Below are 72089 nucleotides of genomic sequence, written 5' to 3'. Positions count from 1 at the left end.
GGAACTAATAAAATGGACGTTTTAACTTTACATTTCTTGTGTAGGATACGGAGAAGGTGCTGGAGTTTTTTTTCATCTACTTCCTACTAACATAAACTCACTCAGCCATGCATGCCAGATTGCTAACAGGCAAGACTTCTGTGTCCTCACCAAGAGGACGACTGACCATGCTCTCCTCCTCTCTGTTATCAGGCCATCCACTCTGAACAGACGGTATGACAGTGGTGCAGGTAGAACTCCTGTTCTTCCTCTTCCTCCTCCTCTTCCTCATTGTCACCCAATCCATGTTGAGATGATATGAGGCTGGGCTGTGTGTAATCACCCTGTATGGTTCCTTGCTCTATCTTATCATGCACCGCCTGCAATGCATCTTCTTTGATTGTGAGCAGAGAGCATTTCAAAAGACAGAGAAGCTGGATGGTGATGCTAATTATGGCGTCATCGCCGCTCACCATCTTGGTGGAGTCTAGTGTTGAGCGAACATGCTCGACACTGCTCGGTAGTCGCCCGAGCATCACGCTACTCGGGATGTTCGGCGAGCACCGAGCAATTCCGGGTTACTCGGGCGGGAGCTCGGGTCTCCGCCCTGCATGTTTGGCGCTCTTTACAGAGCCAATGAACATGCAGGGATTGCCAGCCAGTCACTGTAATGCTGCAGCCATGTTGGTTGTGGGCATTACAGTGATTGGCTGGCCGCACAGCGTCACCTCGAGTATTTAAAACGGGGCGCCGCCATCTTGGACACAGTCGCTCCGGATTAGACAGTGTAGGGACAGCGCTGCTGATTTAGGGAGAGATATAAATTGCGAAATAGTTAGTGTAGGGTCTGTAAAGGCTGCCAGAACAAACAAACAGTCCTTTTCAGGACTAATATCCATCCCAGATACCAGGCAGGCAGGCTGTATAGGAGACACAGTGGTTATACCAGCAAACGCTGCATTACAGTCCTGTGTGCTCCTGTTGCTGATATTGCTGGACTTAGCACCAGGTGTCTGGGGCCAGGAAAAATCCTTTTTTTTTCATCTAAATCCTCCTTTTTTTTTCTTCCTTCACACTGTACAAATACCCGTCTTATTAACCTTTGGTGTGTCCCCTTACCCCTCCAAAAAAAAGCGAGTCTCTGATTTTTCAGACACAAATATAACTGTTGAAAATAGTCTGGTGTAGGCTAGAGAAACAGAAGTGTTGCTTTGCACTTCCACGGTTCAAACCTCTGTATTATCCATTTTGGGCCATTTGTATCTAAAAAAAAAAACAGTTTGAGTGTGTTGCTCACTGTTCAGCCGCAAATATCTCTATTTAAAAAAGTGTGGTATACCCCAGTAAACATTAACTGTGGTTTTGCCATCCCACGGTAAAAAATCTCTATTATTCAGCTTTTGGTAGTTTTTTCCGTAAAGAAAAACAGTAGTGTCTCCTGACTGTTGTGACACAAAAATATATCTGTTGAATATAGTCTTGTGTAGGCCCGACATCCCAGTGTGGTTTCGCAGTTCCAAGGGTCAAATCGCTGTACTATCCAGTTTTGGGCCTTTGGTATCTAAAAAAAAAGCAGTTTGAGTGTGTCGCTCACTGTTCAGCCGCAAATATCTCTATTTAAAAAAGTGTGGTATACCCCAGTAAACAATAACTGTGGTTTTGCCATCCCACGGTAAAAAATCTCTATTATTCAGCTTTTGGTAGTTTTTTCCGTAAAGAAAAACAGTAGTGTCTCCTGACTGTTGTGACACAAAAATATATCTGTTGAAAATAGTCTTGTGTAGGCCCGACATCCCAGTGTGGTTTCGCAGTTCCACGGGTCAAATCGCTGTACTATCCAGTTTTGGGCCTTTGGTATCTAAATAAAAAAGCAGTTTGAGTGTGTCGCTCACTGTTCAGCCGCAAATATCTCTATTTAAAAAAGTGTGGTATACCCCAGTAAACAATCACTGTGGTTTTGCCATCCCACGGTAAATAATCTCCATTATTCAGCTTTTGGTAGTTTTTTCTGTAAAGAAAAACAGTAGTGTCTACTGACTGTTGTGACACAAAAATATATCTGTTGAAAATAGTCTTGTGTAGGCCCGACATCCCAGTGTGGTTTCGCAGTTCCACGGGTCATATCGCTGTACTATCCAGTTTTGGGCCTTTGGTATCTAAAAAAAAAGCAGTTTGAGTGTGTCGCTCACTGTTCAGCCGCAAATATCTCTATTTAAAAAAGTGTGGTATACCCCAGTAAACAATAACTGTGGTTTTGCCATCCCACGGTAAAAAATCTCTATTATTCAGCTTTTGGTAGTTTTTTCCGTAAAGAAAAACAGTAGTGTCTCCTGACTGTTGTGACACAAAAATATATCTGTTGAAAATAGTCTTGTGTAGGACCGACATCCCAGTGTGGTTTCGCAGTTCTACGGGTCAAATCGCTGTACTATCCAGTTTTGGGCCTTTGGTATCTAAAAAAAAAGCAGTTTGAGTGTGTCGCTCACTGTTCAGCCGCAAATATCTCTATTTAAAAAAGTGTGGTATACCCCAGTAAACATTCACTGTGGTTTTGCCATCCCACGGTAAAAAATCTCTATTATTCAGCTTTTGGTAGTTTTTTCTGTAAAGAAAAACAGTAGTGTCTCCTGACTTTTGTGACACAAAAATATATCTGTTGAAAATAGTCTTGTGTAGGCCCGACATCCCAGTGTGGTTTCGCAGTTCCACGGGTCAAATCGCTGTACTATCCAGTTTTGGGCCTTTGGTATCTAAAAAAAAAAGCAGTTTGAGTGTGCCGCTCACTGTTCAGCCGCAAATATCTCTATTTAAAAAAGTGTGGTATATCCCAGTAAACAATAACTGTGGTTTTCCTCTTCCACGGTTCTAATCTACTCTTTATTACCCTTTTTCCATTGATAGTGCTAGTGTAAGCTATTTTACTTCATTTACAATGGGCAAGGCGCATGGCAAGGGACGTGGAAGTGGACGTTCTGGTGATGGTTCGTGCAGAGGACAGGGCCGTGGCCAAGATGAAAATGTGCCACAACCAACAGCAACATCTTCTCGCTCCCACTTCTTGGCCGAATTACTAGGGAAGCACAGAACAACACCAGTATTGAGAACTGATCAGTGTGAACAGGTTATTAACTGGATAGCAGATAATACTTCCAGTTACCTGGGCACCACCACCTCCGGTCTGTCTTCCACACGGTCAACTCTTAGTAGCCGTGAGTCGTGAGTCTCGACCGCATACAATGACGAGACACAATTGCCAGGAAGTGAGGAGGAGGATCGTGGTGCGCAAGTGGAAGAGGAGGAGGTGGTGGTTGATCTAGTAACTGACCCAACGTGGAAGGAGGACATGCAGAGTGAGGCCAGCAGCACACAGGGGGAGGGAGGCAGAGTACCCCAACAGGCAGGAAGAAGCAGTGTGGTGGCCGCAGACAGAAGGCAGGCAACAGTTCCCCGTAACACCAACACGAGGGACGTTGCCAGTACAAGCGGTAGGTCTTCCAGAGTCTGGAATTTTTTTAAAGACTCTGCTGATAACCCCAAAAAGGCCATATGTTCCACCTGCCAAGCCATCATCAGCAGGGGTGACAAAACTACCAGCCTGACCATCACCAGCATGATCAGGCACATGGCAGCAAAGCACCCGACTTTGTGGGGCGAACTCCAGGGTCCACGACCAGTGTCAGCGGGTGTCACCACTGCTTCTTCCACTGTTGTGCGTGCAATAGAACCCCCTGTTGTGTGTGCAAGGCAATCCCCTGTCCATACTGCATGTAAAGATGCCCCCTCCTCTCAGTCTTCACTTGTTATGGCAGTTTCTCAAGAAACAGCATCAACGTCCACGTCCACGTCCCACCGCAGCGTTCAATTGTCCATATCCCAGACCTTTGAACGAAAGCGGAAATTCACAGCTAACGCCCCACAGGCCACAGTCCTAGATTCGCACATTTCACGACTGCTTGCATTGGAAATGCTGCCTTTTAGGCTGGTGGAGACGGAATCCTTTCGCAATCTTATGGCGGTGGCCGTCCCTCGGTACTCGGTCCCCAGCCGACACTATTTTGCCCGGTGTGCCATCCCCGCACTACACAAGCACGTGTCCCAAAGCATCTGCCGTGCCCTCAGCAACGCAGTTACTGGGAGAGTCCACCTGACAACGGACACGTGGACAAGTGTTGTGGCCAGGGACGGTACATCTCTCTGACGGCACACTGGGTAAACATAGTGGAAGCCGTGACCCAGTCGGACCTTGGGACAGAACACATCCTCCCCACACCGAGGATTGCGGGCCCTATGTCAGTCAGAGTTGCCCCCACAGTGTACAGCTCCTGCGTATCCTCCTCCTCCTCCTCCTCCTCCTCCTCCTCATGTTCAGCCTCCATCTCAGATATCACCACATCAGTTGCAAGCTGGAAGCATTGCAGTACTGCCTCCGTCAAGCGGCAACAGGCTGTGCTGAAACTCATAAGCTTAGGTGATAAACCTCACACTGCTTGTGAGTTGTGGACAGCTGTGAAAGAGCAGGCAGATCTGTGGCTGAGACCGCTGAACCTACATCCCGGCATGGTCGTGTGTGACAATGGCCGTAACCTGGTGGCGGCTCTGAGGCGAGGTGAGATCACACACGTACCATGCCTGGCTCATGTGCTTAACCTCGTGTTTCAGCGGTTTCTTAAGTCGTACCCCGAGTTGCCAGATCTGCTCGTGAAAGTACGCCGCCTGTCAGCTCATTTTCGCAAGTCGGCTACAGCTTCCGCCGCCCTTGCTGTGTTGCAGCAGCGTTTGCAGCTTCCGGCACACCGACTGGTGTGTGATGTCCCTACACGTTGGAACTCTACCCTCCACATGTTGCAAAGGATTTGTGAGCAGAAGAGAGCAGTTGTGGAGTACCAGCTGCAACAAGGCCGTCGATATTCAGGTCAGACTCCACACATAAGACCTCAGGAGTGGACCTGGATGTCTGACATATGTACCATCCTGACAAACTTTGAGGAGGCCACCAAGATGGTGAGTTTTGATGACGCCATCATTAATTTCAGCATCCCACTTGTCTGTCTTTTGCAACGCTCTCTGCAGAGAATTAAAGAGGAGGCATTGCAGCCAGAGTATGATGAGATGGATCAAGAAGCCGTAGCGGGCGATTACACACAGCCCAGCCTCATCTCATCCCAATGTGCATTGGGGGACAATGAGGGAGAGGAGGAGGAGGAGGAGGAGGAGGAGGAAGAACAGGAGCTGCTATCATACGTTGTAGAAGGCAGTACCTGTACAAGTGTCATACCGTCGGTTCAGCGTGGGTTGCCTGAGGACAGGGGGGAGGAGGAAGAGGAGGAGGAGGAGGAGGAGAGCATGGTCAGTCGTCATCTTGGTGAGGACACGGAAATCTTGCCCGTTACCAGTCTGGCACGCATAGCTGACTTTATGTTACGCTGCCTTAACCGTGACCCTCTCGTTGTCAAAATGTTGGGTGACAGTCATTACTGGTTGGTGACACTTGTAGACCCCCGATACAAGGAGAACTTTCACTCTCTTATTCCTGAGGTGGAGTGGTCTACAAAAATGGGGCAAAACCAGAAGGCCCTTGCTGCAGAACTCTTAAAAAAATTCCCATCTGAACACGCTAGCAGCAGAGGTCACAGTTCGTTGCCCAACCAAGGCATACAGGCGAGAGAGATGGAACTCCAATCCAGCAGAGGCAGGGGAACAATGTCAACGTTTTGGGACAGTATTCTGACACCCGCCCAGCTTACAGGCCCACAAGGAGTGGAAAGTTTCAAAAGATGGTGAGGGAGTGCCTTGCCGATCGTACCAGCGTCCTCCGTGATTCCTCTGTGCTTTTTAATTATTGGGTATCCAAGCTGGACACTTGGAATGAACTCGCTCTGTACGCCTTGAAGGTCCTGGCCTGCCCTGCCGCTAGCGTGCTATCGGAGATTGTTTTTAGTGCCGCTGGGGGAATTATAACTGATAAGCGCACTCGCCTGTCAACTGACAATGCTGACAAGCTGACCCTTATCAAAATGAACAAGGGCTGGATTGGGCCAGACTTCTCATCACCACCAAATGACAGCAGAGTAACATAAAGTCAAATCCACTGTGTTATTTCGGGAGGTGTATTCACAAGCACCGCTTCACACCCACACATGGGTATACGCTTCCTCGTTTCGGCTGTTTTATCTTCTTCTCCTTATCCTCAGCCTCCACCACCACTATACCACCAGGGTGCCAGCATTGCAAGTTCCTCCGTCCTTATTTTTGGCAGCTTTTGCTTGCAAGGCATAAGCCAATACTATGGGACACCCACTCCCCAATAATGGGACTTATGTTTGCAATATGCTGTACTGCATGGCTCTTGTAAGGGGCATTGCAAGTTGCTCCATCCTAATTTTTGGCAGCTTTTGCTGGGAAAGCATAAGCAAATACTATGGGACACCCACTCCCCAATAATGGGACTTATGTTTGTAATATGCTGTACTGCATGGCTCTTGTAAGGGGCATTGCAAGTTTCTCCATCCTAATTTTTGGCAGCTTTTGCTGGGAAAGCATAAGCAAATACCATGGGACACCCACTCCCCAATAATGGGACTTATGTTTGTAATATGCTGTACTGCATGGCTCTTGTAAGGGGCATTGCAAGTTGCTCCATCCTAATTTTTGGCAGCTTTTGCTTGGAAAGCATAAGCAAATACCATGGGACACCCACTCCCCAATAATGGGACTTATGTTTGTAATATGCTGTACTGCATGTGACGCGCCCCCTGGGCCGTGTGTACACGTGTGTGGGATACCCGGTGCCGGGTCTCTGGGGTCAGTAGTCTCCGTGGCGGTGACCCGGTCCCGTGGCTCAGGCTGGTCAAACCAGTGGCAGTCTTTCTTAGGTTTTGAGGTTAATTGTCTGACTGCGCCACCCGTGGATTGCGGTCAGGGAGTACCACCGCCGCGAGGCAGACCGCTGAGGCTGGTGTTGTGTGCGCAGCATAGAATGGGATAACTCCCCTCGGGAGGAGTATAGCCTCAGGGCAGTGAGTGTGGATGATGGGGGTGATGGTGCACGAGCGCAGCAGGAATGACTCAGAGTCTTTGCAGTGCAGTTCAGGGTCTTTACTGATGATTATAAGGTAGACCCTCCCGGGAGTACTGGCTAGCATAAGAGGCCTGGTCAGTCTGTGAGCAAGCAGGAGTTCCCCTGGCCAGGTGGAGCTGTAGGCCTCCCCGTCTCTCTGCACTCTTCCTGGCTACCTTGCTGTAAGTGGGTAGAAGTAGCCCACGTCCCTGAGTGTACCTTGTAATGCTCACCCGTATGGCTGGTGACTTGGGGCCTTCTGTTAGCCTCCTCTCCACGACGGCAGTGCTGGTCCCTTGCTTGTGACTGAGCCTCCGGGCTTCTATGGCCAGAGGACCTGAAATCCCCTGCCGGCTGGTTTCTGCTGCTGGATATATAAGTCCTCACAGCTTCGGACTCCTGTGTCCGGTTCTTATTGTCTTCTGCCAGGGCGAGCTCTGCTCAGCTTCCAGCCCCTGGTCTTTAGCTCCTAGCTCCTACAGAGCTCCTTGCTGTTACTTTCCCTTTCTCTCACTCTGACTCTGACTGTTCTCTGACTCACTCAACCCCACCCCAGATCCAGTTTATAAGGGCAGAATTCTACCCTCCCAGGATTGGGGCAGGAGGATGTTGCATGTTTAAGGGATCCTGACCAGGAAACCTCCCACTTGCTCTCCGATGTAATATCTCTATTACTGTGGTGACCAGACCCCTGTTGTGCCACACATGGCTCTGGTAAGGGGCATTGCAGTTCCTCATAATTTTTGGAAAGCCTTCCATTCACTGCTTAGGCCAACAGTGCACGGGAGACACAGTTGCTATAAATGGAAAAAAAGGTTTAGTTAACGCCCTCTGACCTCCATGTCATTTCCAAGGGGCATTGGAAGGTCTCGAAATTTTTGGTAGGCATTGCACTCACTGTATGCCCTATAACTGTGTAGCCGAACCGCTCCTTTTGTTACAGAAACATATCCTACAAGACATATCTGGTTGACTGGCCTGATATTGATGTGAATGGACCCTGTTCCTCCTGCTCTTTCTCCTTTGCCACTACCTCATCCATCATTTATCACCTGAAGCTTTGTTTTAACGGGAGTCATAGAACTTGGATAGTATCAGGAAAACATCCAGCAATCCTCGGAGGAGGTAGGATATGCGCCAAAACGCTGACCACCTCAGGCCTAGCCGCTACTACATACATGCGCTTGCATTACAACAAGACAAAGCAGATGCTAACTTCTATCATCCTCATCATGCTCCTCACCTTGGCACTCTCAACTTCCCTGATGGAAAAGCCAGGGCCCACCGGAGGAGTCTGATAGTCCGGTGGGCTCGGCCAATGGTGCCCTAAAGCAGGCCAGGCTAAGAAAAGTGTGGGAATGGTTACCGGGACAAATAGGGGTGGCTGGGGACCGAGCATGGACACCCGGCCACCCCCTGGAGGCTGGGGAGCAAGCGGGGACACCCGGCCACCAGGCGGCTGGGGACTGAGTATGGATACCAGGCCGCCGACACAGCCATGGCGTGGTGGCCAGATTCCGCCTCCACATGCCTAAAAGGCCCAATTTAAAGTGCAAGCAAGCAGTATGGCATTGCAGTCTGGGGGTGGGTGGGTGGCAGGCTGCATACTTGCGCTTGCATTGCAAGGAATGGGAGAGGTACAATTGAACACTGCCCTGGGACAAGGACTTGAATGGGTATAGTTGCAAGTCTGCAACGACAGGTGCAAGGTGGGAGGCATCTTCGCATGTACCATGAACAGGGGTTTGGCATGCACACACTACAGCAGAATAGGCTCTCCTTCCCACTAAATGCACTGAGGAGGGCACAGGTAATGTTTTGGTATATGCGCTTAATCTTATGTATAAGGCACACCAGGACAAATATGGGCGGCTGGGGACTGAGTATGGATACCTCACTGCCGAAGCAGCCATGAGGTATTGGCCAGCTTCGGCCTCCTCCAAACTAAAAGGCCCCATTTCAAGTGCAAGCTAGCAGTATGGAATTGCAGTCTGGGGGTGGGAGGGTGGCAGGCTGCACACTTACTCTTGCATTAAAAGAAAACATAGCAGATGCTAACTTCTGTCATCATCATCATGCTCCTCACCTTGGCACTCTCAACTCCACCGATGGAGAAGTCAGGGCCCACCGGAGGAGTCTGGTTCTCTGGTGGGCTCGTCCAATGCTGCCTAAAGCAGGCCGGGCTAAGAAAAGTGTGTGGGGGGATGTTCCAAGGAGAAATAGGGGCGGCTGGGGACCGTTTATGGACACCCGGCCGCGGGGCGGCTGGGGACCGAGTATGGACACCCGGCCGCCGGGCGGATGGGGACTGAGTATGGATTCCAGGCCGCCAACACAGCCATGACGTGGTGGCCAGATTCCGCCTCCACATGCCTAAAAGGCCCAATTTCAAGTTCAAGCAAGCAAGCAGTATGGTATTGCAGCCTCGGGGTGGGTGGGTGGCAGGCTGCATACTTGAGCTTGTATTGCAAGGAATGGGGGAGGTACAATTGAACACTGCCCTGGGACTAGAACTTGAATGGAGACAGTTGCAAGTCTGCTTCTTCTGATGCGGTAAGGATCACTTATGATGGGCACACTTTTAGACAGTGACCTGGGAGTCAGAGATGCTTCCAGGGGTCTTCCCCGTGCTGTTCCCTTGTCTTTTCAGCACTTTATGCATGTGTCACACAGCACATGGCCAGATAAGGTTGTAAAATGTTAAAATGACATTTCACGGTGAATGCATTTGTCATAGTTGAAAGCAATACAAAAGTACAAAAAAGCATAAAAAATGCTACTTGTGAACATAGCCGAAGGTGTGGAGGAGTATTTTTGCTTTTGGTCATTTTAACTTCTACACAAGTCTTTACCCTGGAAAGCATGTTCCTTAACATATTTCACAGGAAAAAAGTTTCACTTTCGTTTTTGAATGTTTTATTGTGAGCCTGTAAAAGTGGCTTAATACCTCTGACCACGTTGTTGACAGCAGTGACCTGGGGGTCAGAAATGTTTCCTGGGGCGATCCCCATGCTGTCCCCATGTCATTTGAGCACTGTCACTATCGTTTTGGGCACTTGTTAGGCTTTTAAAAGACTGCCGGGGGTGCCACCGCAAAAATGCTCGAGTCTCCCATAGACTAACATTGGGCTCGTTGCTCGGGTCGAGCACCCGAGTATCACGGTGAGCTCGGCTGGAGCTTCGAGCACCCGAGCATTTTAGTGCTCGCTCAACACTAGTGGAGTCCTCAAAGTTTTGGAGGATGGTACATATGTCTGACATCCATGTCCACTCCTGTGGTCTTATGCCCTCTTCTGCTCACAAATCATTCCCAACATCTGCAATGTAGAGTTCCAATGCGTGGGGGCCTCGCACACCAGCTGGATTAGTCCTCAGAAGGACTGTTAGTTGAGATGGATATGTTTAGAATATGTTGTGGTATACCTACACTAACTAAGAAACAAGCGAATTTCTCCCTAGCTCAGCATCACCTCTTCCTATACTGCCTGATTCCAGAGTAAACTGTGACAAGCATGGCGGTGACAGGTCTGATGAAGACCTGATGACGCTGTGCGGCCAACAAATCACTGTAATCCCACAACCAACATGTCTGCAGTATTACAGTGTGTGGCAGACAATCCCTGCATGTTCATTGGCGCTCTAAAGAGCATCAAGCATGCAGGGAGGGGACCCGAGCTCCCGCCGAACAACCCGGAAAATACTTGGCAAGTGCAGAGCATCTCGAGCAGTGAGATGCTCGGGCAAGCACCAAGCAGTAGCGAGCAAGCTCGCTTATCACTAATATTATGGATATTTAAATAGATTTATAGATATATGGATATATAGATAGATAAATAATAGATATATGGATAGATAAATAAATGAATTGATATATGTATAGATAGATAATAGATACAGTGGGTACGGAAAGTATTCAGACCCATTTAAATTGTTTCACTCTGTTTCATTTCAGCCAATTGGTAAATTCTAAAAAGTTCATTTTTTTCTCATTAAATTACACTCTGCACCTCATCTTGACTGAAAAAAAAGCAGAAATGTAGAAATTTTTGCAAATTTATTAAAAAACAAAAACTGATATATCACATGGTCAAATGTATTCAGACACTTTGCTCAGACACTCATATTTAAGTCACATGCTGTCCATTTCCTTGTGATCTTTCATTGGAGTCCAGCTGTGTTTAATTAAACTGATAGGACTTGATTTGGAAAGGCACACACCTGACTATGTAAGACCTCACAGCTCACAGTGCATAGAAACAGAAAAACTGATGGCATTTTCAATACAAGAAATAGGTGTGAACAGGTGCTTACTAGGAGCCGCCACTCCCATAAAATACTAACAAACAAAGCAGCACACTGCAACACTAAGTATGCGAACATGAAATATATGAAATTTGAACAGCATTACTGCTCTAGAAAATAGAAATAAATGAGAAATCTTAGCACATAAATTTTTCAATTCATGTGTAACTGGTAGCCACAGTAAGGCTTTTCTCAAATACCAGGATCCTACCAATGTGAATACCTCTCTAAGGGACAGCCGTCTGCTTATGTGTGAGAAAGTAAGATCCGACTGCAATGAAAACCACCTGTGGCATGGGGGTGGAGTGCTCAGTCAATGCTTAAACATAGAAACAGAAAAAAATTACGGTACTTTCAAAACAAGAAATAGATGTGAAGAGGTGTTTACTAGGAGCCGCTACCTCCATAAAATACTAACAAACAAAGCAGCACACTGCAACGCTAAGTATGCGAACATGAAATATATGAAATTTAAATAGCATTTAATTGCAGTAGGATCTTACATTTCCACACATAAGCAGACGGATGTCTTTTAGAGAGGTATTCACATTGGTAGGGTCCAGGTATTTGAGAAAAGTCTTACCTCGGCTACCAGGTACACATGAATTGCCCAATTTATGCGCTAAGATTTCGCATTTATTTCTATTTTCTAGAGCAGTAATGCTATTCAAATTTCATATATTTCATGTTCGCATACTTAGCGTTGCATTGTGCTGCTTTGTTTGTTAGCTCACAGTACATGTCAGACCATGAGCTCAAAGGAACTGCCCTAGGAGCTCAGAGACAGAATTGTGGCAAGGCACAGATCTGGCCAAGGTTACAAAAGAATTTCTGCACTTATCAAAATTCCTAAGAGCACAGTGGCCTCCATAATGTAGCATACCTGGCGGCGTTCTTGCATGGTGTTCTATCTCTCATCATGCAAGATCGCAAACTTCATCTCCCGCCCAGCTTCCTGGTCTGGCTTCTTTCCTTGTGCTCTGCTCTGCTCCACTTTGGCTGCATAGGGCGACGCCCGCTGAACTTCCTGTTTCTTGTACCTGCTGCGGACACGCCCCTGTTGCACCTTCAGCCTATTGCTGTCCATCTTTGGGTATTTATACCACCTTCTTCCTCAAGATGGCGCCTGAGCATTGTTTCTTGTCAGTTGGCTTTTTGTCTCTGACACCCGCACACGCCAGTCAGTCCGGGCGTGTGCATAACACATAATCCTTAAAGGGAAGAAGTTTGGGACCACCAGAAGTCTTCCTAGACCTGGCCATCCAGACAAACTGAGCAATCATGGGAGAAGAGCATTGGTGAGAGAATTAAAAAGAACCCCAAGATCAATGTGGCTGAGCTCCAGAGATGCAGTAGGGAGATGGGAGAAAGTTCCACGAAGTCAACTAGCAATGCAGCCCTCCACCAGTTGGGCCTTTATGGCAGAGTAGCCTGACGAAAGCTTCTCCTCAGTGCAAGACATTTGAAAGCCCACATAGAGTTTTCTCAAAACACATGAAGGACTCCCAGACTATGAGAAATAAGGTTCTCTGGTCTGATGAGATGAAGATAGAACTTTTTGGTGATAATTCTAAGCATTATGTGTGGAGAAAAACAGGCACTGCTCATCACCTGCCCAATACAATCCCAACAGTGAAACATGGTGGCGGCAGCATCATGCTATGGGGGTGTTTTTCAGCTGCAGGGACAGGACCACTTGTTGCAATTGAAGGAAACACGAATGCTGCCAAGTACAGAGATATCCTGGATGAAAACCTCTTCCAGAGTGCTCTGGACCTCAGACTTGGCCGAAGGTTTACCTTCCAACAAGACAATGACCCTAAGCTCATAGCTAAAATAACAAAGGAGTGGCATCAGGACAACTCTGTGACAATTCTTGACTGGCCCAACCAGAGCCCTGACCTAAACCCAGTAGAGCATCTCTGGAGAGTCCTAAAAATGGCTGTCCACCAACGTTCACCATCCAACCTGACGGAACTGGAGAGGATCAGTAAGTAAGAATGGCAGGGCATCCCCAAATCCAGGTGTAAAAAATTTGTTGAATCATTCCCAAGAAGACTCATGGCTGTACTAGCTCAACAGGGTGCTTCTACTCAATACTGTGCAAAGGGTCTGAATACTTATGACTATGTGATATTTTTCTTTTTTAATAAATTTGCAAAAATTTCTACATTTCTTTTTTTTTCAGTCAAGATGGGGTGCAGAGTGTACTTTAATGAGAAAAAAATGAACTTTTTAGAATTTACCAAATGGCTGCAATGAAACAAAGAGTGATTAATTTAAACGGGTCTGAATACTTTCCACACCCACTGTATATGGATAGCTATATAGATGGATAGATAGATAATAGATATATGGATAGATATATGGATAGCTAGATGAGGTCAGTGCATGTGCAGTGATTATTTTCCCACGCATGCAATGAGTTGAACTTAGTTCACCTCATTGCAAGTGTGAGAAAATACCCACTGCGCATGCGCTTACCTCATTTGCGCAAGTGACAGCACGGGAAACACCAGAACCCAAGCCCATGTTCGGGGTCCGTGACCAAACAGTAGGTGTTTTTGGTACGGACGCCAAACTTTACTGTTTGGGGTCGCCCATCGCCAATGGAGACCTAATCACGATTCTCTACATTCTTGGCAGACACCAGCAAAGTGGCATCAATTTCACTACAGTAGAAATAATGTAATTAGGACCGACACCTCTTCCAGTACAGCCAACCCAGGAAATGGAGACCTAACCAGGAGTGTTCACATTTCCCTAAACTAGGGCCTAACACCAATGAAGTGGCATCAATTTCACTAGAGTAGAAGTAGTATAATGGGGACCCACACCTCTTCCACCACTGCCAACCCAAAGATGGAGACTCAATCAGGCTTTTCCACATTTCAAAAAATTAGGGCCTAAAACCTCCAAAGTGGCATCAATTTCAGTACAGTAGAAATTATAGAATTAGGAACAACACCTCTTCCACTACAGCCAAACTAATAGATGGAGACCTAATCAGGATTCTCCACATTTCCAAAAATTTGTGGCAGACACCACCGAAGTGGCATCAATTTCAATAGATTAGAAGTAGTATAATGGGGACAGACACCTCTTCCATTACAGCCAACCCAGTAGATGGAGGCCCAATCAGGATTCTCCACATTTCCAAAAATTAGTGGCAGACACCAGCAAAGAGGCATCAATTTCACTACAGTAGAAATAGTGTAATTAGGAACGACACCTCTTCCACTACAGCCAACCCAATAGATGGAGACTCAATCAGGAGTGTTTACATTTTAAAAAATATTGGGCTTAAGACCTGCAGCAGCAGCAAGAGCAGGCGCAGAAGCCATATCACAGACTGCAATTTCGCAAGATCAATGCAGCACACTAAAAACTACAACATCGTCTAGTCTGTACCAGTCTGCAATTGGGGTGCAAAAGTCCTTTGAGATCCATGACTTGTTCTTCTTGATGAAAGTTAGGCAGTCTACACTTTCATGCCATTTACTCTGCTGCTGCTAATGTTTTGGCATTGACAAACTGATGTGCCGGAGGTTAAAAGACTACAGCTGTGAAGCACACTGTGTGCCTCACTGCTATGTTGGGGAAAACCTCTCTTAAGTTGCTTAAAAGCTGGTTTCAATACTCCAGCACTAGCGGGTCCCTTTCCAGGGAGGGAAGCATCTGGAAAATTGACTCTTATATCGTGGATCTAACAGAGTGGCAACCAGTAGTCAGCATTATTTTGAATCTTAACTATACGGGGATCATGTTGCAGATAGTGCATCAAGAAGAAACTCATATGTCAGGCTCTTCCAGGAGGTCCAAAGCCATGCTGTATTGATGGCTAGGTAACAATGATGCTTGTTTCCTCCGTTCCCCCCTGCCAACCACCACGTTCAACAGAGAGGGGATGATTATCCTCTATGTACCATCCTCCAAAACTTTGAGGAATCCACCAAGATGGTGAGCGGTGATGACGCCATAATTAGCATCACCATCTCGCTTCTCTGTCTTCTGAGATGCTCTCTGCTCACAATCAGAGAAGATGCATTGCAGGCGGAGCACGGTGAGATGGAGCAAGGAACCATGCAGGGTGATTACACACAGCCCAGCCTCATATCATCCCAACGTGGATTGGGTGACAATGAAGAAGAGGAGGAGGAGGAGCTAGTTTCATGCACTATAGACGGTACTAACTGAACAACTGTAATACCGTCTGTTCAGCATGGATGGCCGGAGGACAGGAGGAGGAGGAGAGCATGGTCAGTCTTCCTCTTGGTGAGGACACTGAAGTCTTGCCTGTTAGTAGTCTGGCACGCATGGCTGAGTTTATCTTACTCTGTCTTTTCCGTGACCCTCACATTCTCCAAATTTTGGGTGACAGTCATTACTGGTTGGTGACACTTCTAGACCGATGCTACAGGGAGAACTTTCTATCTCTTATTCTCGAGGAGGACAGGTCTACTAAAATGGGGCAGTACCAGAAGGCCCTAGTTGCGGAATTATTAAAAAAATTCCCATCTTAAAACGCTGGCGGCAGAGGTCACAGTTCTTTGGACAACCAAGGAGTACAGGCGATAGAAACACAACTCCAATCTAGCAGAGGCAGGGGAACACTGTCAAAGTTCTGAGGCAGTTTTCTCAGACCCTCTCATCTTAAAGGCCCTGCGGCATGGGGTACTCTCATAAGGAGTGCAAAGTTTGGGAAGAAGGTGAGGGAGTATCTTGCCGACCGTACCAACGTCTTCCGTGATTCCTCTGTGCCTTATAATTACTGGGTATCCAAGCTGGACACGTGGAATTAACTGGCTCTCTATGCCTTGGAGGTCCTGGCCTACCCTACCGCTAGCATTTTATCAAAGCGGGTTTTTATTGCCACCGGTGGAATTATACCCGATAGACGCATCCATGACTCTTATAAAAATGAACAAGGGCTGGATTGGGCCAGACTTCTCAACACTAGTGTTGAGCGAATTTGTTTGGCGAATTTTCGAAAGTTTAAAATTCGGCATGGATATGGCACATTCGGATTCGTGATTGCAAAGGCGAGCAAATTTTCTTAAAATCGGAAAAGTTTAACCAATTTGCGTGGGACCGCGAATGCAGGGCAACCACGGCGTTTTGAACAGTTTTGTTAGCATAGTGCAAGTGTACGATCAGTGGTGACATGGTGCCAGGTGAGTGTGGGGGCTGTGGAGAGCTTAGAACAGGTCAGATCAGTGGCACACTGTTTTATTTTTCCTGTGGGTGGTAACTTTAACTGAGGAAAGCGCGCCCAGCCAATCATAGAGCAGGAAGCATCTACACTGTCCAGACATAAGGGCTTCTGCAATTGGCTGCAGAAATCACATGTCCTCTCTATATAAAAAGCAGCCATGTTCCCTCAGCGCCATTATTTCCATGTCATTGCTGGAGACAGACGCAGCTCAGTGTTCTCCTGTGTAAGGAGAGATATTAGCTAGAGAGATGGGCGCTTGCATGGTCGTCAGATAGTGTAGATAATTCCTGGCCTGTGTACCTCTGCAACCACTGGTGCAGCACATTTTTGGTGTTATTGTGTAAGTACTGAGATTCTGACAGAAACAGAGGGCTCCTGCCATACAATAGTGCTGTGCACTGCTGGTATAGAGCTCCATGTCTCAGTATACCTTGGATCTTTTTTTGCACTTGATAATGTGATCAGTAGAGATGAGCGTTGTTCTACTCGAACTGTTCGCCAATCTCAAATTCGAGCTGTTTTGGGCGGTGTTCGAGCCGTTCGGCGAACACGAACAATTTGAGAAAAATTCGGCTGTTCGAGGTTATGTTCGATAACTGTTCGTGCACCAAAATCATAACTGGATTTTTTCTCAGTAATGATGAAAATTAATGTTAATACGCAGTTTGAGTGTACAGCGGGGTGGGGGGAGGGGCAGGGGATGGATCTCTGCAGGAACAATGAAGATCTCCATTTTTTTTTCTCTTTCCCGCATTTGCAGTGGGGAGGTGCAATCTGTCAGCCTATCAGCAGCGCACACACGGAGCGAAGTGCTTTTTTTCACACAAGCAAGGGCATGTGTCATTGGCAGTGTATGTCACATGTCCTTGCCCTATAAGACCAAGCCATTTTCCCCGTCGCCACCATTTTCTCACTGCTGCAGCTGCGTGTTAGACGGCACCGCTGTTGCTGTGTGCGCTATACCTTGTTAATTTCAAGCCAATTTTCGCACAAATATACAGATAGCTTGGGAGTAGGGAATAGTTGTGATTGCAGTCCTTTTAAGGACTAGGTTACAGCATTTCCTACGACTTTTATCAGGGAGGTCTGTGCTCTTAAATAGATAGGTTGTGGGAGTAAAGACTAATTGTAATTGGAGTCCTTTTCAGGACTAGGTTACATGAGTTCCTATCAGTTTTTGCCAAGCAGGTCTGTGCCAGTGCTGTGCAAGTTTTTTTCACAGCATTTGGCTGAATCTAGCAAAGCTAATCCTTTTTGGCCTATTGCAGAGTGTGTTAGTCAGTGGAGTAGCCTATCTGTGTTGCAAGACATAACACCTGTGTATAGAATACCAATTTTTTTACTGCACCTAGTGAAGTAAAATCTTTTGGGCATAGCATCATTCTATTAGTCCATCTATACTGACCTCCATCAGGTTGCAAACTGAATATAATTTTTTTCTGCATCTAGCTCTGAAAAAATATTTGGGCATCTAGCAGTGTGTGGGACTTGGTCTATTAGTCCATCTATACTGACCTCCATCAGGTTGCAAATTAAAAATAATTTTTTTCTTCATTTAGCTCTGAAAAAATATTTGGGCTTCTAGCAGTGTGTGGGACTTGTTCTATTAGTCCTTCTATACTGACCTCCAGCAGGTTGCAAATTGAATATAATTTTTTTCTGCATCTAGCTCTGAAAAAATAGTTGGGCTTCTAGCGGTGTGTGGGACTTGGTCTATTAGTCCATCTATACTGACCTCCATCAGGTTGCAAATTAAAAATAATTTTTTTCTGCATCTAGCTCTGAAAAAATATTTGGGCTTCTAGCAGTGTGTGGGACTTGTTCTATTAGTCCTTCTATACTGACCTCCAGCAGGTTGCAAATTGAATATAATTTTTTTCTGCATCTAGCTCTGAAAAAATAGTTGGGCTTCTAGCGGTGTGTGGGACTTGGTCTATTAGTCCATCTATACTGACCTCCATCAGGTTGCAAATTAAAAATAATTTTTTTCTGCATCTAGCTCTGAAAAAATATTTGGGCTTCTAGCAGTGTGTGGGACTTGGTCTATTAGTCCATCTATACTGACCTCCATCAGGTTGCAAATTAAAAATAATTTTTTTCTGCATCTAGCTCTGAAAAAATATTTGGGCTTCTAGCAGTGTGTGGGACTTGGTCTATTAGTCCATCTATACTGACCTCCATCAGGTTGCAAATTAAAAATAATTTTTTTCTGCATCTAGCTCTGAAAAAATATTTGGGCTTCTAGCAGTGTGTGGGACTTGGTCTATTAGTCCATCTATACTGACCTCCATCAGGTTGCAAATTCAAAATAATTTTTTTCTGCATCTAACCTAGCCAATAGTTTTGGCCTAATACCACAGTTTGGCCACTCAGCTCTGCTCGGTTACCATCCATTGTTTTTTTGTGCAAACAACTCCAGAGTTGTGAATTAGTTAACCACCAAAATGAGTGGAAAAAGGCCTGCTGCTGGTGGAAAGGGGAATAGGCGTGTTGGGAAGGGGAAAAAAGGTTGTGTCCGTGGGGTAGGTGTTAAAGCAACAGTAACATCTGCAGAAGAAAGACCATCTTCCAGCCAAACTAAAATGTCTACTTCTTTTAGCGGACAATGTGATAAGATCCCTTTCTTACGGCCACGCCAATCGCTACAAATTCCAGATGAGGCACAAAAACAGCAGGTGCTTCAACGGATATCAAGTGCTCCTTTAAGTGGGCTCTCCTCCACATCAACTTCAACATCACAAATACTCCAGTCCTCAAAGGTGTCACCCAAATCGCACTTGCTTCCTCACAGCTCCCAAATCTCCAGCTGCCCGTCTGAGTATGAGGTAGAACAGATGGTTGAGTCTGCAGAGCTGTTTACTCATACTATAGCCTGGGAATCAGAGGTCGACTCCAGCGCTTCTGTGAATCCAGACGAGGAAATGATCTGCACTGATGCCCAGAATCTTTATGAGTCGGATCCAGGACCAGACGCAGAAGGTTCTGACCATAATGTAGACCCTCATTCCCAAACTGTAACTCCTGTTGGTGGAGACAATGAGGAAGACGATGATAAGACTCAAATACCTGATTGGAGCGACAACTTTAGTTTTTTGTCAGGGCAGGAACAGGTTGGCTCTGAGGACGACTTGTGTGATAACGCACAGGGTGATGATGATGAGGTCGGAGATCCCACTTACTGTCAACCCACAGTCAGCCAAGAGATGAGGTCAGCAGAGGAGGTGGAGGAAGATGCTAGTGACGACGAGGTCAGGTTGCGCTTTCCTGGACAGAGACGTAGTACTGGAAGCACGTCAACAACTGCATCCTCAAACACAACTCTGCCTCTCACCACAAGTCGTGGTGGCTCTTCAGGTCGCATGGGTGCTAAGCCTTGCATAGCCTGGGCATTTTTCCAGATCGATAAAGATGACCCAACTCGTGTTATCTGTAACATTTGTCAGCAAAAGCTAAGTAGAGGCCAAAAAATACATAGTTTGAGTACTTCATGCATGAACCGGCACATGGACATGAAGCATAAGTTGCAGTGGGAAGCTCAGTGTGCTACAATGCGGCCTAGCCGGCCGGGCCAATCACCGTCTGCCATATCTTGTGCATCCGCGGCCTCTTCATCCTCTGTGACTGGGGGGACAGCAGTCACACCTGTTTTGGGGCGCAGACCTGCCACCTCTTTACCCGCAACAGCCAGCGTGATTGGCAGGTCATCATTTTCTTTGGAGGTGGTAACACCAGCTGGTGTTGAGCGCTGTCCGACATCGATAGCACCACCTTTGGATCAAGGCAACCTAACATGTCCGCCTGCATCTTCCTCACAGACCGGCAGTTTGCCGGGGACACCCTTATCAACCCCGTCTAAGCACAATAGCCAGCCCTCGGTCCCTCAGATGTGGACAAGTAAAAGACCATTTCCTCCTAGCCATGAGAAAGCTAAGAGGTTGAATTTCACCATCTGCAAGCTCTTGGCTACAGAAATGCTGCCTTTCCGCCTGGTGGACACAGAGGATTTTCGAGACCTTATGTCCGTCGCAGTGCCCCAGTACCAGATGCCCAGTCGGCACTACTTCTCAAAGAAAGGTGTGCCTGCGCTCCACCAGCATGTCGCACACAACATCACCGCTTCTTTGAGAAACTCTGTGTGTGACAGGGTGCATTTCACCACAGACACTTGGACGAGTAGGCATGGACAGGGGCGTTACATGTCGCTGACTGGGCACTGGGTAACTATGGTGACAGCAGGACAAGGGGCTGCTGTCCAAGTCTTGCCGTCCCCACGAGTTGTGCGTCAATCCTCTTTATGTCAAAGTTCCTCCACTGCTTCTGCCTCCTCAACCTCCTCTCGGTCTTCCACCTGCACCCAAAGCCTGTCTGGTCATGCCACAAGCTTTCTAACTGCGCAGAAGGGATCCTGCACACCTCCTTACTATGTTGGCAGTAGGGCTCAACGTCATCAGGCGGTTTTTACATTGAAATGTCTGGGAAATGTGAGTCACACAGCTGAGGAGTTGTGGTCAGCTCTGTAGAACCAATTTCATGAATGGTTGTCTCCACTGGACCTGAAACCAGGGAAGGCCGTGTGCGACAATGCTGCAAACCTGGGTGCGGCCCTTCGCCGGGGCAATGTCACACACGTGCCTTGTATGGCTCACGTGTTGAACCTGGTTGTCCAGCAATTTTTAGCCCACTATCCCAGGCTAGATGGCCTTCTGCAGAGGGCACGGTCGCTGTGTGCTCACTTCCGCCGTTCGCATCCCGCAGCTCAGCGACTTACATCTCTACAGAAGTCGTTGGGCCTGCCACTTCACCGGCTAAAATGCGATGTGCCTACCCGGTGGAATTCAACTCTGCACATGTTGCAGCGACTGTGGCAGCACCGACAAGCCCTGGTGCAATACGTTTTGACGTATAGCCTGGGCCAACGAGATTCAGAGGTGGGGCAAATCACGCTGGAGGAGTGGTCTCAGATCAGGGACCTATGCACCCTTCTGCACAGTTTTGAAATGGCGACGAAGATGTTTAGTGCTGACGATGCCATTATCAGCATGACTATTACGGTGATTTACATGCTGGAGCACATGTTAAACAGAATTCGGAGTCAGGTGGTGGCACAAGAGGAGGTGGAGGAAGTAGAGGAGGAGGAGTTGTATGCGGAAGGGCTAACATCTGCAAGGTCCAGACGGTCGGCAGCACCAAGGCGGCAGGCATGTGAGGGTGGGGGAGATGGTTTTACCAGGGCGCATGGTAGCAGCCAAACTAGTGAGGAAGGTGCAGGAGCCCAGGAAGAAGTGGAGGACGAACTGATGGAAGACTCATCAGATGAGGGAGACCTTGATCACATTTCTGTTGTGCGAGGTTGGGGGGAGAGGACAGAGGAAGGAAGCATGATTGTTACCTCGCCACCAACACAACAGGGACTTGGTGCTCCTGGATGCGCAACACACATGAGTGCCTTCTTGCTGCACTACCTGCAACATGACCCTCGAATTGTGAGAATTAGAAATAATCCTGACTACTGGGTTGCCACACTGTTAGATCCCCGGTACAAAAGTAAATTTGCAGAAATTATTCCTGCCATAGAAAGGGATGCACGCATGCAGGAGTATCAGCAGAGACTGTTGCAGAATCTTACATGTGCTTTTCCACAAAATACCAGTGGTGCACGTAGTGAATCTCACAGTTCCAACTTGCCAACCGTGGGACCGTCAAGTATTCAGCACTCAAACCGTAACAGAACCACAGTATCTGCTGGTAACATCAATTTTGCGGAATCATTTCACCACTTTTTTAGCCCATCCTTTGCAAGGCCACAGGAGACAAGAAGTCTGACACATAGTCAACGCCTAGAGACGATAGTACAGGAGTATCTCCAAGTAAACATTGAAGCCACGACTGTGTCACTGGACCCTTGCTCTTTTTGGGCTTCCAATCTGGATAAATGGCCGGAGCTAGCCACTTACGCCTTGGAGATCTTGTCATGCCCCGCAGCCAGCGTTCTGTCTGAACGTGTGTTCAGCGCTGCTGGTGGTGTGCTGACAGATAAGCGCACGCGGCTCTCCACTGATAATGTAGACAGACTCACGTTCATAAAGATGAACAAATCATGGATCCGAAACGACTTTTCTACCCCTGCGTTATCCTGGGGAGAGTAAAAGCTTGATGATTGGTTAAAATCACCCTACCAACCGTTTTAAGCTTTCAAATTACTAATCATGTTTATCTGTATCTTGACTGGAAAATAATTTGGGCTTTGTAGCAGTGTGCAGCACTGATCCTATTAGGCCATCTATACTAAAGCTTCACCAGATTTAAAATTAAAAATAATTTTTAGCTGCATCTAGCCCGGAAAATAATTTTGGGGCTCCGAGATGCGCAAGGCACATAAGTGCCTTCTTGCTGCACTACCTGCAGCATGACCCTCATATTGTCAGAATTCGAAGTAATCATGACTACTGGGTTGCCACACTCTTAGATCCCCCAAACTTTTCGATCAACCTTTTCATTTTAATAAAGACCAAAAAAATGGTCATTTTTGAAATTATAAGCATTAGCAGGTTGTTAGAAACTGAAATCAAACAGTTTTCAACTCAAAACTTTATTCTAGGTGATGTTACATTTTCACATAGGACCCCTTGTTCGAAAGGAGCTTCTGAACTCTCTCGTCCATTGAATTTGTCAGGTTTTGGATGGTTTCTGCTTCAATTGTTTTGCATGAGGACAGAATACCCTCCCAGAGCTGTTGCTTAGACGTGAACTGCCTCCCGCCATCATAGACACTCCTTTTAATGATGCTCCAAAGGTTCTGAATGGGGTAGAGGTCAGGGGAGCATGGGGGTCACACCATAAGTTTGTCCCCTTTTATGCCCATATCAGCCAGAGATGCAGATGTTTTATGTGCAGCATGAGATGGTGCATTATCATGCAGAAAAATGATCTTGCTGTGAAATACACGGTTCTTCTTCTTGAACCATGGCAGGAAGTGCTGTTTGAGAAAATCCACATACATTATGGAGTTCATCTTTAGCGCCTTCAGGGATCCTAAAGGGGCCGACAATCTCTCTCCCCATGATTCCAGCCCAAAACATTACTCCACCTCCTCCTTGTTGGCGCTGTAGCCGTGTTTGCGTGGGGTGTCCATCAACCAGCCATCCTCCACTCCATCCATCTGGACCATCGAGCGCTGCACGGCACTCATCCGTGAACAAAACAGTTTTGAAATCAGTCTTCATGTAATGTTTGGCCCACTGGAGCCGTTTCTGCTTGTGTGAAGTGGATAGAGGAGGTCGACAGGATGGCGCATGCACAGCTGCAAACCTCTGAAGGACCCTGCATCTTGTTGTTCGGGGGACGTTGGAGGCACAAGCAGCTTCAAAAACTTGTCTGCTGCTATGACAAGGCTTTTTTGCCGCTGCTCTTTCAACCTGACGTAATTGCCTGTAGGAAAGAGTCCTCAATTTGCCCTTATCAGCACGCACACGTGTGTACTGTGAATCAGCTACATACTTCTTGATTGCCAAGACACTTCATCCTGATCATCGCACAATGTTGATTGTAGTCATGCCTTGACCTAAACACTCCACAATTTGTTGCTTCTCAGCAGCCGACACATCCTTTTTCTTTCCCATTTTTGCAGAAAATGTAGGCTGCTTAATAATGTGAGAGAGCCTTCTTAAGTAGTCTTGCCTTTCATTGGACACACCTGCCAAACTAATTAGCACAGGTGTCTGCAATTGCTTACAGTGATATAAAGAGCCCTGACACACATCACCATCAATGAGTTTAACTGACAAACAAACAAATTCTTCCCTTATCACTCCTAAACACTTTTTGTATAATAATTTGGAACGCAGTGTACATGTGCTTTTCCACAAAACACCAGTGTTTCACGTAGTGAATCTTACAGTTCTAACTTGCCAACCGTGGTCTGTATGGAGTTGTTCAATAAAGGGCCCAAAATTAAGATAACATAGATGGGAGAGGTCTCTATGAATAGGAATTCCTAAGTATTTGATACCCTGTGAGGGCCAGGCAAAGGGAAAGTTGGACTGGATGGAATCCTATATGGATTTGGGGAGGGAGACATCGAGGGCCTCAGACTTCGCTGCATTGATTTTAAAATTTGACCATGTAACAAAGTGATCTATTTCAGCCATAACAGCATGGATGGATATATGTGATTGAGTGATATATACTAGGACATCATCAGCAAATAGAGAGCACTTGTACTCGGTGCCTCCCACCTCAATCCACCTAATATTGGGGTTATGGCGAATTGATGAGAGCAGGTGCTCCGTCACTAGGATGTATAAGAGAGGGGACAGAGGACATCACTGCCTTGTCCCATTGGTGATTGTAAAAGGTGATGAAAATGTTCTGACGCACCCCCTGGGCCTTGGGACACCCGGAGCCGGACCCTTTTTGGTGGATGCTGGTGGTTGTAGTCTTCGTGGCGGCGACCCAGTTCCGTGGCTCAGGGCGGTCAAACCAGTGGCGGAACTATTTATGTGGTTTTCATGTTTAAATGTCCGACTACGCCACCCGTGGATTGCGGTCAGAGTGAACCGCCGCTACAGGGCAGACCACTGAGGCTGGTGTTGTGGGTGCAGCAGAGCGTAGCATAACTCCCCACGGGAGGAGTATAGCCTCAGGGCAGTGTATGCGGAGGATGGGGGTGATGGTTCAGGGCAGCAGCAGTAACGACACGGAGTCAGTGATGCAGTTCAGGGCCTTTACTCACAGTTCTTATTATCCAGACCACGTCTGCAGGTAACGGCTGCCCACGTCGTACTGTGCTCACCAGGTGAGGGGCTCAGACAACTCCCAGATAACTTTGGAGCACTTCACAGGACCCCCTTTGTGTGTCCTTTGTCTGGCCTTTCTTACCAACACTTCTGTCCGGCTGCCTCGGGCCTCCTCTTGGTAAACTTGGCGCCAGTTTCCCTGACCCTATGTGGTGCCTTCCTAGCGGGTGTAGCGAGGGGCTGCGCCACATAAAATGTCAGAGCCTCCGGTTTCTAGCTGAGGGTCGTTTCCTGCCTCCACTAGTTCGGGGACCGGTCTCCCCCTTTGGCCTGACCCCTCCACGCAGGTGGATTCGGGCGTACGGTGGCGACTCGCCCGACCGCACCCCTGGGATCCCTTCATTCCTCGTTCCTGGAGCCTTCTCCGCTCCTCTTCCTTCCTTCTCCCTCTTCCAGGCCTGGGCCTCTGTTACTAGGCCCGCCTCCGGAGCAGAGCTCATGCAGAGCCCCTGCTCCCTGCCACTTCTGCTCAGACTTCTCTGCACTGAACTAAGATGGTGCCCACCTTTTATACTCCCTTCTCAATGCACCCAGGAACTGCGTCCTCCCTGCTCCTGCACTACAGGGTTCCCCTTCCTCAGTGTTCCCTCCCCCCACTCCAGCCAGGGACAGGGACTGTCGTGCCCATCTCAGGGGCATATTGGTCGCCCTGCCCCACGGCAATGTGGTGTAATGCATGCAGGTGTCGGGTCCTGATCCACACTCCATCCTTACCTGAGAGTGAGATATCACACCTCTGGGTGAGGTGCAATACGTCTGTAGCAACCGAGCCCTCAGGGTGCTACAGTTCCATTTATCTTCAGCCTAGGTGACGTATTGCGATACAGGGCCGTGATTTTGGCTATAAAAGGGTCCCCTCGACCCCTACCCCAAGCTTTTTAAGAGAATCATATATGGCGTGCCAGGAGACTCTATGGAATGCTTTCTCAGCATCCAACGAGAGTATCTAATTACAAATTTTTAACTGCATCTAGCCCAGGAAATACTTTGTGCCTAGTAGCAGTGTCTGCTAGTGAGCGGATTATCCCGGCTGTTAAGCAAGCTGCACCACCTGTAGTTTAGACACTTAATTTTTTCAAAGGAAATGCTTCGGGACCATGGGATACTTAGTGAAGAGCATCAGGAGGCACCCCAAGGCATAGGGGCTGGGACTGGCAGTAGGATGCCTTGCGGTGGACAGCCGAGCTCGATCCTTATAAAAGCTTTTTAACTGCAGCAGCTTTAGTGGACGCTACTGGAGCTGGAATTACCGCGGCTGCTGGCATGAGACTTGCCCTCCAATAGATCCTTGTAAATGGATTTAAAGTGTATTCATTCAAATTAGAGAGACAATTTAAATTAAAAAGCTTAGAGCTGCCTCCACCACAGGGGGGCTCGCTCGACCCACCAGCGGACAGGCACCAGTATTGGGAGAGGGGGGCTGGCCGTCAGGGTTCACCGCGGCTCTGGCACAAACCCGGCGACACGGAGGTGGCACGGGCAGGAGCGGACTGGCCGTGTCGGCTTCTCACTTTTTGGATTTTAGAAGGGCATGACATGCCTATATCTGTGTCTCCCCCTCCTTTTACTCCTCCACCTCTTTTATTTTCACATGACTATATGTACTTGTCACTTTTCCATGTGTTAGTTATGTCTTCTGAGCAGTTTGTCAGCTTTTGGACACCTTTGAAAGTGTTTTCTATGTGTTTCTATGTGTTTTTGTTTGCCTGCCATTGGTTTTAACGGTGTTCGAAGGTGTTCGACGAACAGTTCGACGAACAGTTCGGCGAACACACGGGTGTTCGACGAACCGAACCGAACTCGAACACTACGGGGGTGGCTCAACACTAGTGATCAGCATGCATCTCTTCATTTAGTGGGGTTGAAAATGTGCTCTGCACAGTCTGCAGAGCTACTTATTGCAGAGCACAAAATCTGTTTTTTTTCTGTTGCTATTGTGATATTGAAAGCTGTGTGCACTAAAGTTTTTTAAGTGTCAGATACTATTTTAGTTGAGTTGAACTTCAGGTGGTTTCAGAGTAAAAAAATATTTTTTTTCTCTTGCTACACCCAGTCCAATAAATATTTTTTCCTGTGCCAAAAGTCATGCAGTGCTATAATCCAGCTACTACGTCAGTGGCGGTCAAAGTCAGCTGGACGCAGAGCTTATGCAGAGTAACCCAAACATTTTTTTTGCTCTGAGTAAAGTGATACAGCTGGCTATATCTGAGTTTGAAATATTTTGGAGCATATATTCTATGTCATACTGGCATCATCCACATTCAAAAAAATTTTTCTTCTGTTCCTAAAGTAATACAGCAGGGGACATCTCAGTTTGAAATTGTTTGGAGAATATCTCGTAGGTATTATCGGCCTCATGCAAACTAACAAATTTCCTTTTTCTGTTAGTAACATTATACGGCAGGCCATATCTTAGCTTGTCATTTAGTGTCGCAGAAATTCAGGTGTGTGCCGAGCTATTGCACAGAAAAAAAACATATTTTTCTTTAGTTAATTGCGTGCTCCTACCACTGTATCTGACCAACATGAGTGGGAAAAAGAGAGGGCGTGGTGGAAGGGGGAATAAGCTTGGTGTTCAAGGTGTACGTGGGTACGTTATAATGTTAATGAAAGCACTAGTGAACCAACACAAACAGGTCCTATCCAAAGACCACTGACCACTTATGTTAGTGGAGGGCCTTCTACACTCCCTTCCTTTGGCAGCTACACAGCAATGGGCCTTGTTGATAAGGTCCAGAAAGAGCAGGTGCTCCAGTGGGTGCAAGCTTTGCTTCCAGTGCCCTCTCCTCTTCTTCCTCTACCTCAACATTACATGCAGTACAGTCCACAGAGGTGGCACCCCAATTACCCATACTTTCCCCTGCGTCTGACTGTAGCGAACCACAGATGGGCGAGTATGTAGAACTCTTTACCCATTCTACACCATGGGCATCAGAATTGTACTCCAAACAGTCACAGAGTCAAGGGGAGGAAAGCATCTGCACCAATGCCCAAAATTTGTTTAGCTTGGATTCAGGGAAGGACGAAGTAGGGTCCAAGCAGGTTCCTGACCCTCGTCACCAGACGTTAACCGTAGGGGAGTGAGGTGATCCCGATGAGACTCAGATACCTGAGGCTCATGCGGACTGTACTGTGCTGTCAGGGCAACAAGAGGAAAGGGGTCACTCTGAGGGCGAGGAATGGGATAACATAATGGATGATGAAGAAGTTGAAGATCCTACTTGGTGTGAACCCAGAGTCACACAACCGAGTAGCTCATCTGAGGAGGTGGAGGAGGAAGACAAGGAGGTTACATTTCACCCTATTGCACAGACACGGAGTGTTGCAAGCACGAGGAGCACTGCATTCTTGGCCAGAACTGTGGCTGTGGCCAGCAGTGGTAACTGGTCTGCAGCTCACAGGGGCAGCAAGGGTTACCTAGCATGGGCCTTTTTTGTCACTGCAAAGGATGAGCCAACTCACGTTATCTGCAAACTTTGCGATAAAAAACTCAGTAAAGGGAAAAACTGTAATCATTTGATTACTACATGCATGAACGTTCACATGCTCAAACAACATTCTTTACGCTGGAAATTTTACCGCGCTGAAATGCGGACCAGCTCACCTCAACAACCATCAGCTGCCCCATCAAACGCATCCACTGCTTCTTCCTCCTCCACTGTTACCATGCCAAGAATTGTCACGCAGGTCTCCCATTGCAGAAACTTCTTTAACCGTTCCAGTCAGGCTGAGTGACAGCCCGTCAGCTGTAATGGAAGCGGACACGCCTGATGTGTTTGTTTCACCGAACACACTGCATGTTTCTCAATCCACCGTAACATCTGCACCTCACTCACGCTCCACCAGTTTTTCTGGTTCACCATACTCCGCCCTCTCTCAGCACCTTAGCCCGCCCTCGATCCCGCAGTTGTGGTCACGTAAAAGATTGTTTCATCCTACGCATGACAAAGCTAAGAGGTTGAACTCCAACATCTCCAATCTGTTGCGTACGGAAATGCTGCCTTTCCGCTGGTAGAAACAGACTGTTTTCGAAAACTGATGGCCGTCTCAGTTGCCCAGTTGCCATTACTTCTCTAAGAAAGCTGTGCCTGCGCTACACCAGCAAGTCGCAGACAACATCACCCGTTCCTTGTATAAATTTACGTGTGCCAGGGTGCATTTCCCCACAGACACATGGATGAGAGTAGTAAGAGCACCCACCTCTAATCAACATGCCCACTTCCGGTTTTTGACAGGTGCCCCGCCCCTTTTTGGCACCTGTCCCGCCTCCACTTCTGGTCTAAACCCCTTCCCCTCCTCCCCATTCTCCGCCCACTCTCCGCCCCTATGTGTGTCAATAACTGTTACGTAAGTTCTGTCCCCGCCCCCGGAAGCAAACCCTTACCGCCCCTATGTGTGTCAATATCTCTTACGTCAGTTCCGTCCCCGCCACGGAAGAAGCCCATGTTCAGCCTCTGTTACGTCCCCCATGACTGCCCACATGCCCTTCACCCAAGGTTGTAGGTTAAAGTGTAAGCGCCATATGTAAGAAAAACATGTCAAGACATGTTTTTGTGAGAAAAGGCAGCCCCAGGATCCATAGGGTTAATGGTAGCATTCTGTAGTGTTCATAATAATGACGTAATAAAAGTGTTTAAAAAATATACATTCATTATAGATTCACTTAGAGGTATACACAAATCAAGAAATGGTAAAAGGTGTAAATAGATCTAAAAATACAACATTATACAAGCAAATCTATAGGTTACAATGCATTTCAATGCTAATATATACAAAGTTAACCATGGGCTCGGCGACAGCGGAGCGATTCTCTGTAAGGATGTATGTTAATGTGTAAGCTTGGCACATTCCCTATTAACAGCGGCTCAATTCTCTGTAAGGTTGCAGATTAATGTGTAAGCTTGGCACATTCCCCATTAGCTTTGTGTAAACTGAATTGCTAGAAGGCAATCATGCCCTTCACCCCCAATGTTATAGGTTAAAGTGTAAGCGCCATATGTAAGAAAAAACATGTCAATACATGTTTTTTTGTGAGAAAAGGCAGTTCCAGGGTTAATGTTAACAGGCACAGCAAAATAGATTGAATGATTTATTGAACAAGAAATACTAAGATATAAAAATTTGTAGTACACATTACAAAAAGGAAATATCGTTGTAAATCCACATTAGTTCTATAGCAGAAATAGAGCAAGATCATGTTTCGCAGGGCGGTTTGCAAACCTGATTACAATCGCATAATGGCGTACGTAAAATCGTGATAGAGTTAGAAAGATTTTGTACAAATGCATCTACTAGACGATCATTATGTTTTAAATCATTTGTAAAGTTTTTCAGTAATTGCTTCAATGTTATTCCTGCAGCGACATGATAAATTGCGTAAATAAAAAACTGTCCGCAAATACTCGACATAGAGTCTTGCAGCTGGTGGTTCTGATAGCAATACGTCGTGGTGTTTCTTCTTAAAAATTGTATAATCGTATTCGGAAATACGGCGGCGTCAGGTTGTAACCCGTAACTGTCAAAAAATAAGGATTTGTTCCTGCATAGAATAATGAGTAGTCAATGCGTACCGGGCTCTTCCGAAGAATCTGTGTTAACGATATAGGCTCTAGGTCTATACCTGATAACGTGGTGTGGTAAGAGGTCGCAGGGAAATACGCCGCCAAACATACTCCGAGTAACGGGATTTCGGCTCAAAATGCATGACAGTTGCATAGTATTCATTATAGACGAAGTCCACTGTGGAGTCACAAAGGTTTAATTAAAGTCGTATAGGACTTCTCGACGTTGGTTAATCTCCAGTACAGCCGTGTTGACAGCATAAATGATCATATTCATCCTGTGTGGTGTGGCATCCGCAAAATGAATTTCGGCCCGTAGGTTACCCGTTTTAATGAGCGAAAAGTGAGCGCTCGGTTCCTGTTCCGGCGACAAATCGAACGCGAATAAAGTGTAGCCGCTCATAAAATCATCACGGTCTATGCTTAATCCTGCGTCGGCTTTTTGTTTTCCGGAGATGTGAACGAGAGCCATATATTCCCTCACAGCATGTTCAGCGTCAAAATTAGGGTGACACGGCTTGGCGGGGATCTGCTGTCCATCCAAATACAGAGCAGTGTGGTTGATCCTATAATGGTGAAAGCAAAGTGGGTTTTTCTGGTAACTTCCGCTGAAGGCCTCGTTGTCCATAAAGCAAAGAATCACCATTTTTGGTATCTGGCCCAGAAAAAGATTTTCATGATTACTATTTCTCGTTCCTCCAGGGATGCTATAGACTTTCAAACAGGCTCTGTCTAGAGCGTATTTAGCGGGACTTGATAGAAGAGCTTGGCTGTGACCGATCCTGACGGCTGGAGAGACTTGTACTCTCTTTACGTAGAGGGCGGCATTCACGATCTGAACCTTAAATTGTTCCTGTTCGGGAGTCATAAGGCAAAACGAGTCCTTATTTCTTGATAACTTGATCTTAAAATCTAGACCGTTCAAAATGAGTTTCGGTTGATTAAAAATGTCACCAAAGATCGGGCCCACGAGTTCCACAGGCCTTGAGAGACGGGTTGCGTGGGCTCTGCGTGCGAACCCATGATTTTGATTTTTGCTGTCGAGTACGGTGGTCTGGTGATGGCCTGCAGTGTCTTTATAGAATAACAGATTATAGTTTATTTAGACGGGACCGGAAACAGGGGAAGGGCGGAGGAGTCTGCTTATATGTAAAGTCGCGTCTAAAGCCCAGACTAAGGGAAGATATAGGAGAGGGAGAAGAGGGGGTTGAGTCCATGTGGGTAGAGATAGAGGGGGCAAAAAATAATAAGAAAATATTACTGGGGGTCTGCTATAAGCCACCCAATATAACAGAGGAGAATGAGAAACTGCTATTAGGACAAATAGACAAAGTAGCAAAACATAATGAGGTGATTGTAATGGGGGACTTCAACTACCCGGATATTGACTGGGAAACAGAAACCTGTAGATCTCAGAAAGGAAAAAGGTTCTTGACAAATATTAAGGATAATTATCTCTCCCAACTAGTGCAGGAACCAACGAGAAGGAAGGCAGTGTTGGACTTAATATTGACTAATAGGCCTGATAGAATAACTGAGGTACAGATAGGGGGGCACCTAGGTAATAGCGATCATAATATTATCGACTTCAAAATGCCCTTCAGTAGGGTTATCAATAAGGGAACAACTAAAACATTAAACTTTAGGAGGGCGAAGTTTGATCAGCTGAAAGAAAGCCTTCAACTTATTGACTGGGACAAAGTTCTTAATCAAGGAAATACGAATAGTAAATGGGAAACCTTCAAAAGAATTCTGAATACTCAGTGAGAGAGGTATATACCGTATGGGAATAAAAGGGCCAGAAATAAGAGGAAACCAATATGGTTGAATAAGAACGTAAAAGGGGCGTTAAATAGCAGAAAAGAGGCATTCAAGAGATTAAAACAGGAAAACAGCAAGGAGGCACTAATGTGTTACAAGGAAAAAATGAGAACCTGCAAAAAACAAATAAAAATAGCAAAGGAGGAAACAGAGAGACGTATTGCTAGGGAAAGTAGATCAAATCCCAAACTGTTCTTTACCTATATAAATAGTAAAAGGATTAAATCGAATAATATTGGACCGATAAAAAGTGATGAAGGCAAAATCATAGAGAAAGATGAGGATAAAGCTAATCTATTAAATAAATTTTTTTCGTCAACTTTCACAAAGGAAAAAGAACTAACAGGCGAAATGAGAAGTGACAAGCTTAATCCTCCACTAAGTATGACAAATCTAACCCAAGCTGGGGTACAGAAACGCCTCAGTAACATTAAAATAAACAAATCACCAGGACCTGATGGCATACACCCACGGGTACTAAGGGAACTAAGTAATGTGATAGACAGACCGTTATATCTTATATTTAAGGACTCTGTTGAGACTGGGTCTGTACCACTTGATTGGCGACAGGCGAATGTAGTGCCAATATTCAAAAAGGGAGCAAAAAGTAACACCGGAAACTATCGGCCGGTGAGTCTGACGTCCGTTGTGGGCAAAATTTTTGAAGGCTTTATTAATGAGGCAATCATGGAGCATCTTGATGCTAATAATCTATTAATCCCGAACCAACATGGATTCATGAGGAATCGCTCCTGCCAAACAAACCTGATTGACTTCTACGAGGAGGTTAGCTCTCGAGTAGATCAGGGGGAACCAGTGGATGTCGTGTATCTCGACTTCTCAAAAGCGTTCGATAGCGTGCCACATAATAGGTTGGTATACAAAATGAGAATGATGGGGCTGGGCGAAAATGTCTGCAAGTGGGTAGCTAACTGGCTAAAGGATAGAAGGCAGAGGGTGGTTATAAATGGAATATACTCAGATTGGGTAAGCGTCACTAGTGGGGTACCACAGGGGTCTGTACTAGGCCCAATGTTATTTAATATCTTTATTAACGACATAGTCAACGGGATAAATAGTAAAATATCAATATTTGCAGATGACACAAAGTTATGTAAAACAATTAATACAAAAGAGGACAGTCCAGACCTACAGAGGGATTTGGATAAGCTGGGTAGGTGGAGCATTAAATGGCAAATGAGGTTTAACGAGGAGAAATGTAAGGTCATACATATGGGAAGGAAAAATGGAAGTCACCAGTACTCACTGAATATGAAATCATTGGGGAATTCAGAGATGGAGAAGGACTTGGGCATCTTGATTGATAGCAAACTAAATTGGAGTGCCCAAAGTCAGGCCGCTGCTGTAAGGGCAAACAGGGTAATGGGATGTATCAGAAGAGGTATAGCTGCAAAGGATGAGAACATTGTTCTTCCACTGTACAAAGCTCTGGTCAGACCACACTTGGAATACTGTGCTCAGTTATGGGCCCCAATATATAGAAAGGATATAAATGAGCTTGAAAAGGTACAAAGGAGGGCAACAAAATTAATAAAGGGAATGGAGGGACTGCAATACCCAGAGAGGTTGGCAAAACTAGGACTATTCAGCCTGGAAAAGAGAAGGTTGAGGGGGGACATAATAAATGTGTACAAATATGTTAGGGTACAGTATAGAGACCTTGCCAGGGATTTGTTCAAAAGGAGGGATATTACGGTAACAAGAGGGCATTCACTAAGACTGGAAGAGAAAAGGTTTCAGCACCAGCATAGGAAGGGGTTCTTTACGGTAAGAGCAGTGAGAATATGGAATTCACTGAGTGAGGAGACGGTAATGTCAGATTCACTACACCAGTTCAAGCGGGGACTGGATGCATTTCTAGATACCAGGCAGATTTCAGCATATACTTAAAAATAAAATAAAATAATAGGTTGATACAGGGATTTATTCTGACTGCTGGTTTCAGAGTCGGGAGGGAATTTTTCCTCAGGTGAAGATTGGCTAAATCATTTGGGGTTTTTGCCCTCCTCTGGATCAACTTTAGCAATTACAGAACTAACAGGTCGAACTTGATGGACGCAAGTCTTTATTCGGCTTTACTAACTATGTAACTATGTAACTATGTATGTAAAATTGCGATCTCAATGCTTGCGTACTGTAGTTTAAAAGCGTTTCAATGTAGGCCCGGTAACTATAAAGGTTATCAGATTGTGAAATCAAATGTTCCCCCAGTGTAATGTCCACCTGATTGAAAAGTGTGGCTATGGGGTAATTAATAAGTCCCACACATGTGGAGGCAGGGAGAACCGTACCGTCCTGTTTCAGGATGCGGCACCGGACATTCAAGAGTGTATTATTTAAATCGTAATAATATTCTCTGCTTCCCGATAAGAAAAATTCCAGGGGTGCGTTATCGGCTAGAGCGGCGAAGGGTTGCACCTCGACAAAAAACGATTTTTCGATGCTAGTCTGCGTGGGAGGTACGGTATAGATATCCAGTTTTCTTTTAGCGCACTCTATCAATGCATCGTGAATAAATGCCATGACCTGTTATTAGAAGATGTCACTCGTGAGGCGTCTTGCGGACATCTGACGCAAACTCGAATTAAGATGAGCGGTGTTATTCATGAGGCGCGGCGAGAATCGCGGTGAGCAGAGTCTTTTCGCTCGTGGTAAAGAGTTTCTTTCTCTTTTTCTTTCACGCTATTTTGTGGTTATGTAGATTAGTCCGTCGCCCTCTTGATTATTTTTAGAGGTGCGATTCCATCGGTCCACTACAGCCGTAGACATACTCGTGATAGCGTCTTTAGCAATGTTTCTTACGGCTGTTTTTACATGCGGTTTGACTAGTTCTAGGCCTTTTCTGAAAAGCGGTACTGCTCTTCTAAAAAGACTTCTAAACAGACCACCGAGACCGGCGCCGTACATGTATTCATCACCGCGGAACCCCTCTAAGCCATGCCCTGCTTGAGCTACATAGTACCGGGCGTACTAGGCGGTATCGCTGTAAACTCTTTGAGACATCATTTTTACCATGGTGTAGTCTTGCGAGGCCTAAAATGTAATCGCACTATACACTTTCCGTATCTGAATTTAACCGGTGTACCCTGGTCTGACATGACAGTAACAGTTACGGAGTCAAAGTGTTGTTTGCACAGCGGTATATAATCTGGCCGCGAGTAGCGCACTGTGACAATATCGTTATCATCGCCGCTAACTTCTACGGTCCGTAACATTTGAATGTAGTTGTCGCCCACAAGCTGATGTTGAATTATATCAGTGTATACAAAAAGCGAATAAAAACCCGCCTTTGAATCAGGGTAAAAGCGGAGATTCCACTGCATTAAAGCTGCGGGTGAATCATCAATGGTCTGTAGTCCGAAAATAAATTTTAGCTTAGTACCCAGAGCAAACTGTATAGGGGATGGGTCGGGTAGGATTACCTCTCGAAGTAGATCATCATAAGGTATCCTATAGGCAGGCGTGGATAAATTCAGCGTTTCTATTCGCGCATTGACTGTACCGACCAGCTTTTGAATATTCCGGTAAAATCCTGATTTTACATGATAAACCTATAACGGCTCGTTGTGTTTAGCAGCGTAGAATTTACCTTCAAAAGCACCGAACGTGTTCCACGTATGGGGGTACTGTATTTCCATTAACGCCACTTCATAAGCTCCTGAAAGATGAACGGCCTTTGCTAACTTGGTGGTGTAACTCGAAATAGTATTTTTGGGGTAGATTTTGGATGCTGAATTGCTAGGTAGTGTAACATAAAACGAATTGCCTTCCATGCTTTATACGGACGTTAATTGATTTTCTTCTATCCAACTATTGAATTTATCGGGATATCCGAGCCACTTCAAAAAATAATGAGTTGCACCGCGATGCCTGTGTTTTTTCAACACTTTTTCTACTTTGTAGATTGAATTAGCCCTTCTACGTTTTCACCGCTCAAATCGTTTAATGCGTAGGGAGGTTTTCTGAATCGTGTATTTACGGACGAGACCACGAAAATTTCACGCGTGTAGGTTTGCTCGTAGCCTTTAGAAAAGATATGCTTATGCCGTACAATCTGGACGTTATCCCCTGGTTTTAATAGAGGTTTAAATCTTTTCACTGTAGAGACGTCATGATAATCGCTGCGCCATACGGTCATGGAGATAGCTTTCGTGACAGAGGCAGGACTGCATCTTATAGTGCGATGATAAGCGTTATTGTAAGAGTGCACTAAATCACGTAATATGTCTATATATCTAAATGTGTTATGAGCCGTTAAATAGCGCCACTTACGAGCTTTCAACGTGCAATTAAATCGTTCCACGACTGCAGCTTTCACCGTATTATTCATAAAGAACTGATGTACGTTATAGTCTTTACAAAGCGTAGCAACGGGCTTATTCATAAATTCTTTCCCGCGATCCATTTGTAGTTTTTGCGGGATACGTCTTTCACTTTTAAAATCATATCAAAAGCTTTTGCAAGCTCCTTGCCGGTCTTGGTCCACAGGCCGATGACGAAACGTATTTGGATAGCACATCTATGACCGTTAAAATATATTTTAAACCATCGCTATCATTAGCGTAGTCATTCATGCAGACGAGATCCGCCTGCCAGAGACTATCCACATCGCTAACTATGATCCGATTTCTGATAAACCGTCTTCTTACGGATTTGTGTAGAGAATACGCTTCTTGATCGCTAAGCCACTCTGCGACAGTTTTTCTACGCACGCCATATTTCTTAACGGCATTATAGAGCCGCTGTATTCCTCTGTAGGAAGCGGGGCTCTTTGCTGTATAATAATGCTTGTGTAGCAGTTTCGACGTTAGGCATTTTGAAAACAAAATGGTGTCAGATTTAGATTCAATCCTTAATTAACTAGCTATTATAGTTATACATGGTAAAACTGGTATGGATTGATTTTCCCATCCTAGGGAACATTTTTAGTATGACGCAGCAAAAAACTATTCCGAGGCTATGAAGTAACATTAACTAGCCATATCAATCAAGACAATAAGGTTAATGATTATTGGTTTCTGACAAGATAATTAAGGTCAGTCCTTAATTAACTAGCTAATATAGTTATACATGGTAAAACTGGTATGGATTGATTTTTCCCAACCTAGGGAACATTTTTTTAGTATACCGCAGCAAAAAACTGCTCACATGACATAGTCAACCGCGTATATATATCCGTGCGAATTGTTTACTCAGATTATCAGAACACTCAGTCTGAAGAGGTGACAAGATATTGAATACCGTCAATGTAAGTAATTATCTTTTTGCATATCATGGGGCTGTATAATGTTCATTTAATACTGAATGCCTGATTGTCACCATTATTATGTCTTGTATATTAATTTTTAATTGTAATTGTTGTAAGTAATTTATAGTTTATGTGCTTATTTTGTCGCTATATATTGTATGACGTTATGCGTTTGTTACAGATGAACCGTAATTTTAACGATCACGGCTCCGGCGAAGAGCAACTCACGGACAGCCAACTAAATAAGTAAAGTTTTAGAGAGAATGTGTGAAAATGAAGTCATAGGATGGGGGATACCTACCACGCTTTTATTTTATTTTAAAAGCTAGATTCCTAGATGCCGATATGGAAGAGGAATGCCACGCAGCGACACAGTGTCTGATGGCTGAAGTGCAACGTGAAACGGTCTCTGGGTGCCGTCATGTTAATTTCGATCAAGCGGAAGATCTGCAATACCCAGACTCACAGGAACTACTGACCGAATTGCAGCAATTGGACGCTGAAGTAATGGCCGAGTGGTCCCCGGATAACTCCAGGACCTTGGATATACACAGCATACCTATGTGTGGTAAGTCCGGTAACAAAAAGCTCTTTGTACTCTACATTATCTTGTGAAGTTTTGTTGTAATTCGACGTCTATCTATTTCAGAGAGTTTCATAGATTGCACAGTCTCTGACGATGACCGTCCGTCCACCACCACCAGCGATGATGAAGCTTGTACGCAACAACCTGTATATCCATTCACAGGCCGGGATATCTGGAGCCCTACTTACTTGTCAACATCTACGGAAGGTATTGTCAACTGCAAATGTCGCCGTGCTCTACAATAGAACGGACAGCTGTGTGGTAAATCACCGGTTATTTATTTCAGAGATCATCATCGATTTAACCGGATCAGACGATGAAACAAAAGACAAAGAAAATACTTCACCACTCGGTACCGGTACATGAACTGAAGAAAATTATACACATCCGTAAACATCATATTCATCCCCCACCCAACCGCTCTGGAGACCTATCAACCTGATGTGTATGTTTTTTTAAACCGTACTAATCCGTTACAACGTTTACTCTCATTTTCATATTTTGCTAGGATGCGCCATAGATTAATTACAAGCTCTCCATTTTCTTACGCAGACGCGCCTAGAAAGACAGCACGTAGACAAGCCTTCGGAACTATTTTTGAGATAAAAGAATTTGAACGCAGGCCACCTCTGGAACATCTGTGGAAGCAACCCACTCATCTTAAAGAAGTAAACCCTCTGCACCCCTCAGAGCAAAAAGCCACAAGTAACTCATTTCATCCAAGCCCTAAAACCAGATCTGTCAACAAAAGCTGCAATCTAAATGCATGAACCTCGACATCCCATGATTCTGAAACAATCTCTGCAGGACCCTCAGGTAGGTCAATGAGTATAGAACCAAATGTATTACGGGTTTGTCACACTATAGCTACACCACAGAAGCCTAAAGTTCAGAAACGACCGCGTAACACCACAATACGGCCAATAAAACCTAAAAAACAGAAAACTCGAGACAGTATATCATTGTACAAACAATGGCCCCTAGATGTAAAAAGAGTATTTAACAACCTATACAGTCATACCATGATGCTTATCAACGCACACAATCATTTAGCTTACCTGTTGGATCGTTGTACAGAACTGTCCGCACAGTGTCCGGATAGAGCCAGAATTTCAGAAATAATGGCTTTTGAACCGCTGTACACAGAGGCTGTTGAAGCCGTTAAAAACCTACCGAGGGCTCGTACATTATGACTAGGCATGACGGGTCGCGGTATGAAACGCAGACTACCACGTAAAGGTTTTTTCAATAAACCACGCGTCATAAAACGTTGTATTAAAAAAGCAACAAACGCTACACACGCGTTAAAGAGGCGAAAAAAACTAAAGAATAGGGTAAAGCGCTCTGCTATTGACTCACCACATGTTACGCATGGACGAACCCCACAGAACACTACGACTCTTCAGCTTTCACCGACAGTCGTCACTGAGACGACAGAACGTGAATCCTCGATAGATTCTCAATTCCTAGACACGCCGCAGAATTCCGCGTCGGATACACCTACAGTCTCCGGCGTTTAAATCTCGAACGATGATTGACAAGATCCATCGTCACAGTTTTCACCTCCTCATACACCAGCCATAAGCGAACATTCACGCTTTTTGGAACACTTATTTCATGTTCGTAGGGAGATGAGTAACCTCAGCGCATATCAGTATATCGATCATTTCAGATTTGTGAATTTAGACCGTATTCGCTCCTTTGAAGAAAGTTTGGAGATCATACATGGTTCTATTCAAACGTTACTGGATAGGATCGTGAGGGATATCGAGCTGGGCGACTTTATACAATTAAGATTAGAAGGGGATGGTAGACTAAATCCAGTCTACTGTTTTAAACAATGTAGAGAACAATTTGTCGCGACTGCTTTCCTAAATGCCATGGGCAACGCATTGCAAAGCAATGCCGAGTGCATAGCTGGCAACTGCTTGAAATTGATAGTAAGCGTTGTTAGGAATAGACGGGGAGGTATAAAATGCAGACGACTGAGATCTATAGTTTATACACAAATTATTCATCAGAAACGTCAAATGTTGTTTGATTTTAACAATTACGGCTCTAATCAGTGTTTGGCCAAGTCTCTCTATGCCTCACTGGCTGAAGACGACCCGCGTGACGATGATTTAATGAAACGTGCGGCGGAGTTGCACAGAAGTTTGAAACTACCCGACGATCAACTAGTGAGCTTTAGCGACATTAGAGCGTTTGAGACGTATTTGAATGTCACCATTAAAGTTCTATACTTTAGTCAGGGAGACTGGCACTATTTTCACATGGATAAAGAACACACAGACAAAATATTATATACTCTACATCATGATAATCATTATTACGGTAAAAAAACTATAAAAGAATTCATAGGAGCTAAATTCTTTTGTGAAAAGTGCAGTTCTGCATTTCATCACAAAAATAATCACTCTTGTCAATACTTTTGCTCCTTGTGTCAGAGGTCGGATTGCTCTGATACAGCTGCAGAGCATCTGCAATGCCCACGCTGCTGTGTATTTTGTCGTTCAGCGAGCTGCTTAGACCTCCACAGAAGTCTCGCTGAGACTGACTGGTCATTTTGTAAACTTTAATTTTTCTGCGAGCGATGCTATCGCTATGTGCCCCAAACCGTTGATGATGAACACCGATTCGTCGGTGTACGTTGCTCCGTTTGCGGTGTTCCGGTGAGCAGATTCGATAATCATCTATGTTACATGCAACGCTATACACCGAAGAAATCTACGGAACAATACATCTTTTACGATTTTGAATGTACGCATAAGACGGGAACGCACCATCCCAATTACGTTTTTGCCACAGATTTTCACGGGATATCTAGCTGTGAGTTTGTGGGTAAAACATGTACTACCGACTTTGTACATTTTTTTACAAAGGGTGGGTATGTAGGTTACACTTTTATAGCTCACAATGCTGCTCGATACGATTCCTACTTTATCGTTAAAGAGCTGATCCGTGAGAAGCTGCGCGTCAACATGATAGCACAAGGCGGTTGCCTTTTGTGCGTATCATTACCCGATTTAGACATGAGATTCATCGACTCTTTAAATTTCATTCCCATGAAGCTCAGTAAGTTGTTGCAAGCTATGGGATTTTCAGGTGCTAAGGGTCACTTTCCACATTTTTTTAACACTGATGAAAATCAGGCCTATGTAGGGCCTATGCCAGATGCTAACTATTGTGGCGTAGAGTACATGACGCATAGTGAGAAAAAGGAATTCACAACATGGTACGAATCGGTGAAAAACAATACGTTTGATTTGCAAGCAGAGCTCAAAGCATACTGTCAACAGGACGTAGAGGTCTTGAGACGCGTCTACGTAGTGTATCGCGAGTGCGTCATAGAAATGACAGTCAAAAAATAAATACAGTTCTGTAAGCACAAAAATAAATTTACTGAAAATCTCATCAGTAGAGATCCATTTCAGCTCACGACACTAGCATCTGTTTGTCTGGCCATGTTCCGCTTTAAATTTCTCCCCGAAGACAAAATAGCCATTTTGCCTGGGGATAATTATCACAAAAAGCACAAACGTTACTCGTCTCTGGCTATTCAATGGTTAATGTACGTAGCGCATACAGAGAACCTAGATCTGCAACATGCTTTGAAAGATGGTGAGAAAAGAGTAGGAAACTTTTTTCTAGATGGCTATGCGAGAGTCAGCGGTCGCCCAACGGCTTTTGAATTTCAGGGGTGTTTTTACCACGGATGTCCCGTTTGCTATAACGATAATGACACGAACAAACTCACAAAGACCACTTATGGGCAATTGTAACGAATGTTTGAGGTGAAGAAACGTTTCTTGCTTCAACAGGAGTTTGACGTCCGCGTATTGTGGGAGCACGAGTGGCGAGAGATGGTTGAAAAAAGCTCTGACCTACAAGCATTTCTGCACCACATGCAGTTCCCTGAGCCTTTAGAGCCTCGTGACACTCTGTACGGTGGTCGTACTAACGCTATCAAACTCTATCACAAACAAGAACCTGGTGAAACTATAGAGTACTACAATTTCACCAGTTTATACCCGTACATCAATAAAACAAAAGTGTACCCCGTAGGACATCCTAACATAATCTATGACCACTTTGGTTTTATTAAGCAGTACTTTGGCATCACCAAAGTGAAAGTCTACCTGCCCAGGGATTTGATTTTCCCTGTGCTCCCTCTTAAAATTAGCAAAAAATTGATCTTCCCCCTCTGTCAAACATGCGCTTTGTATTCAGAAGCGGATCCGTGCGCTCATTCAGAGGAAGAGAGGGCTCTGACGGGTACGTGGTGCACGATAGAGATAGAAATGGCTTTGGAGAAGGGTTACAGACTCGCACACATTTACGAGGTGTGGCATTTTGAGGAGACGACGACAGATCTATTTGCGCAATACATAGATTTACATCTTAGACACAAACAGGAAGCCTCGGGGTATCCCTCGTGGTGCACGGACGAAACCAAGAAAAAAGACTATGTAACCACCTATCTTGAAAAAGAAGGTGTAAAGTTAGACCCCGATCATATAGAACCAAATTCAGCTAAAAGACAAATCGCCAAACTATTCTTAAACTCTTTTTGGGGAAAGTTTGTGCAGCGTTCTAATTTACCTACCACCAGCGTCGTGAACAGCGCCGATGAACTCTTTGAGTATGCCTTTCTCCCGTACTATGAGATTTCAGAGTTAAACTTTATCAGAGACGATACGGCGACTGTCAATGGGAAATACACAAAAGAACACCGCACCGTCAACAAAAACACCAACATTTTCATTGCATGCTTCACTACAGCTTATGCACGCTTAGAATTGTACACCCTTCTAGACAAACTGCAGGAGCACTGTCTTTGCCACGACACAGACTTCGTCATTTTTGTAAGTCGTGACGGCGAGTGGCAGCCTCCCTTAGGTGATTACCTGGGTGAACTCACCAGCGAAGTACCCCAGGGGAGTCACATCACAGAATTTGTATCCGCCGGTCCAAAAACTTACGGCTACAAATTAAACACGGGTGACACGACCTTGAAAGTGAAAGGTATCACGCTTAATATCGCTAATGCTGACATTATCAATTTCGACAGTCTAAAAGATTTAGTGTTAGCTTACAAGAACTCTGCAGATCCTGGAAATGAAAAGACGATCGTTGTAGAGCAGAATGGTATTGTGCGCATCAAAAAGTACTGGGATATTGTAACTCGACCCCTACGCAAAACTCAACGCTGCGTCTATACCAAGAGGCAGTTGTTTGATGACTTTACTTCTTTACCCTACGGGTATTAACGATGAATTCCCTTTTCTTCAAACAACTGACGTACCTTTATCTCCACTAGAGGTGCAGAATATGCTACAGACTACCGTACCATCAAACGACCGACGCATAGCTATAGAGTCGTGAAGTCTAAAGAGAAACGTGATCGACAAATTTACTCCGTGGAGCAACAGGTCTTAAACATACAACATCATGGATCCCCGGTTACAACACCCATTCTCGTGCATTCTAGCGGGCCCCTCTAACTCATGAAAATCCTATTTTGTCAAACAGGTTTTAGCTCACGCAACAACACATTTATCTCACAAACCCGATAATATTGTTTGGTTTTATTCTTGGTGGAAAAAAATGTACGATGAACTGAGTCATTCCTTCCCCAGTATTCGTTTTATCGAAGGTTTGCTGCAGAAATTTGTAGATGACGAACTATTCCCGCCTGACATGATCAACTTGGCGGTGGTGGACGATCTCATGGAGGCCGCTAGCTGTAATTCAGAACTGGAAAAAGCATTTACTAAATACGTTCATCATAGAAGATTGAACCTGTTCTATTTGGTTCAAAATGTTTTTTGTCAGGGGAAAAAGAGTAGAACCATCACCTTGAATACCAAGTACATGGCTCTATTTAATAACCCCCGGTATAAAATACAAATTGTGACGCTAGCCAGACAGATGTATCCAAGGAACTCGCGTCTCTTCTTAGAAGCTTTCGAAGACGCTACGCGAGAGCCTTATGGATTCTTGCTCGTAGATTTGAGAGTTTCCGAAAAATGCAGATATACTACTCAACAGTTTCTTGCAACACAAAGACATTGCTACATGGACTGAGAAAGGTGAATTTGTCTACAAAGGGACCATCATTGCCGGCACCCATATGTTGGACCTTGTACGGAGCACTCTACAAAGTCACGGACTAACCAAAAAGAACGCTCCACAAGGATGGGACATTTTTATGAGGGCTATGGCCGAGTTAAACATACCTTCGACTGTAATCGGTCACCATACAACCAGAGACGCTCTGAACGAATTAAAAATTATGTTGAGTGCGCCGTCAAATCCCTTCAAAACAGCATCACAAGTACACGCTACCTCAATGCCAGCCGCAAGAGGTCGTTTGCTGTCGAAACAGAGAATCGCGCCGCTGTCGCCGAGCGCATGGTTAACTTTGTAAATATTAGCATTGAAATGTATTGTAACCTATAGATTTGCTTGTATAATGTTGTATTTTTAGATCTATTTACACCTTTTTCCATTTCTTGATTTGTTTATATGTAGCGTCGGCGTCCCTGCCTCCTGCTAGGCAGGCACGCCGTTCCCCTCACTTCTCCGCTCCGTGCCCGGCGTCTTCCTCCCGCTCTGCTGGCAGTGCGCGCTGCTTCCCGGCCTCTGTGCTTAGGGCGCGCACGCGCTTCCCCTCTCTTAAAGGAGCCGCGCGCGCCGTCCTAAGGAGTCCCCGGCCAATGGCCGGAGGACCTCACCATATATAAGGCACCTCTTCCAAAATGGAGGTGCCCGAGCAATGTTGTTGCAAAGCCTTTCAACTCTGCTTCAGCCCTCAGGTCCCGTTACCAGTTACCTGCCAGTCACCTGCCAGATTCCTGCTTGATACCTGCCTGATACCTGCCTGATATCTGCTTACCTGCTTGCTATCCTGTGGTCCGACAGTCTGCCTGCCAGCTCCTGCCAGTCTGTCTATGGATCAGTCCGCCTGCGGACCAGGAAGTACCTGCCAGATGCCTGCTTGATTCCTGCCTGCCTGTCCAGAGACTCTTGCTCGCTCACCTGGGAGCGTTCACCTGCTACCTGCCTGCTAGCCTACCTGGAGGCTCTGCCGTCTCTTGCTATGACCACCTGCCTGTCCAGAAACTCTTGCCCGCTCACCTGGGAGCGCTCACCTGCTACCTGCCTGCTAGCCTACCTGGAGGCTCTGCCGTCACTTGCCGTGACCACCTGCCTGTCCAGAGACTCTTGCCCGCTCACCTGGGAGCGCTCACCTGCTACCTGCCTGCTAGCCTATCTAGAGACTCTTTCCCTGCTGTCACTTGCCGTGACCACCTGCCCGTCTAGAGACTCTTTCCCTGCTGTCACTTGCCGTGACCACCTGCCTGTCTAGAGACTCTTACCCTGCTGTCACTTGCCGTGTACATCCGCCTGTCAAGAGACTGTCCCCGTCACTTGCCGTGACCTCCTGCCCTTCTACTCAGAGACTGTCCCTGTCACTTTCCTTGACTACCTGCCCGCCTTCCCTGGGAGCCACCCGCTTCCTTACAAGGACTGCCCCTTTGTATAGTTGCTCAGAGGTTCCACCTCCCAGACCCGTTACAGTATACCTCTAAGTGAATATACAATAAATGTATATTTTTTTGAACACTTTTATTACGTCATTATTATGAACACACTACAGAATGCTACCATTAACCCTAGGGATCCTGGGGCTGCCATTTCTCACAAAAACATGTCTTGACATGTTTTTCTTACATATGGCACTTACACTTTAACCTACTACCTTGGGTGAAGGGCATGTGGGCGGTCATGGGGGACGTAACAGAGGCTGAACATGGGCTACTTCCGGGGCGGGGACGGAACTGACGCAAGAGATATTGACACACGTAGGGGCAATTAGGGTTTGCTTCCGGGGGCGGGGACGGAACTGACGTAACAGGTATTGACACACATAGGGGCGGAGAGTGGGCGGAGAATGGGGAGGAGAGGAGAGGGGTTTAGACCGGAAGTGGAGGTGGGACAGGTGCCAAAAAGGGGTGGGTCACCTGTCAAAAACCGGAAGTGGATGTGTTGACGAGAGGTGGGTGCTCTTACGAGGGGTTTAGACCGGAAGTGGAGGCGGGACAGGTGCCAAAAAGGGGCGGGTTACCTGTCAAAAAACGGAAGTGGGCGTGTTGACGAGAGGTGGGTGCTATTACTACTACTGATGAGTAAGCATGACCAAGGGTGTTACATCTCGCTGACTGGGCACTAGGTGACTCTTGAGTCTGTGGGGGAAGGTGGGGATGGGGCTGCTCCACAAATCTTGGAATTCCCAAGGCTTGCGGAAGAAACCTCTGTTTTTCCCACTTCCTCCGCTGCTTCTGCCACCTCCACCTCCTCTAGGGCCTCCACCTGAGCACTCAACCTCTGCCTTAACGAGACATTCATTCCAAGGGTACGTAGCGAATACACACCACCTCCGTACTGCGCAGTCAGGGCTCACCGCAATCAGGCAGTCTTCAAATTAATATGCTTTGGAGATCTCAGTCATACAGGTGAAGAGTTGTGGGCAGCTCTCCAGACTCAGTTTGAGCAATGGCTGTCTCCGCTGAATGTAGAGCCAGGGAAGGCCGTGTGCAATAACGGTGTGAACCTATTAGCGGCCCTAGGCCCAGGCAAGCTCACACACATGCATTGAATGGCTAACATCCTCAACCTGGTCGTGCAATGATTTCTCATTTCTCCACCACTATCCTGGCCTGGATGAGCTGCTTTACAAAGTACAGAAGCCATGTTCTCACTTCCCCGTTTGCACCCCTCTGTCATCGACTTGCATCGATACAGAGGTCTTTGTCTTCTGTGCAAGTTAACAGGTTGATCTGTGATATGCCGACGCACTGGAATTCCACTCTGCACATGTTGCAGCGACTGTGTCAGCAGCAACGAGCTCTGACACAGTATGTCATGACGTATAGCTTGGGTAAACATACGGACTTGGGGCATATCACGTTTGCTGAGTGTTAACAGATTAAGGACTTCGGCACCCTTCTGCACGGTTTTGAAATGACTACTAAACTGGTTAGTGCTGACGATGCCATCATCAGCATCACTATTCCGGTCATATACATGCTGGAGCAAACTTTGAATAACCTGTGGCAGGAGGTGGTGGCCTCAGAAGAAGAGTAGGATGCGGAAGGGATACCAATGTCTCAAATTTCCAGACTGTCGTCACACAGGCGGATGCCAAGTGACGGTGGATCACAGCGATCGAGGGGGTTTGGTTATACCAGGCAAACTGTTAGTGAAGGTGCAAAAGCCGAGGAACTAATGGAGGAGGAAGAGGTGATGGGTGAGCAGCTGTCAGAGGATGAAGAGGATAATCATCCTCACTCGCTTAAACGTGGTTGGCAGGAGGGGACGGAGGAAACAAGCATCAGTGTTACCCAGGCCAAAATACAGCCTGGCTTTGGACCTCCTGAAAGAGCCCGACATATGAGTGCCTTCTTGATGCACTATCTGCAACATGATCCCCGTATAGTTAGGATTCAAAATATTGCTGACTACTGATTGCCACTCTGTTAGATCCACGTTATAAGAGTCAATTTTGCCAGATGCTTCCCGCCCTCGAAAAGGACCCGCTTATTTTGGTGTATCGAAACAAGCTTTTAAGCAACCTTAAGAGAGGTTTTCCCCAAGATACAGTGTGCATCGCAGCTGTAGTATTTCAAACTCCGGCACGTCAGTTTGTCAACACCAAAGCATTAGCATCAGCAGCAGAGTAAGAGGCAGAAGCAATTTCTGTGAGTCCTTTCACACATTTTTTACAACAGCTCCTGCACCAGCACAACAGAGTACAAGTCTGACACGTGGTGAATGACTTGAGAGGATGGTGCAGGAGTATCTAGAGATCAATATCAATACTATCAGGGAGGATTTTGTCCATTTTACATTTTGGTCTTAAAAAATAGATGAATGACCTGAGCTTGCCTATAATGTCTTGGAGATTATATCATGCCCAGCAGCCAGCATTCTCTCAGAACATGACTTCAGCGCTGCTGGTGGTATGCTGACTGATAAGAGCAGCTGGCTGTTCCCTGAAAGTGTAGACCATGTAACTTTAATCAAGATGAACAAGTCATGGATCTCCAAGGACTTTTGCACCCCAATCGCAGACTGCAGAGAGTAGGCGAGGTTGTAATTTTACTGTGCTGCATTGATCTTGCGGAATTGCAGTCCGTGATATGGTTTCTGTGCCTGCTCTTGCTGCTGCTACAGGTTTTAGGTCGTAATTTTTTTAAATGTGAACACTAGTGATGGGCAAGCACTAAAATGCTCGGGTACTCGTTGCTCGGGTCGAGCACATTGGAATACTCGGGTGCTCGACCCGAGCAACGAGCTCAATGTAAGTCTATGGGAAACTCGAGCATTTTTCAGGCGGCTCCCCCCGGCGGTCTGCAGAGGGACTAAAAATTGCCCAAATCGATGGGAACAGTGCACAAATGGCAAGGGAACAGCATGGGTAAGAACCTGGAAGCATTTATGACTCCCAGGTCACTGCTTTCAACAATGTTGTCAGAGGTATTACGCCACTTTTACGGACTCACAATAAAACATACAAAAACTAAACCAAAATGGATTTTCCTGGAAAATATGTTAAGGAACATTCTTTCCACTGTAATGACTTTTATATAAGGCAAAATAAATAACCAAATACAAAAATACTCCTCCACACATTAGGCTATGTTACGCATAGCATTTTGTGTTACACATAGCATTTTTGATGCGTTTTTGCACTTTTGCATTGCTTTCAACAGTGACAAATGCATTCACCGGGAAATGTCATTTTAACATTTTACAACCTTATTTGGCCCTGTGGTGTGTGAGACATGATCAGACACATCCTGTTTCATTTATGAAGGAGAGACTCTGAAAGTCACAAAGCCTATTTTTATAGGGCCATCAGACTGCCTTTACTATTCTTAAAGAACCAGTAGTCAGCCATCACAATTCTTAGAGAGCCATCTGCCGGCTATGCTTTGTTGTTCCCATTACTAAAGAGTGGGTCTCCTATACTGTTATTGCATATGCAGTGAGTGGCAGGGCTACCCAAAATTGGAACTCACCCCAATACCCCTTTGAAAATTTGGAGGCACGCCAATACCTGTTTGAATAGACTTAGAGGAAGGCCTCCAGAAAACAATGTTCCCATGATGCGTTTGCCTATGCAGTGAATGCAAGGGTTGCCAAAAATTTATACGCACTCCAATGCCCCTTGAAAGAGACGTAGAGGTCAGAGGGCCTCCTGAAAACAATGTTACCATTATTAGGAAGTGGGTTTCCCATTTTGTTTGCCTATGCAGTGAATGCAAGGGTTGCCAAAAATTGGGAGGAGAGCCTCATAAAAAAATATTCCCATTAGAAAGGAGCCGGTATCCTACACTTGTAATGCCCATGCACTAAGTGTATGGGCTGACAAACATTTACCCCTGGGGGGTATACATGAACATACTGTATAAAACAAAAATTTTACAGGCATCATAAACACCCTTTAAAAAAATTATGTGGGTGTTGCATCACGGATCATAGTCACCCTGGTGATATGGTGGTGGAGGATGAGGATGAGGAGAAGGAGGAGGCCAAGAGCAAATAGCCAAAATCAGGAAGCGTATACCCATGTGTGGGTGTGGAAAGGAGCATGGGATTACACCAGGGTCCCAGCTTCCACTATACAACCCAGTGTGCCGTCAGTGAGATGTACTGTCCCTGCCCACAAGCACTTGTCCACGTCTTCCTGGTTAGGTGGATTGTACCGGTAACTGCATTTTTGAGGGCACGGCTAATGTTTTGGGACACGTGCTTGTGTAATGCAGGGATGGCACACTGGGAGAAATAGTGGCGGCTGGGGACCGAGTATAGAGGGACGGCCGCCGCCATCAGGTTGCGGAATGCTTCCATCTCCGCGAGTCTAAAAGGCAACATTTCGAGCACAAGCAGTCGCGAAATGTGGGATTTTAATAGTGTGGCCTTTGGGACATTGGCTGCATATTTACACTTGAGTTCCAAGGACTGGGGTATGGACAACTGAAAGCTGCGCTGGGACAAGGATGTGGAATTGCTTCCTGATGCTGCTACTTGAGATTGTGCAACAACAGGTGCAGGGCAGGAGGAATCTTCGCATGCACCATGGACAGGGGATTGGATTGCATGCACAACAATGGAAGAAGCAGTTGTGCCTCCCGCAGACACTGTTCCTGGGCTCTGGGGTTTGGCCCACAAAGTCAGGAGCTTTGCTGCCATGTGCCTGATCATGTTGGTGGTGGTCAGGATGGTAGTTTTGCCACCCCTGCTGATGCTGGCCTGGCAGGTCGTGCAAATGGCCTTTTTGGGGTTATCGGCAGAGTCTTTAAAAAAAAAAAACAAACGCGGGAAGATCTAACAGTTGTACTGGCAATCTCCTTTGTGTTGGTGTTTCGGAGAACGGTTGCCTGCATTCTGTCTGTGGCCACCACACTCTTTCTTCCTGCCTTTTGGGGTGCTCTGCCTTTCCTTTCCTGTGTGCTGCTGTCCTCGCTCTGCATCTCCTCCTGCCAGGTTGGGTCAATTACTATATCATCCACCACTTCGTCTTCCACTTCCGCACCCTGGTCCTGCTCCTGACTTTCTGGAAATTGTGTCTCATCATCGTCCACCTCTTGTGACACTTTCCCACCGTTGCCTTCGTGAGACCGTGGCTGCTCAAATACTTGGGTATTGCTGCATGCAATCTCCTCTTGCCCCGCTTCAAGTGGACCAGGCAAGAGACCGAATCTATAAATGGAAAAGTGAACAGCTCTTCTGAATGTCCAAGTGTGGGATCAATTGTCTCTGGGCACTCGGCATGGCGGGAGGGAGGAGGTTCAGGGTGAGGAATATGCGTTCCAGACTCACGGCTACTGAGACTTGACCGTGTGGGAGACAAGGTGGTGGTGGTGGTGGCTAAGTGACTTGAAGCATTATCTGCTATCCAACCAATAACCTTTTCACAATGCTCTGTGTTCAATAGTGGTGTTCTGTGGTACCCTATTAATTGGGACAGAAAGGTCGAGCGAGAAGATGTGGGTGTTTGTTGTGGCACATTTTCAGCTTGCCCATGGCCTCGGCCTCTGCATGCACCATCACCATCACGTCCAGTTCCCCGTCCCTTGCACATTTTAAATGGAGGACAATATCTTCCATGCTTACTACAAATGGCTGAATTTGCAGCAAAATTATGTGATCCGTGTGAGAAGCAAACCAAAGTTTTAAATACCTGGCCTGTAGGTAACTATTTTGAACAGCAAACTGGTGTCAATTGCTTCACTGACACACTGAAACAAATTTTTAATGGAGGCAAGAAATGGCAGTATTTTCTGAAAATAGATATGTGATCCGTGTGATAGAGAAAACACAGTTTTAAATAGCTGGCCTGTAGGTAACCATTTTGAACAGCAAACTGGTGTCAATAGCTTCACTGACACACTGAAATAAATGTTTAATGGAGGCCAGAAATGGCAGGATTTTCAGCGCAATCATATTTGATCCGTGTGACGGACAAACCACAGTTTTAAATAGCTGGATTTTAAGCGCTGTAATATATAAAGGACCTGACTGTACTCTACAGTGCCAACAAGCAAATTGCACAGAAAAACAGTGTTCTCTGGATTGATTTTTAAGCAAATATTGAGGATTAAGATAAAAAAAAAAAATATTCCTGGCCCCTGAGACCTGGGCATATGTCTAGAAATATTTAACAGCAGCAGCAGACAAAACTGGAATGGAGTCACTTGTAGTGTTGAGCCACCGCCGTAGTGTTCGAGTTCGGTTCGTCGAACACCCGTATGTTCGCCGAACTGTTCGTCGAACTGTTCGTCGAACACAGTCGAACACCGTTAAATCCAATGGCAGGCAAACAAAAAAACATAGAAACACATAGAAAACACCTTCAAAGGTGTCCAAAAGCTGGCAAACTGCTCAGAAGACACAACTAACACATGGAAATGTGACAAGTACATATAGTCATGCGAAAAGAAAAGAGGTGGAGGAGTAAAAGGAGGGGGAGACACAGATATAGGCATGTCATGCCCTTCTAAAACCAAAAAAGTGCGAAGCCGACACGGCCAATCCATTCCAGCTCGTGCGACCTCCGTGTCGCCGGGTTTGTGCCAGAGCTGCGGTGGACCCTGACGGCCAGCCTCCCTCTCCTAATACTGGTGCCTGTCCGCTGGTGGGTCGAGCGAGCCCCCCTACGGTGGAGGCAGGTAAAATCATTTTTATTTAAATTGTCTCTCTAATTTGAATGAGTACACTTTAGATCCTTTTACAAGGATCTATTGGAGGGCAAGTCTTATGCCAGCAGCCGCGTAATTCCAGCTCCAGTAGTGTCCACTAAAGCTGCTGCAGTTAAAAAGCTTTTATAAGGATCGAGATTGGCGGTCCACCGCAAGACGTCCTACCGCCAGTCCCAGCCCCTGTGCCTTCGGATGCCTCCCCGATGCTCTTCACAGAGTGTCCCGGGGGCCCGAACCATTTCCTTTGAAAAAATTAAGTGTCCAAACTACAGGTGGTGTAGCTTGCTTAACAGCTGGGATAATCCGCTGACTAGCAGACACTACTACTAGGCACAAAGTATTTCCTGGGCTAGATGCAGTTAAAAATTTGTAATTAGACACTCTCGTTGGATGCTGAGAAAGCATTCCATAGAGTCTCCTGGCACGCCATATATTATTTTCTTAAAAAGCTTGGGGTAGGGGTCTAGGGGACCCTTTTATAGCCAAAATCATGGCCCTGAATCGCAATACGTCACTTAGGCTGAAGATAAATGGAACATTTTCATCACCTTTCATAATCACCAATGGGACAAGGCAGGGATGTCCTCTGTCCCCTCTCTTATACATCCTAGTGACGGAGCACCTGCTCTTATCAATTCGCCATAACAACAATATTAGGTGGATTGAGGTGGAAGGCTGATGATGCCCTAGTATATATCAATCAATCACATATATAAGTCCCTGCTGTTATCGCTGAAATAGATCACTTTGTTACATGGTCTAATTTTAAAATCAATGCAGCGAAGTCTGAGGCGCTCGATGTCTCCCTCCTCAAATCCATACAGGAATCCATCCAGTCAAACTTTCCCTTTGCCTGGCCCTCACAGGGTATCAAATACTTAGGAATTCATATTCATAGAGACCTCTCCCGTCTATGTTATCTTAATTTTGGGCCCTTTATTGAACAACTCCATACAGACCACATTTGGCAATTTAAAATTGTAAGATTCTCTTCGTGAACCACTTGTGTTTTGTGGAAAAGCACATGTACACTGTGTTCCAAATTATTATGCAAAAAGCGTTTAGGAGTGATAAGGTAAGAATTTTTTTGTTTGTCAGTTAAACTCATTGATGGTGATGTGTGTCATGGCTCTTTATATCACTGTAAGCAATTGCAGACACCTGTGCTAATTAGCTTGGCAGGTTAGTCCAATGAAATGCAAGACTACCTAAGAAGGCTGTCCCACATTATTAAGCAGCCTACATTTTCTGCCAAAATGGGAAAGAAAAAGGATGTGTCGGCTGCTGAGAAGCAACAAATTGTGGAGTGTTTAGGTCAAGGCATGACTATAATCAATATTGCCAAGACACTTCATCCTGATCATCGCACAATCAAGAAGTATGTAGCTGATTCACAGTACACACGTGTGCGTGCTGATAAGGGAAAATTGAGGACTCTTTCCTACAGGCAATTACTTCAGGTTAAAAGAGCAGCAGCAAAAAAGCCTTGTCATAGCAGCAGACAAGTTTTTGAAGCTGCTGGTGCTTCCAATGTCCCCCGAACAACAAGATGCAGGGTCCTTCAGAGGTTTGCAGCTGTGCGTAAGACATCCTGTTGCCCTCCTCTATCCACTGTACACAAGCAGAAACGGCTCCAGTGGGCCAAACAATACATGAAGACTGACTTCAAAACTGTTTTGTTCACCGACGAGTGCCGTGCAACGCTCAATGGTCCAGATGGATGGAGTGGAGGATGGCTGGTTGATGGACACCCCATGCAAACACGGCTACGGCGCCAACAAGGAGGACGTGGAGTAATATTTTGGGCTGTAATCATGGGGAGAGAGATTGTCAGCCCCTTTAGGATCCCTGAAGGGGTAAAGATGAACTCCATAATGTATGTGGAGCTACTCAAACAGCACTTCCTGCCATGGTTCAAGAAGAAGAACCGTGTATTCCGCAGCAAGATCATTTTCATGCATGATAATGCACCGTCTCATGCTGCACATAACACATCTGCATCTCTGGCTGATATTGGCATAAAAAGGGACAAACTTTTGGTGTGACCCCCATGCTCCCTTGACCTCAACCCCATTGAGAACCTCTGGAGCATCATCAAAAGGATTGTCTATGATGGCGGGAGGCAGTTCACATCTTTGCAACAGCCCTGGGAGGGTATTCTGTCCTCATGCAAAACAATTGAAGCAGAAACCATCTAAAACCAGACAAATTCAATGGACGAGAGAGTTCAGAAGCTCCTTTCGAACAAGGGGTCCTATGTGCAAATGTAACATCACCTAGAATAAAGTTTTGAGTTGAAAACTGTTTGATTTCAGTTTCTAATAACCTGCTAATTCTTATAATTTCAAAAAATGACCATTTTTTTGTTCTTAATTAAGATGAAAAGGTTGATTGAAGAGTGTGGGGGATCTAAGAGTGTGGCAACCCAGTAGTCAGGATTATTTCGAATTCTCACAATCTGAGAGTCATGTTGCAGGTAGTGCAGCAAGAAGGCACTCATGTGTCTTGCGCATCTAGGAGTCCCAAAATTATTTTCCGGGCTAGATGCAGCTAAAAATTATTATTAATTTGAAAGCTGGTGGAGTTTAGTATAGGTGGCCTAATAGAATCAGTACTGCAAACTGCTACAATGCCCAAATTATTTTCAAGCCAAGATACAGATAAACATGATTAGTAATTTTAAATCTGGTGGAGTTTAGTATAGATGGCCTAATAGAATCAGTACTGCACACTGCTACAAGGCCCAAATTATTTTCCAGCCAAGATACAGATAAACATGATTAGTAATTTTAAATCTGGTGGAGTTTAGTATAGATGGCCTAATAGAATCAGTACTGCACACTGCTGCAAGGCCCAAATTATTTTCCAGCCAAGATACAGATAAACATGATTAGCAATTTGAAAGCTTAAAACGGTTGGTGAGGTGATTTTAACAAATTATCAAGCTTTTACTCTCCCCAGGATGACACAGGGGTAGAAAGGTCTTTTCGGATCCATGATTTGTTCATCTTTATGAACGTGAGTCTGTCTACATTATCAGTGGAGAGCTGTGTGCGCTTATCTGTCTGCACACCACCAGCAGCGCTGAACACACGTTCAGACAGAACGCTGGCTGCGGGGCATGACAAGATCTCCAAGGCGTAAGTGGCGAGCTCTGGCCATTTATCCAGATTGGAAGCCCAAAAAGAGCAAAGGTCCAGTGACACAGTCGTGGCTTAAATGTTTACTTGGAGATACTCCTGTACCATCTTCTCTAGGCGTTGACTATGTGTCAAACTTCTTGTCTCCTGTGGCCTTGCAAAGGATGGGCTAAAAAAGTGGTGAAATGATTCCGCAAAATTGTTGTTACCAGCAGATACTGTGTTTCTGTTAAGTTTGAGTGCTGAACACTCGACGGTCTCACGGTTGGCAAGTTGGAACTGTGAGATTCACTAAGTGCACCACTAGTGTTTTGGGGAAAAGCACATGTAAGTTTCTGCAACAGTCTCTGCTGATACTCCTGCATGCGTGCATCTCTTTCTATGGCAGGAATAATTTCTGCAAATTTACTTTTGCACCGGGGATCTAACAGTGTGGTAATCCATTAGTCATCATTATTTCTAATTCTCACAATTCGAGGGTCATGTTGCAGGTAGTGCAGCAACAAGGCACTCATGTGTCTTGCGCATCCAGGAGCACCAAGTCCCTGTTGTGTTGGTGGCGAGGTAAAATGCATGCTTCATTCCTCTACCCTCTCCCCCCAGCCTCGCTCAACAGAAATGTGATCAAGGTCTCCCTCATCTGATGAGTCTTCCATCAGTTCGTCCTCCACTTCTTGCTGGGCTCCTGCACCTTCCTCACTAGTTTGGCTGCTACTATGCGCCCTGGTAAATCCATCTCCCCCACCCTCACATGCCTGCCGCCTTGGTGCTGCCGACCGTCTGGACCTTGCAGATGTTAGCCCTTCCGCATACAACTCCTCCTCCGCTACTTCCTCCACCTCCTCTTGTGCCACCACCTGACTCCGAATTCTGTTTAACATGTGTTCCAGCATGTAAATCACCGGAATAGTAATGCTGATAATGGCATCGTTAGCTCTAAACATCTTCGTCGCCATTTCAAAACTGTGCAGAAGGGTGCATAGGTCCCTGATCTGAGACCACTCCTCCAGCCTGATTTGCCCCACCTCTGGATCTCGTTGGCCCAGGCTATACGTCAGAACGTATTGCACCAGGGCTTGTCGGTGCTGCCACAGTCGCTGCAACATGTGCAGAGTTGAATTCCACAGGGTAGGCACATCGCATTTTAGCCGGTTAAGTGGCAGGCCCAACGACTACTCTAGAGATGTAAGTCGCTGAGCTGCAGGATGCGAAAGGCGGAAGTGAGCACACAGCGACCGTGCCCTCTGCAGAAGGCCATCTAGTCCGGGATAGTGGGCTAAAAATTGCTGGACAACCAGGTTCAACACGTGAACCATACAAGGCACGTGTGTGACATTGCCCCGGCGAAGGGCCACACCCAGGTTTGCAGCATTGTCGCAAATGGCCTTCCCTGGTTTCAGGTCCAGTGGAGACAACCATTCATGAAACAGGTTCTCCAGAGCTGACCACAAATCCTCTGCTGTGTGACTCACATTTCCCAGACATTTCAAAGTAAAAACTGCCTGATGACGTTGAGCCCTGCTGCCCGTCGTCCTCAGAGCCAACCTCTTGCTGCCCTGACAAAAAACTAAAGTTCTCGCTCCAATCAGGTATTTGAGTCTCATCATCATCTTCCTCATTGTCTCCTCCAACAGGAGTTACAGTTTGGGAACGATGGTCTACATTATGGTCAGAACCTTCTGCGTCTGGTCCTGGATCCTGGGCATCAGTGCAGATCATTTCCTCGTATGGATTCACAGAAGCTCTGGAGCCGACCTCTGATTCCCAGGCTATAGTATGAGTAAACAGCTCTGCAGACTCAACCATATGTTCTACCCCATACTCAGACGGGCAGCTGGAGACTTGGGAGCTGTGATGAAGCAAGTGCGATTGGGGTGACAACTCTGAGGACTGGAGTATTTGTGATGTTGAAGTTGAGGTGGAGGAGAGCCCTCTTAAAGGTGTACTTGATATCCATTGAAGCACCTGCTGTTTTTGTGCCTCATCTGGAATTTGTAGCGATTGGCGTGTCCGTAAGAAAGGGATCTTATCACATTGTCCGCTAAAAGAAGTAGACATTTTACTTTGGCTGGAAGATGGTCTTTCTTCTGCAGATGTTACTGTTGCTTTAACACCTACCCCACGGACACAACCTTTTTTTCCCTTCCCAACATGCCTATTCCCCTTTCCACCAGCAGCAGGCCTTTTTCCACTCATTTTGGTGGTTAACTAATTGACAACTCTGGAGTTGTTTGCAAAAAAATAATGGATGGGAACCGAGCAGAGCTGAGTGGCCAAACTGTGGTATTAGCCCAAAAGTATTGGCAGGGTTAGATGTAGATAAAAATTATTTTGAATTTGCAACCTGGTGGAGGTTAGTATAGATGGACTAATAGAACAAGTCCCACACACTGCTACAAGCCAAAATATTTTTTCAGAGCTAGTTGCAGAAAAAAATTTAATTGAATTTGCAACCTGGTGGAGGTTAGTATAGATGGACTAATAGAACAAGTCCCACACACTGCTATAAGCCGAAATATTTTTTCAGAGCTAGATGCAGAAAAAAATTATATTGAATTTGCAACCTGGTGGAGGTTAGTTAAGATGGACTAATAGAACTAGTCCCACACACTGCTACAAGCCGAAATATTTTTTCAGCGCTAGATGCAAATAAAAATTATATTGAATTTACAACCTGGTGGAGGTTAGTATAGATGGACTAATAGAACAAGTCCCACACACTGCTACAAGCCGAATTATTTTTTCAGAGCTAGATGCAGATAAAAATTATTTTGAATTTGCAACCTGGTGGAGGTTAGTATAGATGGACTAATAGAACAAGTCCCACACACTGCTGCAAGCCGAAATATTTTTTCAGAGCTACATGCAGAAAAAAATTATATTGAATTTGCAACCTGGTGGAGGTTAGTTGAGATGGACTAATAGAACTAGTCCCACACACTGCTACAAGCCAAAATATTTTTTCAGAGCTAGATGCAGATAAAAATTATATTGAATTTGCAACCTGGCGGAGGTTAGTATAGATGGACTAATATAACAAGTCCCACACACTGCTACAAGCCGAAATATTTTTTCAGAGCTAGATGCAGATAAAAATTATTTTGAATTTGCAACCTGGTGGAGGTTAGTATAAATGGACTAATAGAACGGTGCTATGCCCAAAAGATTTTACTTCACTAGGAGCAGTAAAAAAAAATTGTATTCTATACACTGGTGGTGTAGCTTGCAACACAGATAGGCTACTCCACTGACTAACACACACTGCAATAGGCCAAGAAGGATTTGCTTTGCTAGATTTAGCCAAATGCTGTAAAAAAAACTTGCACAGCTCTGGCACAGACCTGCCTGGCAAAAAGTGATAGGAACTGATGTAACCTAGCCCTCAAAAGGACTGCAATTACAATTAGTCTTTACTCCCAACCTATCAATTTAAGAGCACAGACCTGCCTGATAAAAGTGATAGGAACTGATGTAACCTAGCCCTGAAAAGGACTGCAATTACAATTAGTCTTTACACCCAACCTATCTATTTAAGAGCACAGACCTGCCTGATAAAAGTCATAGGAAATGATGTAACCTAGTCCTCAAAAGGACTGCAATCACAACTATTCCCTACTCCCAAGCTATCTGTAGATTTGTGCGAAAATTGGCTTGAAATTAACAAAGTATAGTGCACACAGCAACAGCGGTGCCGTCTAACACGCAGCTGCAGCTGTGAGAAAATGGTGGCGACGGGGAAAATGGCTGGGTCTTAAAGAGCAAGGACATGTGACATACACTGCCAATGACACATGCCCTTGCTTGTGTGAAAAAAAGCAGTTCGCTCTGTGTGTGCGCTGCTGATAGGATGACAGATTGCACCTCCCCACTGTAAATGCGGGAAAGAGAAAAAAAATGGAGATCTTCATTATTTCTGCAGAGATCCATCCCCTGCCCCTCCCCCGCCCCGCTGTACACTCAAACTGCATATTAACATTAATTTTGAGCATTACTGAGAAAAAATCCAGTTATGATTTTGGTGCACGAACAGTTATCGAACATAACCTCGAACAGCCAAATTTTTTTCAAATTGTTCGTGTTCGCCGAACGGCTCGAACACCGCCCAAAGCAGCTCAAATTTGAGATTGGCGAACAGTTCGAGTCGAACACCGCTCATCTCTAGCCTCTTGTGCTATATGTACTGCAGTCTGCTATATACACTGCCTGCCTGCCTATATACACTGCCTGCCTGATATCTCTGCAGATGGATTAGTCCTCATAAGGACTGTTTGTTGAGATGGATATGTGTAATATTCTTCTGTTCTAACTACACTACCTAATAAACAAGCAAATCTCTCCCTAACTCAGGAGCACCTCCCCCTACACTGTCTGATTCCGGAGTGACTGTGATGATCACGGCTGCGCCAGGTCTAATTTAGACCTGATGATGCTGTGCTGCCAGCTAGAGATGAGCGGTGTTCGACTAGAACTGTTCGCCAATCTCAAATTCGAGCTGTTTTGGGCGGTGCTCGAGTTGTTCGACGAACCCGAACGATTTGCAAAAAATTCGGCTGTTCGAGGTTATGTTCGATAACTGTTCGTGCACCAAAAGCGTGTCCTGCATGTCTGGCGCTATTTTGAGCACCAATCATGCAGGGATTGTCTGCCACTCACTGTAATGCCACAGCCATGGTGGTTGTGGCATTACAGTGATTGCCCAAATCGATGGGAACAGTGCCAACAGTGAAACATGAAAAGCCGGCAATTCAGCAGCGGCATAGACCGGTACCCGACAATTTAGAACCGAAAGAATAGAGCATCACACATAGATTAGATAGATAGAAACATGTCAGTCACATATATATGAAGTACAGTGACAGTGTTGATTACTGTACTTGCTATTTAGTGTAAAGGATTTATCAAAAAAAATATTAGTGTTTTCATGCACCGTCTCTTTAAAAAAGCCGGCCGGCAATTCAGCAGCGGTACCCGACAATTTATAACAGACAGAATAGAGCTTCACACATAGATTAGATAGATAGAAACATGTCAGTCATATATATATGAAGTACAGTGACAGTGTTGATTACTGTACTTGTCATTTAGTGTAAAGGATTTATTAAAAAAAATAATAGTGTTTTCATGCACCATCTCTTTAAAAAAGCCGGCCGGCAATTCAGCATCTGTACCCAACAATTTAGAATAGAAGGAATAGAGAATCACACATAGATTAGATAGATAGAAACATGTCAGTCACATATATATGAAGTACAGTGACAGTGTTGCTTACTGTACTTGTCATTCAGTGTAAAGGATTTATTAAAAAAAATAATAGTGTTTTCATGCACCGTCTCTTTAAGAAAGCCGGCCGGCAATTCTGCATCTGTACCCGACAATTTATAACAGACAGAATAGAGCTTCACACATAGATTAGATAGATAGAAACATGTCAGTCACATATATATGAAGTAGAGTGACAGTGTTGGTTACTGTACTTGTCATTTAGTATTAAAATAAAGGATTTATTATTAAAAAAATTGGCGTGGGGTTCCCCTTAATTTTAGGCTCTAGTGGAGGTTAAGCAGACGGCTGGGGCAGATGTTTGAAGCCTGGGAAGGGGGTAATACCCACGGAGCTTCCCAGGCTACTAATATCAGCCCCCAGCTGAATACATAGCCTTTACTAGCTATTAAAATGGGGGACCCCCCTAAAAAAATGACGTGGGGTCCCCCCTAATTTAATAGCTAGCAAAGGCTAGGCAGACAGCTGGGGGCTGATATTAATAGCCCAGGAAGGGAGCCATGAATATTGGCCCCCTCCCAGGCTAGAAACACCAGCCGTCAGTCGCCCCAGAAATGGCGCATTCATATGATGCGCCAATTCTGGCACTTAGCCTCGCTCTTCCACGCTGCCCTGGTGCGGTGGCAGGGGGTAATAGGGGTGGGGTTGATGTCAGCTTATAATGCCAGCTGACATCAAGCCCAGGTTAGTAATGGAGAGGCGTCTATAAGACACCCCCATTACTAACCCCATAGTCAAAGTTAAAAAAAACACAAACACCCAGAATAAAGTCCTTTAATTGAAATAAAGACACAATCCTTTATAGTTCTAAATTAAACCATACTTACCATCACGCTCATTCCAGCTGAAGCCAACGATCTCCTGCAATAAAAATAAAATAATAAACCAACCTCATCCTTACCTTTCCATGGTTCCCACGGCAGCTTCAGCTCTGCTACATCGAGATGACAGGCTGGACCGCAGCAGAACGCTGCCATCCAGCCTGTCATCCCGCAGACACTGAGAAGCGCAGGCATGCTTGCGCTCTGCAGTGTCTGGCTGTGACGGCATAAAGATGAGACGAGTTCATGTCCAATGAACTCGGCACACCTCATGCACGTCACTGACAGCGTGGGAGAATTCTCCTGCACTCAGCACTTCAGCGTGAGAATTCTCCCACGCTGTCAGTGACGTACATGAGGTCAGCTGAGTTCATTGGACATGAACTTGTCTCATCTTTATGCCGTCACAGCGAGACACTGAGGAGCGCAAGCATGCCTGCGCTTCTCAGTGTCCGCGGGATGACAGGCTGGATGGCAGCTTTCTGCTGCGGTCCAGCCTGTCATCTCGATGTAGCAGAGCTGAAGCTGTCGTGGGAACCATGGAAAGGTAAGGATGAGGTTGCTTAATTATTTTACTTTTATTGCAGGAGATTGTTGGCTTCAGCTGGAATGGGCGTGGCGGTAAGTATGGTTTAATTTAGAACAATAAAGAATTGTGTGTTTATTTCAATTAAAGGACTTTATTCTGGGTGTTGTGTTTTTTTAAATACTTTACTAGAAATTCATGGTGGTCATGTCTAATATTGGCGTGACCCCATGAATTTCGGGCTTAGGGCCAGCTGATAATGCCAAGCTGGCCTTAACCCCTTTATTACCCAGTGAGCCACCGCACCAGGGCCCTGGATGAGTTGGGTACAGCGCCAGAAGATGGCGCTTCTACGAACGCGCCATTTTCTGGAGCGGCTGCGGACTGCAATTTGCAGCTGGTGGGGCCCAGAAAGCTTGGGCCTCCCTGCGCTGCGGATTCCAGCTCCCAGCTGCCTAGTTGTACCTGGCTGGACACAAAAATAGGGCGAAGCCCCACGCATTTTTTTTTTAAATTATTTCAGGAAATTCATGAAATAATGAAAAAAAAATTGATGTGGGGCTTCGCCCTATATTTGTGTCCAGTCAGGTACAGCAGGCAGGAACGTGCTGCTCCCAACCACCAGCTATCTATTTGTACCTAGCCGGACACAACAATATAGGGAAGCCCTTTTTTTCTTAATTATTCCATGAATTTCATGAATTTAAAAAAAAAATACGTGGAGCTTCGCCCTATTTTTGTGTCCAGCCAGGTACAACTAGGCAGCTGGGGGCTGGAATCTGCAGCGCAGGGAGGCCCAAGCTTTCTGGGCCCCACCCGCTGCAAATTGCAGTCCGCAGCCGCCCCGGAAAATGGCGCGTTCATAGAAGCGCCATCTTCTGGCGCTGTACCCAACTCATCCAGGGCCCTGGTGCGGTGGCTCACTGGGTAATAAAGGGGTTAAGGCCAGCTTGGCATTATCAGCTGGCCCTAAGCCCGAAATTCATGGGGTCACGCCAATATTAGACATGACCACCATGAATTTCTAGTAAAGTATTTAAAAAAAACACAACACCCAGAAAAAAGTCCTTTAATTGAAATAAACACACAATTCTTTATTGTTCTAAATTAAACCATACTTACCGCCACGCCCATTCCAGCTGAAGCCAACGATCTCCTGCAATAAAAGTAAAATAATAAAGCAACATCATCCCTACCTTTCCATGGCTCCCACGACAGCTTCAGCTCTGCTACATCGAGATGACAGGCTGGACCGCAGCAGAACGCTGCCATCCAGCCTGTCATCCCGCAGACACTGAGAAGCGCAGGCATGCTTGCGCTACTCAGTGTCTGGCTGTGACGGCATCCAGATGAGCCGAGGTCATGTCCAATGAACTCGGCTCACCTCATGCACGTCACTGACAGCGTGGGAAAATTCTCACGCTGAAGCGCTGAGTGCAGGAGAATTTTCCCACGCTGTCAGTGACGTACATGAGGTGAGCCGAGTTCATTGTCGGCTCATCTGGATGCCGTCACAGTCAGACACTGAGGAGCGCAAGCATGCCTGCGCTTCTCAGTGTCTGCGGCATGACAGGCTGGATGGCAGCGTTCTGCTGCGGTCCAGCCTGTCATCTTGATGTAGCAGAGCTGAAGCTGTCCTGGGAACCATGGAAAGGTAAGGATGAGGTTGCTTTATTATTTTTCTTTTATTGCAGGAGATCGTTGGCTTCAGCTGGAATGGGCGTGATGGTAAGTATGGTTTAATTTAGAACAATAAAGGATTGTGTCTTTATTTCAATTAAAGGACTTTATTCTGGGTGTTTGTGTTTTTTTTTTAACTTTGACTATGGGGTTAGTAATGGGGGTGTCTTATAGACGCCTCTCCATTACTAACCTGGGCTTGATGTCAGCTGGCATTATAAGCTGACATCAACCCCAACCCTATTACCCCCTGCCACCGCACCAGGGCAGCGTGGAAGAGCGAGGCTAAGTGCCAGAATTGGCGCATCCTATGGATGCGCCATTTCTGGGGCGGCTGACGGCTGGTGTTTCTAGCCTGGGAGGGGGCCAATATTCATGGCTCCCTTCCTGGGCTATTAATATCAGCCCCCAGCTGTCTGCCTAGCCTTTGCTAGCTATTAAATTAGGGGGGACCCCACGTCATTTTTTTGGGGGGGGTCCTCCATTTTAATAGCTAGTAAAGGCTAGGTATTCAGCTGGGGACTGATATTAGTAGCCTGGGAAGCTCCGTGGGTATTACCCCCTTCCCAGGCTTCAAACATCTGCCCCAGCTGTCTGCTTAACCTCCGCTAGAGACTAAAATTACGGGGAACCCCACGCCAATTTTTTTTAATAATAAATCCTTTATTTTAATACTAAATGACAAGTACAGTAACCAACACTGTCACTGTACTTCATATATATGTGACTGACATGTTTCTATCTATCTAATCTATGTGTGAAGCTCTATTCTGTCTGTTATAAATTGTCGGGTACAGATGCTGAATTGCCGGCCGGCTTTTTTAAAGAGACGGTGCATGAAAACACTATTGTTTTTTTTGATAAATCCTTTACACTAAATGACAATTACAGTAAGCAACACTGTCACTGTACTTCGTATATATGTGGCTGACATGTTTCTATCTATCTAATCTATGTGTGATTCTCTATTCCTTCTATTCTAAATTGTCGGGTACAGATGCTGAATTGCCGGCCGGCTTTTTTAAAGAGACGGTGCATGAAAACACTATTATTTTTTTTAATAAATCCTTTGCAGTAAATGACAAGTACAGTAAGCAACACTGTCACAGTACTTCATATATATGTGACTGACATGTTTCTATCTATCTAATCTATGTGTGAAGCTCTATTCTGTCTGTTATAAATTGTCGGGTACCGCTGCTGAATTGCCGGCCGGCTTTTTTAAAGAGACGGTGCATGAAAACACTATTATTTTTTTTAATAAATCCTTTGCAGTAAATGACAAGTACAGTAAGCAACACTGTCACAGTACTTCATATATATGTGACTGACATGTTTCTATCTATCTAATCTATGTGTGAAGCTCTATTCTGTCTGTTATAAATTGTCGGGTACCGCTGCTGAATTGCCGGCCGGCTTTTTTAAAGAGACGGTGCACGAAAACACTATTATATTTTTTAATAAATCCTTTACACTAAATGACAAGTACAGTAAGCAACACTGTCTCTGTACTTCATATATATGTGACTGACATGTTTCTATCTATCTAATCTATGTGTGATGCTTTATTCCTTCATGTCTAAATTGTCGGGTACCGGTGTATGCCGCTGCTGAATTGCCGGCCGGCTTTTTTAAAGAAAGCGTCTTCTGAGCAGTTTGTGAGCTTTTGGACACCTTTGAAGGTGTTTTCTATGTGTTCCTATGTGTTTTTGTTTGCTTGCCATTGGTTTTAACGGTGTTCGACGGTGTTCTAAGGTGTTCGACGAACAGTTCGACGAACAGTTCCTCGAACATCCCGGTGTTCGACGAACCGAACCGAACCCGAACACTACGGGGGTGGCTCAACACTACTGCCAGCCAATCACTGTAATGCCACAACTAACATGGCTGCGGCATTACCGTGAGTGGCTGGCAATCCCTGCATGTTCACTGGCTCTGTAAAGAGCACCAAACATGCAGGGAGGGGATCTGAGATCCCCCCAAGCAACCCTAGAAATACTAGGCAAGCACCGAGCATCTCGAGCAGTAAGATGCTCGGGCGAGCACCGAGCAGTAGCGAGCATGCGCGCTCATCACTAGTGAACACTCCTGATTGTGTCTCCAACTCCTGGGTTGGCTGTAGTGGAAGAGGTGTTGGTCCCCATTTTACTACTTTTGCTCTGGTGAAATTGATGCCACTTTGGTGGTTTTAAGCCTAATTTTTTAAAATGTGAACTCTCCTGATTGAGTCTCCATCTCTTGGGTTGTCTGTAGTGGAACAGGTGTCTTTCCTAATTCTACAATTTCTACTGTACTGAAATTTATGTCACTTTGCTAGTGTCAGCCATTAATTTTGGAATTGTGGAGAATCCTGATTGGGTCTCCATCTATTGGGTTGGCTGTAGTGGGAGAGATTTAGGTCTCCATTAAACTACTTTTACTCTGGTGAAATTGATGCCACTTTGATGGTTTTAGGACCTAGTTGTTTAAAATGTGAACACTCCTGATTGTGTATCCATATGCTGGGTTGGCTGTAGGGGAAGAGGTGTCGGTCCCATTATAATACTTATACTCTATTGAAATTAATTTTTTGGTGCAGATATTGTTCTCACAGGTAAACACATGATAAAATAGAAATTGGTTTTCTTTCTACCGTGATATATAAAGCAGACTGCATCTCAGCTTAAAATTCTTTGGGGCAAATATTGCTCTCCACACAGGGTACTCAGACATGATAAACTCAAAATCGGTATATAAAGCAGGCTACATCTCAGCTTAAAATTCTTTGGGACAACTATTTTTCTCCATACAGGGAAAGGTAGTGTTTGAGCAGCTTCCTGACTCTCCACTGTACTGTGCTGCCAGGGCAAGAAGAGGAGGTGGAGGGTGACTCTCAGGGCGAGGAATGGGATAACACACTGGATGATGATGAGGTTGTAGTTCCCACTTGGTGTAAACCCAGAGACACGCAGCTGAGTAGCTCATCTGAGGAGGTGGAGGAGGAAGAAGATGAGGAGGTTACATTGCGTCTTAAGGTACACACATGGAGTGATGCAACCTTGACGAGCACTGCATCCTTAGCCACAACTGTGGCAGTGACCAGCACCGGTCGCGGTTCTGCAGCTCGCAGGGGCAGAAAGAGTTGTCTAGGCTGGGCCTTTTTTGACCCTGTAAAGGTTGAGCCAACTCATGTTATCTGGCAACTTTGCAAGAAAAAACTTAGTAGAGGGAAAAAGGGCAATAATTTGACTACTACATGCAAAATCAAATGCATTACTCTGGCAATCTCACTGCGATAAAATGTGGACCTCAACAACCATCAGCCACCCCATCAACTGTATCTGTTGCCTCTTCCTCCTTCTCTGTTACTGTGCCAAGTATTGTCACACAGCTCTCCCATTGCAGAACCTCTGGTTCTTTGCCTCCTTCAGTCAGGCTGAGTGAGAGCCCGTCAGCTGTAACGGAAGCAGACATGACTGCTGTTTTTGCTGATCTCAAAAAATGAGCACACCACAACTTTATCAATACATCGTAACATCTCCGCCTGCATCTCATGGTCCAACAGCTTGTCCTGTTCACCATACTTCGCACCCTCTCTCAGCACAGCAGCCAGCCCTCGGTCCCATAGTTGTGGTCACATAAAAGATTGGTTCCTTCTACACATGACAAAGCTAAAAAGGTGAACTCCACCATCTCCAATCTGTTGGCCACGGAAATGGTGGTGTCAGGCCCTAATTTTTTGAACTGTGAACACTCCTGGTTGGGTCTCCATCTGCTGGGTTGGCTGTAGTGGAACAGTTGTCAGTCCCCATTATACTAGTTCTACTTTAAAGAAATGAATTCTTTGGTGCAGATACTGTTGTCACAGGGGTACACATGATATGATCGAAATAGGTTTTCTTACTACAGTGGCATAGAAAGCAGGCTACATTTAATCCTTTAATTCTTTGGTGTTGTTATTGTTCTCCACACAGTGGTACACATTCTGCGGTTTCTCAAAACCTACCGATATCTGCCAGAGTTGCTTGTGAAAGTATGCCGCATGTACCCATTTTAGAAAGTCAGCAACAGCTTCCACCACCCTGGCAGTGCTTCAGCAGCATTTGCAGTCTTCGGGCTCACCGACTGGTGTGCGATGTGACCACACATTTTAAATCAATTTTGCAGATGTTGGGAAGGATTTGTGAGCAGCAGAGAACAGTTGTTGAGTATCAGCTTCAACACACCCCTTGGAATTCAGGTCAGCCTCCGCACATAACAGCTGATGAATGGGCATGGATGTCTGACATCTGTGCCGTCCTCAAAAAATTTGAAGACTCCACCAAAATGGTGAACAGTGTTGACGCCATAATTAGCATCACTATGCCACTTCTCTGTCTACTGAAACGCTCGCTGCTCACAATTAAAGAGGAGGTATTCCAGGTGGAGAAAGGAACTATTCAGGGTGATGCTACACAGCCCAGCCTCATCTCATCTCAACGCGGATTGGTTGATAATGAGGAGGAGAAGGAGAACATGGACAGTCATCCTCTTGGTGAGGACAGGGAAGGCTTGGCTGTCTCGGAAGTCTTTATACCCCTCTTTCAGTCTGTGGGAAAGCTGTATGAGTTTTGCTTAATGATGACCTTCAGTAGCTTAAACCGTGACTTTGCTTATGCACGTTTTTTCAGAAAACGAATTGAAGATCAAGCTATTTCGCAACTCTGTAGTCATGAAATTCAAGGTGTCAAGAAATTCTTTGAGTGTGTCTAAGCACCACCAAGAAGTGTGAGATGATGTTGGGCGGGCTGGCATTGCTTATGGAACAAGCTGTATTAGAGGACTTCCTGGGAGAAATGACAGCCGGAGTAGATACGGTTTCTCTCTTTGCCAGTCCTTTCACTGACCTAAAGAATATAGCTGAGGTGAAATGCAACTGTCACCGAGAAACAGTGTCAGACTGAAGAACATTGGGCCAACCAGAACATTTGATTCTGAGGGCCTCCCCCGCTCAAGAGACCCATAGCAGCTGCAAGGTTTCCGCTATGAACTCTCCTGAAGGAGAAGCCAGGGCCCACCGGAGGATTCTCTGGTTCTCTGGTGGACCCGTCCAACCCTGCCGAGAAGCAGCCCTGGCTAAGAAATGAAAGGTTCCCGGACACTGTATGGCTGCTTTTTTACTGAAGAGGAAACCGGAGAACCCGAGGGAAACCCCCACAAACATGGGGAGAGCATACAAACTACTTGCAGATGTTGTCCTTGGTGGCAATTGAACCCAGGACTCTAGCGCTACAAGGCTGAAGTGATAACCACTGAGCCACCATGCTGCTCTCTTTGTTCTCCTTCTGATATTTAACATGCTGGAGAAACTTGCACCTACTGCCACTCAGTGTCTTCAGCTCCTTTTTGAGAAACTAATGTTTGGGTAGCCACTCAGTCTGCCAAATAAAATTCCTGAGAAAGAAATTGTGGATAGATTCATTTCTGGTACTGGGGGCACTGCTAATACCATGGAGTGCCATAATTAACTGGAACATTCCAGGCTGGTTGGAGACGAGCTCATTCCCACAGAAAAGTACCAGTACCAAGCTAATGAGATGGTGGCCTCTATCAACATAAAGGAGTTAGCTCGTTGTCTAGAAGACCGACCACCGCTGCTGTCTACCTTGTGAACATTGTGTTGAAGCTTGCAAGGTGTCACTGGTTTACCGTGACAGAGAGGAGCTAGAAGACCGCAGCGTCTGATTCCTCTTACTCCTGCACTCATTAGAAGCCTTTCGCCTTCATATTAATTGGTGCAGGGGTTAATCTGCTCAGTTGTGAGCTCCTGGAAGCTTCCCTTCATTTAGGCTCTCAGCAGATTTGTCTCATGCATCTCCCCTACTGTGTAACTCTGTACCCCAAGACATCAGACTATTACTTACCATGTAAACCTTGAAAAGGAAGCTGAAGACCCACTTCTGACAAGTGTACAATCTGCGGTAACCATCGCTCCAGCATACCTCTGCACAACTAGCTGTACCCTGAACTATTGAATCATCAACCATCCTTTAAAGATTGTTTGTGCGCCCTCGTGGGCAGGGTCCTCTCTCCTCTTGTAGCAGTTGGGGACCCCTTTTCACATGTAAAGGGCCACGGAATAAATGTTGCTGTAATAATAATAATTCAAGTACTTGTACTCTGGGTCAATTGATGGTACTTTTCTGGTGTCTACCCCTAAGTTGTTGTGTTTTGTAAGCTTTTGGGCCCATTTAAAGGTGTTGTGTATGCATTTGTTTTTGCCCCCCCATTGAATCCAATGGTGTTCGGCAATGTTCAACGAACATTCGACGAATAAAATTGGCGAATATTTGCAAATGTGGATAACATAACGGAACGGAATATTGAAATATTCACTCATCTCTAGTTGTCATGCCAACCCATCGTCAATCCGCGGTCATGTGACAAGGGCGCTCATGGGCAGTACTTATGATGCTTTTCCGCCGAGGCAATGTTAAATGCCGCTGTCAGAGATTGATCTGCCTTGATTATATTGGAACATGCAGCACAGCTCAAGCATGGGAATGCACCATTCTTTCGTGGGCCGAGGAAGCGCTGCATGGTGATGGATGGTGTGCTTCCGATGTCGGCTTTGTCCCTGATGTTCGGGGCTCTCTTAGAGCACATGAGGGTTGGGGCTGAGAATGATTGGATATTGGGATAAGCCCTAGCTAGGAGGGGCCAATGTTTCCAGATAATGGTGTGTATTTTGGGCATGAGCGGGTGATGTACGTATACAAATGGAATTGTCTCGATTTTATTGAGAGGTGGAGGGGTTGAGGGGGGTACTTTTGCTTGTCTTATTTATTTTTCTAGTAGTTCAGTGGGATAGTTCCTTTCCTTAAATTTCTTGGACATTTCTGATAGGCTGGTGTCTAGGAGGTCAGTATTTGTGACGATGCGAGAGACCCTTTGGAACTGTGAATGGGGGAGACTATTTTTAGTAGGCTTTGGGTGACAGCTGGAGTAAAGTAATAGGCTGTTACGGTTGGTGGGTTAAGAGAAGATATCGGTGGAAAGTGTCCCGTCGGGGTTCTTGATAACCAGATCAAGGAATGAGATACGTTTGAATTTCGAAGTTCAAGGTAAATTGTAACTCAGGTCTGATGGAGAAAATTGTGGAATGTGTTGAGTGAGTCAACTCTGCCCTGCCAGAAACAGAAGATGTCATCAATATATCTGTGGTAACTGGTGGCGTGTCTCTGGACGAGGGTATTGGTGTACAGGTATTGTTCTTCAAATGCACTCATAAATGTGTTTGCATACGCAGGTGCCACATTTGAGTCCATAGCAGTCCCACACGTCTGTAGGTAGTATGTATCCTTGAATAAAAAGAAGTTCTCGTGTAGAACAAATTTAAGGAGGTCCAGACAGAAATCAATGGAGGGACTGGTCACGTTGGACTGTTTGAGTCTGTTGGAGACGGCCTGTATGCCTAGGTCATTGGAGATGGAGGTGTAGAGGCTGTTGACATCAAACGTTCCTAAGAGACTGTCAGAGGGAATGGGTCTAAGTTCCCTGATAATCCTGAGGAAATGGCCTGTGTCTAATATGAGCGATTGTGAGGTTTTGGTCATGGGGGTGAGAATTTTTTCTAAGTAGATGGATAGAGGTGACAGTATAGAATCGGTGGAGGCGACTATGGGTCGGCCAGGTGGATTGATAAGAGATTTATGGATTTTGGGTAGAATATAGAATGCTGGTGTAATCGGATGTGAGTTAGTGAGGTAAGTAGCAGTTTTTTAGTCAATGGCTTTGTTATCGAGGTAGGTGGTGAGGATCCATTGGAT

This window comes from Phyllobates terribilis, unplaced genomic scaffold (genome assembly GCF_046119375.1).
Source record: "Phyllobates terribilis strain yellow unplaced genomic scaffold, ASM4611937v1 Scaffold_1__5_contigs__length_1240528914, whole genome shotgun sequence".
NCBI lineage: Eukaryota > Metazoa > Chordata > Amphibia > Anura > Dendrobatidae > Phyllobates > Phyllobates terribilis.
The sequence above is the reverse complement of the archived record's forward strand: the minus strand, read 5'-3'. Positions refer to the sequence as shown.